We start from the raw sequence: 72,089 nt of genomic DNA on the forward strand, positions 1-72,089 counted from the left end.
ACATGGAATTCAAGAAGATCCCTTTATGGCTGATGGCAAACAGTGTACTACCTATATTTTCCTCCAGGAGTTTTATAGTTTTAGGTCTCACCTTCAGCTCTTTTATCCATTTTGAGTTAATTTTTGTGTATGGTGAAAGAAGGTGGTCTACTTTCATTCTTTTGCAAGTGGCTGTCCAGTTTTCCAAGCACCATTTATTGAAGAGACTTTCCTTTCTCCACTGTATGTCCTTAGCTCCTTTGTCAAAGATTAGCTGCCCATAGATATGAGGTTTTATTTCTGAACTTTCAATTCTGTTCCATTGATCTGTGTGTCTGTTTTTGTACCAGTACCATGCTGTTTTAATTACTATCGCTTTGTAGTATGTTTTGAAGTCAGGGATTGTGATGCCTTCAGCCTTGTTCTTCTTTTTCAGGATTGCTTTAGCTATACGGGGTCTTTTGTTGCCCCATATGAATGTTAGTATTCTTTGTTCTATTTCTGTGAAGAATGTCCTTGGGATTCTGATTGGGATTGCGTTGAATCTGTAGATTGCTTTAGGTAGTATGGACATTTTAACTATGTTTATTCTTCCAATCCAAGTGCATGGATTCTTTTTCCATTTCTTTATGTCATCATTGATTTCACTCAGTAGTGTCTTATTGTTTTCATTGTATAGGTCTTTCACTTCCTTGGTTAAATTTACTCCTAGATATTTTATTCTTTTTGTTGCAATTGTAAATGGGATTGTCTTCTTGAGTTCTCTTTCTGTTAGTTCTTTGTTGGTATATAAAAATGCAACTGATTTCTGTAAGTTGATTTTGTACCCTGACACTTGGCTGTTGATTATTTCTAATAGTTTTCCAATGGATTCTTTAGGGTTTTCTATATATAAGATCATGTCATCTGCAAACAGCGAGAGTTTCACTTCTTCATTGCCTCTTTGGATTACCTTTATTCCTTTTTCTTGCCTAATTGCTCTGGCTTGAACCTCCAGTACTGTGTTGAATAAGAGTGGTGAGAGTGGGCACCCTTGTCTTGTTCCTGTTTTCAGAGGGATGGCTTTCAGTTTTTCCCCATTGAGCATGATGTTGGCTGTGGGTTTGTCATATATGGCCTTTATTATATTAAGGTACTTTCCTTCTATACCCATTTTGTTGAGAGTTTTTATCATAAATGGATGTTGGATCTTGTCAAAAGCCTTCTCTGCATCTGTTGAGATGATCATATGGTTTTTATTCCTCGTTTTGTTAATGTGGTGTATCATATTGATTGATTTGTGGATGTTGAACCATCCCTCTGTCCCTGGTATAAATCCCACTTGATCATGGTGTGTGATCTTTTTAATGTATTGCTGTATTCTGTTTGCCAATATTTTGTTGAGGATTTTTGTATCTATGTTCATCAGGGATATTGGTCTGTAGTTTTCCTTCTTAGTATTGTCTTTGCCTGGCTTTGGTATCAGGGTGATGTTGGCCTCATAGAATGTGCTGGGAAGTGTTCCATCTTCCTCTACTTTTTGGGATAGTTTGAGAAGGATAGGTATTAAGTCTTCTTTGCATGTTTGGTAAAATTCTCCAGAGAAGCCATCTGGTCCTCGACTTTTATTTTTTGGGAGATTTTTGATTACTGTTTCAATCTCTTTACTTGTGATTGGTCTATTCAGGTTTTCTATGTCTTCTTGATTCAGTTTTGGGAGGTTGTATGAGGCTAGGAATTTACCCATTTCTTCTAGATTGTCCAATGTGTTGGCATATAGTTTTTCACAGTATTCTCTTCTAATCTTTTGTATTTCTGTGGTATCTGTTGTAACTTCTCCTTTTTCATTTCTAATTTTATTTATTTGAGCCTTCTCACTTTTTTTCTTGGTGAGTCTGGCTAAGGGTTTTTCAATTTTGTTTATCTTCTCAAAGAACCAGCTCTTTGTTTCACTGATCCTTTCTACTGTTTTTTTAATTTCAATTTCATTTATTCCTGCTCTGATTTTTATTATTTCCCTCCTTCTTCTGACTTTAGGATTTGTTTATTCTTCTTTTTCTAATTCTGTTAGGCATAGTTTGAGGTTGCTTATTTGGTCTTTTCTTGTTTTTTAAGGTGGGCCTGTATTGCTATGAGTTTCCCTCTCAGGACTGCTTTTGCTACATCCCACATGAGCTGGTATGGTGGATTTTCATTTTCATTTGTCTCCAGATATGCTTTGCTTTCTCCTTTAACTTCATCAATGATCCATTGGTGGTCCTCTCTGCATTTTAAAAGCCTTCCTGTTATATTCTTTTATTTCCAAGTCTCTGGCAAATTAATCATGAATTAGTGACCCATTTTGATGTCACTAAATTATTAATATTTTATATTTATATAAAGTTAGTTTTAGATTTTCAATCTCTTTGGTTTCCTACAGTTGTTTTGAAAGTACTACATTTAACCTAACAGTATTCTCACTGTCATTCTTCCTTCCCTGAGTTTTTAGTTTCTTTTAAAACTTTTCTTTCTATATATGCACCCACACATATTCACATACTTTTAATTCAAATGCATGAATAGAATCTTGTGCACATGACAAATGCTCTTTGCGTTTTAGGACAATCTTTCTCTAGCTTGTGTTCCCTTTTCCTTCTTACTCAATAGTACCTTATGGATATCCCTCTAATAAACCAGTTTAATGATGATTCATTATTTTGATGGCCCCATAATATTTCATGGTATGGCTATGCCATTTATACTTTTGATGGTCTTTTATATTCTTAGCAATCAGAATTGCTAATATACCAACGCAAAAGAAATATTTTGAGATAGTTAAGTGAAAACTGTTATTCTAACAAGAGGCAATTTTGTCCCAAAGGGGACATTGAGCAATATCCAGAGACATTTCAGGCTGTGACACTGAAAAAGGGTGGGCAGATGCCAAGGATGCTCTAAACATTCTAAAATGAACAGAACAGACCCCACCACAGAGACTGATTTGCCCCAGGATGTCAATTACGCTGACATTGAGAAACTCTGAGTTAAAGAATATCTTTATTTTTAATATTTATGGCTGAGCTCTAAAATACTACCTACTTCTTACACCCACTCCATAATGTAGCTGAAATTTCCCAAATTTATAGATAAAGAACAAAGGCCTAAAAGCTTTATTTGCTGTCATGCGGGAAATACTCAAGAGGCATGTATAAACATGTGCGCGCAGAAGCTGAACTGCTGAGTCTAAAATTTGACCACATAAGGTCAGACCCAAGGTGCATGGAAAGTTTCTTGGTAGAGAAGGCCTCAAAATACCTACATGTGACTCTAACACTGGACCACAACGTTGATACTCAGAGTGGTCCACAAAACAGGATCTGTAACATCAACATCAGCTGGGAGCTAGCTACAAATGCAGAATTTCTGGGCCTGCCCTACATATGCTGAATCCAAATCTGCATTTGAACAAGATCCACAAGTGATTCATATACACTTTGATGTTACAGAATTTAGAATAGTATTTCTCAATCTTCCTACTGTTGGCATTTGTGCTGCATAATTTTTTCTGGTGGGGATGTCCTGTACATTGTAGGATGTTGAGCAACATCACTGGCCTTAACCCATTAAGTGGCAGTAGTACTTTCCCAGTTGTGACAACCAAAAATGTCTCCAGACAATGCCAAGTGTCCATGCAGGCAAAATCACTGCTGGTCGAGAACCACTGGCCTGGAGTATGGGAACTGGAAATAACTTGGAGTTACAAAAAGAGCTTATCACTCACTCAGTCATAACTTGGGGCAGATCACTTTACCCTTCTGAGCCCCATTTATGCAAATGTAGAGTGAGGTTCATAATAGTACTGACCTCATAGAATGGATTTTTGTAAAAACTAAGTGAGACAATCCATATAAGAATCTAATCTCAGTCCACAGTGCATGAAAAGATCTAAATATATTTTATAATTAACTAACAGTTTTTAAATGAAGGACTACATGACAGATCTTAAAATCATGAAACTCCTAACTGATTTGTCAAAAGCATCACGAAGCCAAAGGATACAGTACCCATAGTTTTATAGCAAAAAAACACACCTCTCTCCTTTCGTGGCGAGGAAATAGAAATTTTCTAGAGAAATCAGGAGATATTGCCCATCACAAGTCAATACTTTAGAGGTCCATGAGACATAGTCGGGACAGATTCATCAGTCAAATTTGGAGAAAACGTTAACTAAAGATTGGGATAAGGTACAAAAAAGTGAGACATCTGGAAGGCAGGTGAGTTGATGGATAAGGAGTAATAAAAACTGGATTCACCTAACTTCTAATTTGGTCTTGGAGACAGAATCAGCACGGATAATTTCCTTTGTGTCCAGATCAGTGTCCCACAAAGAAATGATGTGCTTAGAAGTGGGAGTAAAACTAGAAACAGTGCCTAATGAGCAGCAATAGGGAGCTGTAAATATCTTCCCCGCTGCAGTACCTCAGCATGTGCAACCTTGAGCTGGACAGGATATGGTTGTTGCTTTTGGATTCCTAAGACTTGGTGGGATCCAATGCTTGACTCCTTCCTGCTGTCCTCTCTGGGAACAGAGCTTCAGTCTCCATTAACAACCATCCAGGGAGAAATTCAGAATTCCACATGGAGACCTGCCTCTCAGAGAACCCATCCAGGTAAGTCTGGGTGCCCAGCAGGTACTTCAGGAAAAGTTCAGAGAGAATGGAAGTGGAGAAATTTTATCAGGTCACCTGAGAGCCTGAGCAGCCAGCCAAGAGCCAAGAGAATGCCATATTTGTTTGCTAGGGAGATTAATTAAATTATAATTAATTTATTTAATATGTTAAAAAGAGAAGTGTCTTTTGGACTCAGAAATACAAGGATCATTGTTATAATTAAGTGATGAGAAAGGAAATCCAAAAATGAAGAAGTAACAGGAGGCATAAATTGGTTCCGGTAAAATTAGATATATTAGAGGATTTTTGCAGTTAAGCGGAGTTCTAAAATAGAGTATTAGGTGTGGAGGCATGGGCAGTGAAGTGAGGGCATTTTTTTGAATGTTTAAGATGAGGTGTATTTGAGCATGTTCCGTATTTATTAGAAATCCCAGACTGAGGAGTTAGACATGACTTTGCAACAACAGTCCTTGAGACCTACATTTCATAGTGTCACCTCACATGTTGGGTATTCATATAAAAAACTTGTATTTAATGTGCAAAAAGGGGTATGCTGATGAGCTTTACTTCACAATTATTTCATTACCTAAAGGTGGAGAAGCAATGGAGACATTTGAGTGGTAGAAAAAAATTCAGCCTCATCTCATCACCAGTGATAACCATTCATTTACTAACTGGAAGGAACTATGCTCACTTTTTACATATGTTTACTAAATCTGCCAACCACCTCCAGACAATGGATGTGGCCATCTCCACTATTTGAGTGAAGATATTCACATTTAGGATTTTTTTATTGGCTCTCCATGGACAACAGCTAATATGTGGTAGATCTGAGACTCAAAACCCAGTTTTCTGATTCCAAAATCTTTGCATCTAATATTATTTAAAGTCTTTTACCATTTCATCTCTAAAAATGCCAACTATTGTTGTATGTTTTTTATGTTTTGTTATAAATTGAGGGTTTGTTTATTTCCTTTGCTCATTTTTCTAGTGGCAAGTTCAATCAGTAAGGTGTCTACATTGTAATATATCATTACTTTCTTTTGAAAATAAATTGTTTTTTGTTACTTTATCAGTTTTTCTGGGCATCAAAGGGCTATAACTGGGTTTGGAATGCTGCCAGAACCAAGGATGTTTTCTCCTCACAATCTCTCAGACACCACTTGAGTATTTTAGATCTTTTTTTCCACTTATGTCTAAATCTTTCCTCTCTCCGTTTTTGAAGTTCTTTTTATGTTTCTTTAAAAACAGGACACAAAGTGGTCATATGAACATGGAGCAGCATGTTTATATGTCCATGGCAGGATTGCCAACTGGAATTTGGGTGCTATTTTTACATTCTCCAGGGTAAAGATAATCTGATGTTGACAGCTTTATTGTATCATATCATTTCTAATTATTGTGGCTGGAGGTGAGAGGAACCTGGTAGCAACCCGACCCCAGGAAGTCATAGTGCACTCTGTGTGTGTGTGTCTGCTGTGTGTGTTGGTTGTGTGTGTGTGCCTGTGTATTTTGTGGGGCATGAGCAGTTCTCAGGGCAGTGGTACCTAGTCCATGTGCTCCAAAATGTGACCCTTAAAAGACAGACATCAGAATGTTAACCAATAGATAACAATTAGGAGATCCTTTCTATTCACAGAATTCCTTGCAAACAAAATTAACAAAATGAAAGGTCAACATGTGAATGAGTTGACTCCCTGTGTCTTGAAGTTTCAGCTCTAGCAGGGAGACCACCTCAGTCCTCAACATCCTCTGACACCATCCTTCATCAATCTCCCTGTTTATCATTCCCCTTGACACACTGGCTTCCTTTCGATCCTTGATTTTCTGAAAGAAGTTCCTTCCTCAGAGTCGTTGCACTGGCTATTTCCTTTCCATCTTCCTTGAGGTTCCTATGGAAATGTCACTTGGTTTGCAGGGCTTCTTGAATTTCCAGTAAAAAATAACACTCCCAACTACTTTTATTTATAGCTACTCTTTTATACTTTATAGAACCTGTCACCATCTAACATGATATGTGATATTTATTTACTTGCATTCTTGAACCATCATTATATTCTTGGGCTTTTGTTTCTCAGCATCCTGCACCCTTTGCCTAGAAGATGGCCAGTACTCAACATATATACCTCAAATTCATGAAAACATTTCTCACTAAAACTGTGAAAAACATGACCTCTTGGGGAAAAGTCTAGAGTGGGAAAAGAATTCCTAGTCATAGATGTCACAAAAGATCCCTTAAAGGGGATTACATCTGTACTATACATATATATAGTAATATATATAATATATATATATTGATTTCTCAACTGCAAATATAAATTGCAGTATTTCAACTATGTTACTAAGGCCCATTTGGATGAAAATTAATTATGTTGTTTTTTTCATTGCTAGTTATTATCACCACCACATGGTACCAGGCAATGATACCCAAATTTCAGAATTTCTTCCTCTGGGATTATCAAAGGAACCAGAATTGCAGCCCCTCATATTTGAGCTTTTCCTTTCTATGTATCTGATCGCTGTGTTTGGAAACCTGCTCGTCATCCTGGCCACCATCTCAGACTCCTACCTCCACACACTCATATACTTCTTCCTCTCCAACCTGTCCTTTGTAGACATCTGTTTCACCGCCACCACCATCCCAAAGATGCTAAGTTATAGCCTATGAAGGCTGCATTAGCCAAATGTATTTTTACATACTCTTTCTGGTGTTTGATGACTTTCTTCTGATGGCCTATGACCATTTTGTGGCCATCTGCCACCACCTGCACTAAATGGTCATCATGAAACCCTGGCTCTGTAGGCTGCTGGTTCTGGTATCCTGGATTATGAGTGTCCTATATTCCTTGTTACAAAGTTTAACAGTGTTGCAGCTGTCATTCTGTACACACAAAGAAATCCCCCACTTATTCTATGAAGTTAAACAGGTGGTCTGACTTGCCTGTTCTGACATCTTTCTTAACGACACAGTGATATATTTTGCAGCAGTACTGCTTGCTGGTTGTCCCCTCACTGGCAAAATTTACTCTTACTCTGAGATAGTTTTCATCATACATGAAACCTCATCAGCTCAGGGGAAGTACAAAGCATTATTTACCTGTGAATCTCACCTCTCAGTTGTCTCCTTATTTTATTGTACAATGCTAGGTGTGTACCTTAGCTATGCTGCTACCCACAGCTCACACTCAAGTGCAATAGCCTCAGTGATGTACACCATGGTCACACCCATGCTGAACCCCTTCATCTAGTGTCTGAGGAACAAAGACATAAAGGGGCTCTGAAAAGGTTTGTCAGTATGTCAGTTATAAAAGGACCTATTGTCCTGATCCTGAGGAAGTGTCCATAATTGCAGGGTTCAATGCCTTGGAGCAAGAAATTGCTATTCTTTGATCAAATTGTGGTTGTAGAACTTGCTCCTTTTATTTGTTTCCTGAAATTTTTATTTGTTTGAATTCAACTTCTCTACACAATTTGAATAACCACCTTATTAAGCTTTCTGCTCTGTCTGTTATATATATAGACAACTTTCCATTTTATCTGTTTTCACAAAATTTTTCCCAAACTTGATCTGAAATATTTGGAAATTCCCATTTATTTCATGGGCAATGTGGATTTCTTAAGATAAATTCTTCTCAAATGACATATATCATTGTAAGTAATTTGCTCTTGTTTTGTGGATAGAATAGTCATGAGTTGGATTACTCATATGGAAAACACTACACTACACTACTATGCCTATAATTTCATTCCAGAGGAAAATCAGAAACCACGGTTTTCACTTTTGTGTCCCTTATTCTTTCTACATCAGTACCTTAATTGCTATTTCTGATAATAAAGATATTATCATGGTCCTGTTTAAGCCTCAGCTTCTTGATAGTGATGCTATAAGTTAGGAACACCTGGGACACTCACCTGGGCCTGTGCTACTTGTTACTCTGACCAAAACCAATGTTGTGGTTGGACCAGCTCTTGTGGTTCTTATTATGAGTGCAACAACTATCAGGGAACTTTGAAAAAATAAGTTTTATTACTCATAGAGGATACAGAGTACCCCCAAGGGCCACACAGGGATGTCTCAGGGAGAGAGAGCAAGAGCATGGACCAGTGGGCTCTGTCTTTATTGGGGTCAATGGGCAGGATCGCTAGGGTTTCTTGGATTTACTCTTTATTGGTGAATTTAAAATGTAAGAGTGGGAATTAGGGTGGGAGAGGGAAAAAGCAGGGTCACTTACACGGTCAGTTACCAGGGTCACTCAGGGCTTTCTAAAAGGGGAAATTCATGGGTGGGGGCAACCTGAGTGCTTATCTGTTAGCTCTGTCATACAGCTGACAATATGTTTATTTGGATGGATGTATTTGAAATGGATGCCTCAGAAATCAAAGGCTTAATGTCAAGCACTTTTACATTACAATCAAAAAGTTTAATGTCAGGCACTTATACTACAAACATGCTACAGTGTTCTATATCTGCTCTCTTGGTTTTATTGCCTTATTCAGCTCGGTGCACAAAATGCCCATCATAGTCACTGGCAAAAACTGATTATCAAATATGTCTCCCAGTGGAGTCTACATGAAAAGGCAAAATTGAATAAATAGATTAACCTAATATGGACTTAGAGTAAGAGATGGCCTTCAATATGAGTTAGCAGAACTGTTAATCACTCATTTTATTGCTATGCAAAATATTTCTTCTTCATGCTGTACACCTACTCATTGAGCATGGAATTTTGGTGTCCATGTGTGAGGGGGTTTATGCATTGGGATGAATGATTGCTTGGTGTATTTTATCTTTTTAATGAATTATTTTCTTGTTTTTGCTCAAAAATTCCAGTGCTGCCTACAATTTTGACTCCTTTATTGCACTAAAAGAAATACTTCTGGAGAGAAGTCAAGATGGCAGCATAGGCAGACTCTGAACTCACCTCCTCCTATGGACACAGCCAAATTACAATGACTCATGGAATAATTACCCCTGAGAGAGAACTGAAAACTGGATAAGAGGAACTCCTACAACAAAGGACAGTCCTAATTGAGGTGCAAGAGGCAGAAACTCCTTTCTGGAGAGAAAAAACACCACCTTCACAAGCCACAGTGCTTCATGGCTGCCAGGGAGCAGCCCAAAGGTACGCAGCCTCCCTGGAGGAGCAGGGCACTGAGCCGGGGAGTGCTCCCACTGTGGGCATTCAGTGGACCCAGCACAATCGAGACAAGTGGCATAATATCTGACTTTGCCTGCTACTAAAACATTGGGGCATACCCCCAGAGAAGCTGGTTCACAAAGAAATTAAAACCAGCTCTTAAAGGGCCCACACGCAAATCACCCATTTCAGAAAGCAACCTAAAATCACCAGAAAGAAAGCTGAACAGTGCTGTGGTGAAAAGAGACTCACCTGATAGGCTCTGAATGCATTGCAGTGAGAGGTGAGACCTCTCCAGGGACTGGGACATTGGCAGCGGCCATTGTTGTGGCCTGGTGTGGGTGTGCTGACACAGACACCATTGGAGTTCTCCATGGGGCCTGCTAGCCCAGGGTCTACCCCACCCACTAGAGTACCGATTTAATCCAGCTCAACCAGGGCAAGTAGCCCACCCTAGGGACTGGCCCCACCCAACAACAAGCCCTCAGGCAACTTGTGGGCCTGCATAGATTGGTGACTGGATTCTCTGCAGCCTGGTGACTGAGCCTATCTCAGTGGGGCAGGGTGTGCACAAGGAGCAGGTGGAGAGTGTGAGGCAGTGGTGGAGTGTGTGGGGCTCACACCATGGAGAGACTGGGTCCACTTCAGGAGGTCGGGGCCTGCACACAGGGCAGGAGAGTGTTGACTGTATGTGTGGACCTGTGGGTGGTGGGGCTTGTCAGCTGCAGAAGACTTGTGCTTCTCAAAGACACACATAGGAGGTTTGCCCCACCTTCCAAAGCCTGAAACAATTGGGTGCTCCCGTGCCTGAAGCCAGCCCCACCCAGCTGCAATCCTCAGAGAGCTGGCAAGAGACCTAAAGTCTGGAGGCTTATAACAATTGTAAGCCCATGAGCCCAACAATCTGCAACACTGGGGGCCTACTCACTTAAAAGAAATACTGCAACACAAATGTGGTATTAGAACTTGCAGCCAACTGTGCTGGGGCTCCCCACACTGGATAAAGAGACTGAAGGGCCCACAACAATTACAAGCAGCTGAGCATTACAACAGCTGGCCAGGGGCATAGCTCAGCCTCCCTGGGTGCCTACAGGGAGAGCAAACACGCCACAACAGAACGACACATGTACCCCACATAGGCGTCACTCCTGGAACATTGAGAACTGAGGGAAGCACACTGCAGGCCTCCTAAGGCATCACTTATATAAAGTGACCTATCCAAGAACAGGAGACGTAGCTGACCTACCTAATACACAGACGCAAGCACGGGGAAAGAGGCAAAATGAGAAGGCAAAGGAATACATTCCAAGTAAGGGAACAGGACAAAACCCCAGAAAAGGTACTAAGTGAAACAGAAATGAGCAACCTACCAGACAGAGAGTTCAAACAGAGAGTGTTAAGGATGCTCACTGATGTGGGGAGAAGAATGGATGAACTCAGTGAGAATGTTAACAAAGAAATGGAAGATAGAAAAAAGAACCAATCAGAAATGAAGAATACAATACTGGAAATGAAAAATTCACTAGAGGGACTCAAAAGCAGAGTAGAGGATACAAGAGAATGGATCTGCAAGCTGGAGGAAATACTAGAAGAAATTACCCAAGGTGAACAGGTAAAAGAGAAAAGAATTAAAAAGAGTGAGGACAGTCTAAGGGACATCTGGGACAACATCAAGAGCACTAACATCCGTGTTGTAGGTGTCCCAGAAGGAGAAGAGCGAGACAAAGGGGCAGAGAATCTATTTCAAGAAATAATAGATGAAAACTTCTTCCCTAACCTAAGGAAGGAAACAGACATCCAGGTACAGGAAGCACAGAGAGCCGCAAACAAGACAAACCCAAAGAGGCCCACACCAAGACACATCATAATCAAAATGTCCAGAATTAAAGATAAAGAGAAAATCCTAAAAGCCGCAAGAGAAAGACAAGTTACATACAAAGGAAACCCCATAAAGCTATCAGCTTACTTCTCTGCAGAAACCTTACAGGCTAGAAGAGAGTGGCATGATATATTTAAAATGCTAAAAGGAAAAAACTTACAGCCAAGAATACTCTACCCAGCAAGGTTATCATTCAAAATGGAAGGAGAGATCAAAATTTTCCCAGATAAGCAAAAATTAAAGGAGTTTGTCACCAAGAAAGCAGTGCTAGAGGAAATGTTAAAGGGACTGATTTAAGGGGAAAAGAGAAGACCACAAATAGGAAAAATTATCTATTCCCATGATAAGAGGGTAATGGATACAAATGCACAAAAAAGAGGTTAGATATGATATCAGAAACAATAAATGAGGGAGGAAGGGAGTTAAAGAGTACAGCTTTCAGACAGAGGTCAAACTAAAGAGACCATCAATTCTGTATCGAGGACTACTAAAACACTGAGAAAAAAAAGTTTAAAAATGGTGAGTAAGTACATACTTATCAGTAGCTACTTTAAATGTCAATGGACTAAATGCCCCAATTAAAAGGCATAGGGTGGCTGATTGGATAAAACACCAAGACCCATATATATGCTGCATACAAGAGACACACTTCAGACCTAAAGACACTCACAAACTGAAAGAGAAGGGATGGAAAAAGATACTCCACGCAAATGGCAATGAAAAGAAAGCTGGGGTAGCAGTACTCATATCAGACAAAATAGACTGTAAAACAAAAACTATAAAAAGAGACAAAGAAGGGCATTACATAATGATCAAGGGAACAATCCAACAAGAGGATATAACACTTGTAAATATCTACGCACCCAATGTAGGTGCACCTAAATATATAAAGCAATCATTAACAGACATAAAAAGAGAAATAGACAGTAACACAATAATAGTAGGGTACTTTAACACTCCACTTACACCAACGGATACATCATCCAAACAGAAGATCAATAAGGAAACATTGGCCTTAAATGACACAGTAGAACAGATGGACCTAGTAGATATATACAGAGCATTCCATCCAAAAACCGAAGAATACACGTTCTTTTCAAATGCACATGGAACATTCTCCAGGATTGATCACATATTAGGCCACAAAACAAGTCTCCATAAATTTAAGAAGATTGAAATAATACCAAGCATCTTTTCTGACCACAACGGTATGAAACTGGAAATCAACTATAGGAAGAAAATCAGAAAAGCCACAAATATGTGGAGATTAAACAAAATGCTACTGAACAACGAGTGGGTCAATGAAGAAATCAAAGAAGAAATCAAAAAATACCTGGAGACAAATGAAAATGAAAATACGACATGCCAGAATTTATGGGAGACAGCAAAATGGTTCTAAGAGGGAAGTTTATAGCAATATAGGCCTATCTCAACAAACAAGAAAAATCCCAAATAAACAATCTAACAATGCACCTAAAGGAACTGGAAAAAGAAGAACACACAAAGCCCAAAATCAGTAGAAGAAGGGAAATAATAAAAATCAGAGCAGAAATAAATGAAATAGAGACCAAAAAAAATAGAAAAAATTAATAAAACCAAGAGCTGGTTCTTTGAAAAGATCAACAAAATTGACAAACCTTTAGCTAGACTCACCAAGAAAAAAAGAGAGAAGGCATAAATAAGTAAATCAGAAATGAAAGAGGAGAAATTACAACAGACACCTCAGAAATACAAAAGATTATAAGAGAGTACTAGGAAAAGCTATATGCCAACCAATTCGACAATCTGGAAGAAATGGATAAATACTTAGAATCATACAACCTTCCAAAACTGGATCAAGAAGAAATAGAGAATTTGAATAGACCAATCACCAGTAAGGAGATCGAAACGGTAATCACAAACCTCCCCAAAAATAAAAGTCCAGAACCAGACGGCTTCCCTGGTGAATTCTACCAAACAGTCAAAGGAGACTTAATACCTATCCTTCTCAAACTCTTCCAAAAAATTGAGGAGAGGGGGAAGCTCCCTAACTCATTCTATGAAGCCGACATTACCTTGATACCAAAACCAGACAAGGACAACACAAAAAAAGAAAATTACAGGCCAATATCACTGATGAACATCGATGCAAAAATCCTCAACAAAATACTACCAAATCGCATACAACAATACATTAAAAGGATTGTACACCATGATCAAGTGGGATTTATTCCTGGTATGCAGGGATGGTTCAACATTCGCAAATCAATCAACGTGATACACCACATTAATAAAATGAAGAATAAAAATCACATGATCACCTCAATAGATGCAGAGAAAGCATTTGACAAGATACAGCATCCATTTATGATAAAAACTCTGAATAAAATGGGTATAGAAGGAAAGTACCTCAACATAATCAAGGCCATATATGACAAACCCACAGCTAATATCATCCTCAATGCTGAAAAACTGAAAGCTATCTCTCTAAGAACAGGACCAGACAAGGATGCCCACTGTCACCACTCCTATTTAACATAGTACTGGAAGTCCTAGCCAGAGCAATCAGGGAAGAAAAAGAAATAAAAGGGATCCAAATTGGAAAGGAAGAAGTGAAACTGTCACTATTTGCAGATGACATGATTTTACATACAGAAAACCCTAAAGAATCCACCAGAAAACTTTTAGAAGTAGGAAACGAATACGGTCAAGTTGCAGGATACAAAATCAACATACAAAAATCAGTTGCATTTCTATACACTAACAACAAAGTAGCAGAAAGAGAAATTAAGAATACAATCCCATTTACAATTGCAACAAAAAGAATAAAATACCTAGGAATAAACTAAACCAAAGAGGTGAAAGATCTGTACACAGAAAACTATAAAAGATTGCTGAAAGAAATGGAAGAAGACTCAAAGAAATGGAAAGATACTCTATGCTCTTGGATTGGAAGAATTAACATAGTTAAGATGTCCATGCTTCCTAAAGCAATCTATAGATTCAATGCAATCCCTATCAAAGTTCCAACAACATTTTTCACAGAAACAGAACAAAGAATCCTAAAATTTATATGGAATAACAAAAGACCCCGAATAGCTAAAGGAATCTTGAGAAAAAAGAACAAAGCTGGAGGTATCACACTCCCTGATTTCAAAATATACTACAAAGCGATAGTAACCAAAACAGCATGGTACTGACACAAAAACAGACACACAGATCAATGGAACAGAATCGAAAGCCCAGAAATAAACCCACACATCTATGGACAGCTAATCTTTGACAAAGGAGCCAAGAACATACAATGGAGAAAAGAAAGTCTCTTCAACAAATGGTGTTGGGAAAACCGGATAGCCACATGCAAAAAAAATGAAAGTAGACCCTTACCTTACACCATACACAACAATTAACTCCAAATGGATTAAAGACTTGAATGTAAGACCTGAAACTATGAAACTTCTAGAAGAAAACATAGGCAGTACGCTCTTCGACATCAGTCTCAGCAACATATTTTCAAGCACCATGTCTGACTGGGCAAGAGAAACAATAGAAAAAATAAACAAATGGGACTACATCAAACTAAAAAGCTTCTGCACGACAAAGGAAACCATCAACAAAATGAAAAGACAACCTAACAATTGGGAGAAGATATTTGCAAACCATATATCTGATAAGGGGTTAATCTCCAAAATATGTAAAGAACACATACATCTCAACAACTAAAAAACTAACAACCCAATTAAAAAAATGGGCCAAAGACCTGAACATACATCTTTCCAAAGAAGATATACAGATGGCCAACAGGCACGGGAAAAGATGTTCAACATCATTAACTATCAGGGAAACGCAAATCAAAACTACAGTAAGATATCACCTCACATCCATCAGAATGGCTATAATTAACAACACATGAAACAACAAGTGTTTGAGAGGATGTGGAGAGAATGGAACTCTGATACACTGCTGATGGAAGTGCAAACTGGTGCAGCCACTATAGAAAACAGTATGGAGATTCCTCAAAAAATTAAGGATAGAACTACCATATGATCCAGCTATTCCACTGCTGGGCATTTATCCAAAGAACATCAAAACACCAATGCATAAAGATACATGCACCCCTGTGTTCATTGCAGCATTATTCGCAACAGCCAAGACTTGGAAGCAACCTAAGTGCCCATCAAGGGACGAATGGATAAAGAAGATGTGGTATATATACACAATGGAATACTACTCAGCCATAAGAAATGATGAAATCCAGCCATTTGTGACAACATGGATGGACACTGAGGGTAATATGCTAAGCAAAACAAGTCAGAGGGAGAAGGTCAAATACCATATGATCTCACTCATAAGTAGAAGATAAAAACAACAACAAACACACAGAGACAGAGATTGGATTGGTGGTTACCAGAGAGAAAGAGGGGAGGGAGGAGGGCAAAAGGGATGATTAGGCACATGTGTGTGGTGATGGATTGTAATTAGACTTTGGGTGGTAAACATGATGTAATCTATTCAGAAATAGAAGTATAATGATGTACACCTGAAAATTATACAATGTTATAAACCAATGTTACCTCAATAAAAAATTAAATAAAATTTTTTAAAAATAAAAAATAAAAGAAATAAACAGTGAGTAGAAAACCCTTTTATTCTCCTTCTTTGGTCCTGGATTTTACGAGCAATGTGAAATATTGTAGCATAAGATTGGACTAATTTTAGCTGGAAAAATAAAAAGTGTAGACAACTGAGGGAAGGGGTAAAAAACACAATAAAAAATAGGAAATGTCCGGGAACGATGAGCAGTCAGTGACATTTCTGTCCTGACCCAGGGTGACCTGCTGGCTTGGTCTTTGTGCATCAGAAACAGTGTTTTCCTGCCCAGATGGTTTCTGGGTCCTATTTCCTGGTATCTATAATTTGGCACGTGCTTATATTTTTTAAACATATGGATATAAATATATAGGCATGGATATATCATGTATGGTGCTTTGTTCTGATTAGGGGGCACACTTATTACAGAAAATCAGAAAATAGAAAAAACTCAATGTAGAAAACAAAAATACGCCATAATCCCACCACTGAGGATTTTCACTCCCAAATTTCTGGGACTTTGAGTTTGGATCAAATACAGACATTTGTGTTTGGCTTTTGGGTGACATGTGCATTGCACTGCTGACTCTACAATGTTATAGCTGTAAAAACACCTAGTTAGTCCAACTTCTGTGTTTAGAGATGGGCAGGAAGTCAGAGACTGGAAGTGGAAGGGGCAAAGCCAAGCCTTTAGTCTCTTTTTCCCAAAATCATACCTTTCCACTTACTCTTCTACTTCAAAATGTTTCTTGACTCAAGCCTAATCATTCTCCTTCCTCTTCCACAGGCCATCGTCCATCTTCCCCATGGGCCATAGAGAAAGCAACAAGGACCACCCCAAGAGCTAATATTTATTGAAGAGGATTATTAATATTAATAATAGATAACTATAAGAGAGCTACCGTAATTAGCCCATTTTACAGATGAAGACCTGAGCTCAGAGAGTTAGTAACTTGGCCAAGATCTCTGAGATAGAAAGGGGTGAGATCCAGAATATGAATCTACAGCATGTAGTTCCAGAAGCAAAAACTATGCCATCTGTCCATGATAATAACCAGTACCTACAAGAAATAGAACATTATCACCTCTCCAGGAACCCCCCATGTACCCATCCCACCCTCTTTCCCAAGAATGACAAATATTCTCACTTTTTTATTAGTTTTGCTTGTTTTCGAACTTTATTTAAATGGAATCATACAGAATGTACTTTTTTATGTCAGGCTTCTTTCACTATGTTTGTGAATTTCAAACGTGTTTATGAATGTAGCTGTAGTTCATTTTTATTTCTTTATGGTATGCCAATTTATCCTTTCTATTAGTGAGGCAAGTTTGGGTTGTTTCAAGTTGAGAGAATTACCAAAAATGCTGCTCTGGACACTCTTTTGCAATGATGAACATATGTAGGCATTTCTATTGGGTGTTTACCTAAAAGAGAAATTTGGGGGTCATAGAGTATGTATAAGTCCATTTTAGGAGATCCTAACAGAGAGTTTTCAAAAGTGATTGTAACAGTTTACACCAACAGCAGTGTATGAAAGCCCAGTTACTCTCCATCCTCACCAACACTTGGTATTGTTATGGCTTTTATATTAGTCATTGTGTATTGGTATCAAATCGTGGTTTTAATTTGCATTTTCCTGACAAGTAACAATGTTGTGCAACTTTTCAAATAGTTGTTGGCCACTTGGTTATCTTTTTTGTGAAATGCCTAGTCACATCTTCTGCCCATTTTTCCTGGGAGATTGTCTTTTTTCTTAATAATTTGTGGGAGTTAGTTAGATATCCTGTATAAGGTTTTTTCCAGATAAAATATGGCAAGTGTTTATTCCCATTCTGTTCTTGCCTTCTTACTCTCTTGGAGGTGTCTTATGATGAAGAAAAGTTCTTAATTGTAATAAGGTCCAATTTATTAATTTTTGTCTTTATGTTTAGTATACACTGTGACCTATCTAGGAAATCTTTCCCTGCCCCAAAGTCATGAAAATACTCTCCTGTGTTATCTACTACAAATGTCATTGTTTTAAATGTCCACATTTGGATGTAAAATCCACCTGAAATTGAATGTTTTTATGACATGAGGTAGGAGTCAAGATGAATTTCTTTCCCATATGGATAACGAGTGCCCCTGTGCCATTTACAGAGAAGACTATATTCTCCCCACTGCTCTGCCTGCCTCTTCTGTCACATACAAATATTTGTATGTGTGGGTCTCAGGAGGACTCTCTATTCTTTCTCCTTCTCCTTGCGGCTGTCCTTTTGCTACAATAGCACACTGCCCTGATGACTGTAGCTTTTTACTAAGGCTTCATATCTGGTAGTGGAAGCCCTCCAAGGTTGCTCCCCTTCAGGATTGTCTTGACTATATGTGGCCGCTTGTATTTCTATGGAAATTTTGAAGTTGGATAGTCAGTGTACATAGATAGCTGCTGAGATACTTTATTGTGATTGTATGATCTAGAGATCAACTAGGGGAGAAGTGACATCTTAACAACACATAGAACAGCAAACAAACAAAAACACACACACAAAAAAAAAAACTGAACCAAACCAAAACATCATAATCAAAAAGGAAGAAATGATAAACTGGGAAGAAATATTTGCAATTCATATCACAAAAGGGTTCATATCCCCAATATATAACAAGTTCCTAGAAATTGACAAGAAAAAGAACACACATTTAGTAGAAAAATTGGCAAAAGACGTGAACCCACAGTTCATGGAAAAATATATATAAATAGTCCTAAATATATGAGAATATGCTCAGGCTCAGTCATACTATGACAAAATTGTTGAATTCAAAATGTGACAAAGCTAGAGGGGGTAAAGAAAAGCATTCTCTCTTCTCCAGGTTCAGCAGGCCCACCAGGTCTAGCACTCTGAGGACCCACCTGATTGCACTGGGGGTGCCCACAGGGCTCCAGAAGATGTGGGGCACTCAGAGGCTGCAGGTGGGGGATGGTAAAGAACTCACCTCATGAGCAGAACAGCTGGTGCAGTGCACATGCCAGAGGCAAGGCAGGGCTCAGGTGCACTCACTGTCCTGGGGCCTACATGTGGCCACTTGTGAGTGCTGGGCCCTCTACAGGAGACCTGGCTGCTCCTGCTCCGTGTCCACCAGCATCTGCCCATGTTAGGAGGCCAGTGCACCTGTGCCCACTCAAGCCCGCCCACCCTGACACCCCATCTAGTGTTGGGGACAAATGTCCTGCTGTGCATGCACTTATGAAGTTCTGCATTCAATGCCTCTTTGTATAATTGGGAACCTGAGGTCCAGAAACAGGCAGGAACTGGCCCAGGGCACATTACGTGGGCAAAGTTAAGAAAAAAAGTGAGGAAACCAGCTTCCTAGGCCAGGGCCCAACCCCTCCAATCATGTTTACTTTGGAAATGAGAGCCCCTAAGATCCTGGTGAACCCTGCCCAGCCCCTCCCAATTTGGGCTATTTTCCTTCCTACATCCCCACCTGCACACAGGCGTGCACAAACAGAAGCAGACTTCACAGCTTGGGACCAGGGGAAGGTGGTTAAGAAGAGACACCCTGTAAGTGACAAGGTAACGAGAAGAAGGTGTTTGGAGAAAGCTCTGCAATGGAATAGGGGCATCCATTCTCCTGGCAGCATGTCCAGAAGTCCATAGCATGAGGGGGATCCTCAAATTTCCCACAGTCCTGCCTGGACAGGGACCAGCTCCATAGTAGTCTCCAGAGGACAGGGCCTGGGGTCCTGCAGTCCACTGCTCTGGGCCCCTTGAACTGAGCTGGGCATACCCCGTCATCCCCCAGTATAGACAGGGACTACAGGAGAGAAGGTCTCAGCTTCCTTCTCTACAAATTGGGCACTTGCAGCGGCTGACCCCAAGGGTTCTGCATGCTTGGAAAGTCTGTAGACCTTGGTCCTCTACCAATGACCCACTGTGCCCTGAGGACATGGGTAAATGCTTTCCACTCCCTGAAGGTCCTTCAGGGAAGAGAGGAGCTTGGGGAATGAAGACTTGGTATATGGATGAGGCAGAGCCAGGGACTGAGAGTCAGGGGTCTGAGACTAAAACCACTAATAGTTGGGGGGTCTCATTTGGAAGTAGGGAGAATCATTGCCCTGGTTGAGGTGAGGATGCCTTTTGAGCAAACTGGACACCCCAGAGGTGAAAGGCAAAGAAGCAGGCAAGAGTGTCTTCTGAGGTCCCTTCCACAGCCCTGAAACCCTGCAGGTCCTGCTCCTTTACCCCTGGGACTCTGGAGGGCCTCTGCCTCAAGGTCACCCAACTAAAGGTTCCTGCCTGGGGCTGCAGTGCCAGTGCTGACCACCAGGGGGCAGGCAGCCTCCAGTGTCAGTGGTGCCTACTGAGCTTTGCAGGAGCAACTGGAACAGGCAGAGTTGTGCAGAGGTCATTTTGGCCATGCTCCTGCCTAAGAAACAACATGTACCTCCTATTATAAGTGATCCTCTTTGTAGAATGAGCTGGTCAGAGGCAGGAATAAGAGCTCCAAGATCTTTCCCTTTATTTATTCAGAGATTATGCTCAGAGAACTCACCCTGTGCCAGGTGACTTGGAGGGTCCAAGTTCAGTACTGAAAATGGCCAAGTGGTCTCTGTCTTCTGGGAGCTTCCAGTCTGTAGGAGAGAAGAACAAAAGCACAGAAGCATGTGAAGAAAAGAGTAAGTGCTAACCCAAAAATAAAGCAGAGTGTTGTGAGGGAGGGCTAGGGGCGGTCACTGGGTAAGAGAATCTGAAAGGCCTCACTGGGGTGACATTTACTGGGATCAGAAGGACTAAGGGAGCCAGCCCTGCACGAGTCTGGGAGCAGTGTGTCAGGGAGAAGGCACCACTGGTGCAGAGACTCACAGGCAGAAGTGAGCTTGACTGAGGAGGTTAGAAAGGTTGCTAGAGGGAGTGGGAGGAGAGTGGCTGGAGGGAGCCTGGGAGGAGAGAGGAGCAGAGGCAGGAGGGCAGGCTTGGGGCCTGGTAGACTGTTAGTTATCCCTTCCTCTCTGAAAACATTGCCCCCATACCTTGCATCTTCAGATTACAAATATGTAATATCTCACAAGTTTTCTGGATGAGGAATCTAGGCACAGATTAGCTTGGTTCCTCTGCTCAAGATGTCTCACAGGCTGGGGCTCCCAAGTTCACTCAAAGGATTTGCTCCCAAGTTCACGCAAAGGATTCAGGATGCAGTTTGGACTCAGAGCGTGAGCTCCTTTCTGTCTGTTGGCCTGGGCACTGCCTCGGTTCTCTCCTCTGTGGGCCTCTCCATAGGGCAGCTCAAAACATCTGTGCTTGATTCCCCAGTTCATGGATATGACAGAGAGAGACAGAGATAGAGAGACACATAGAGACATAGACAGAGAGAGGTGGAACATAAAAGAGGATGTAAGAAGGAAGTGAGAAACTATTTGTGTTTAAAACTTATAAATGGCATCACTTCACATTGGCTGAATTCTATTAGTCAGAAGCCAGTGACTAACCACTCAGTGGTTACACAAGGATGCGGAAGGCATGTGTATATCATGGGTGGGGATCACTGGGTACCACTGTGGAGGCTGCCCACCTCACAGGCTGAGATGAGGCACTTGGATGTCCTTCTAAATGTAATAGGAAACACTTGAAAGGTTTTAATCCAAAGGAAGACAGTGTCTGAATTTCATTCATTAACCCCTTCATGGTTCTGACATTTAAATGAGGCCCAGTTAGAAGTGACTGTTCCAATATCACATTGCTGGAACCCAGGCCTGTTTTGAGTGGTGTTCCGTGCTATGTCCCACCCCTTCTCATAATTCTTCCATCTCTAAGTTTGTGCTTTAGATACACATGACACCAGCCCACAGGTGTTATAGCTATTATATCCTATATACCTGATGATGTCCCTAGGAAGTAGATTCTAGCCCGATCCCCATTGTATAGGTTGGGAGACTGGGGAGGACCTGAGACACACAATGAGTTTTCCAGGACAGAGAACTGGTAAGAAAAAGGAAGTCTGAATTCACTCTGTCTCCTCAAAGCTAGGACCCTCGTTACATTTCCAAGGAGCTGTGACCAGGGCTGTGCTGGCTCATTGTGTACAGTTAAAGAGATGACATGGGGAGGAGGGTAAACATTAATAGCCCAAATAGGGCTTTGGGGAGGTCTGATTGAACAAAGAGTCCCAGGTAATGGAATCTTGAGAGAGTCACCTGACTTCTTTTATGATATGTCCCAACAGAACTTAGAACTCTGGTCACCAGGCACCCACAGGCCCCATCCAGCTCACTTGACCAGAGACACTCCAGAGAACAAGATGTTCTGCTGTTGTGTTCTGAACTTCAGAGGCTCTGGGCTGAGGAAAGTCCAGAGTGAGAGACTTTTCTGTTGCTGTAGATGGCTCAGCCCTCATCCCCAACACCACTGGCCATTTGGCAGGAGGCACCCAAAAGTAACACAGGGCAGCCCAGGGCAGGCCAGTGCAGGGGCCACCACAACTGTGATCCCACCTAAGCAGCCCCACACCCCGTGGCCCTCATCGTGTGTGTGTGTGTGTGTGTGTGTGTGTGTGTGTGTGTGTTGAGGGGGGAAGGCAAGGGATGAGGGGCATGGTCTTCTTGGGCAAGAGCAGGTTGTTAGGTATTAGAAGCCTGGTGGACCAGTCATGTTCACACCCCAGGTCATGGCTGGCAGCATGAGAAGGTGAGTTCCTCTAACCATATACGACCTGAGACCTAGAGGTTTCACCTCATTCCCTCCCTGACTAGACTCTTTTGCAAGATACCTCTCTGTTCCTGAACTAGGAAACAGAAATTCTCATGGGGTTGTCCCCCTGTGACAATATCCTGGCATGCCCTGATGCCTCCTGGCCTGGCTACTGGGCACTGTCTGAGAAATTCCACTAGACATCACCGAGGAGCTGGCCAACGGGTTCAACTGCTCTAACTCCCTAGAAAAGGGGCAGGTGCACCTGGCCACCAACACCATCCAGTGCTGGTCAGAGATGAGAATGGATGCAGAGGGGTCTCCATACCCAGGATCCTGAGATGATCAGGGTGGAACCAAAACTCAGGCTCAAATCTGGGAACTCCCCTGGGGCCCTCCCAGGGCTTTCCCACATGAAGTGTCCCACAGGCTGGATCCTAAAGGAATCTGGACCTCCACACGTAACCCACCCACTATGTGATAGAGTAGAAATACACTCTTCACATATTTGTTGGAACAGTAGAGAAAGTATTTAATGTTGTTTTCACTTTTCTCGAGGCCACTTTTCATGAGTATCAGCCTTTTGCTACTGTTTTGATTGTTTTAATGACCCACCCCAGGTATCCTGTGGAGCACTCAGCTCCACCATCCTTGCAGACCTTCTCTGAGCCTTACAAATCATCACTCTTGACAGGGTGATTTATCCACAAAGGAAGGGGGTGAGATTACTTGATTCTATACATTTCTCTGCAACTTGTCATCTCACAGAACACATCAAATCATTGTAGGCCTGTCAGGTCAGGAGCTGTGGCTGTACATGACTCCACAATATCCCATAAAGGAAGTCATTTGCCACAGTGATTCAGCCTTTCAATCTTGTTGGACCTTGACGTGATTCAATTCTGTTGCCAATTCAGCAGTGCTGCAGGGAACATCTTAAGTGTGTCCTCATAGACTGTGTTAGTTTGCTAGGGCTGCCATGACATAGGACCACCGATTGGGTGGACTGCCCCTGATGCCTACTGGCCCAGTCCTGGGCTCTGTATTTGAAGACCTCCACCCAGGACATCATTGAGGAGCTAGTCAATGAGTTTAACTACTCCATCTCCCTAGGCAAGCAGCAGGTACATCTGGCAACCAAGAACAGCCAACACTAGTCTAGGGTAAGTGTGGTCACAGAGGAGTCTGAACACCCAGGACCCCGAGATGACTGGGGTGGACCCAGAACACAGACTGGAATCTGGTGACTCCCCTAGGGTCCTTCCAGGAATGTAGTTTCCCCAGAGCCTTCCCCTCCATGTCAGGAGCAGACCAAGCCTCAGGTAGTCGAGAGGGAATGTCATGCAGCCCATGCTATGGACAGTTCTCAGTTCTGACCTGTGTGATCTTGAGCAGCCACTTGAAATCCCTAACCCCCTGTTTCCCAATATCTACAGTGGGGATGTTTGTTGATGACTCACTGGGATAATGCTCTTAATACAGGCTATTCATACAGGGAAGTGCTAATACAGGGAGGTGATTCTTAGCTCAAAAAAATGCTTTGAAGGTACCAGTTGTTTATCATTCCCCCCAAAATCAAATGATGCTTTTAAAGCCTAGAACCTTTCTCTCTGTGGGCACTCATGTCCCTCCTCTTGCCCAAGTTCCTGAGGTGATGGGAGTTTCTGGTCTGAGATCCAGACCCCGATCTTCCTGGTGGCTCATGATGATGCCACTGACTATATGACCCTCCTTGCCCACCCAGTGTGAAAAAGAGTCAACCCTGTCCCCGGATGAGGTCTGCACAATGCTGACCCCAAAGGCAGGCACAATAGAGATGGCAGTAGAGTCCCTGGTCTTCTCAGATAGAAACATGTCCTACATCGCCACCTTCCCATGTACGTACCAGGCCTTCACCGCCACCCAACAGGTCCTGGACCAGCTGTTCCATACAAGAGTGCTGCCCCCTCCACAGCACAGTGGTGAGTCTCCACTGCTAACTGTGTGTCTGTGGAATGTCAAGGCACCTCTCTGAGGCTTCACTTCTCTTCTGAAAAGCTGAATGGTAAGAAAATGAACCTCATAGGGTTATTGTAGGAAATCATGGAATCAGCCATGGCAAGTGTTTACCTGGTGTCTGGCTCTGCAGAAAGGGCTGCAGGATGTGCTGTGGTTGCTCGTGGTTATTATTTCTCTCTCCCCCATGAAAAGTAGTCTGCCTCACCCATCACTGGGATCTGGCCTTTCTGAGTTTGGAAAAGCATACGGGAAGCACCCTGTCAAGGAGTTTGAGCTTCTATCCAGCTGGTCTTTGTCCTTGTCCTTGGTGGACCCAATTAGGGATCACTGGGGCAGCAGAGGGGCCCCAGGCCCACTTAGATATCTGGGATGGTTCTGGTAGGACTTCATTCACTCAGCAATATATATTAAGCACCTACTACATGCAGGACTGTTGGAGACACTTAGCATAACTCAGTGAATGAAGCAGACACAATCCCTGGGCCTCAATTCTGTATGTCTACCATACATCTCATGTGATGCCCTCATGGCCTCTTCGACATCTGGAGGCATCTTCCCATATTCTGACCAGGATGACAGACCATGGGGCCACCTAAAAGAGTAAATGGTGTTTGGGTCCAGAAGGAGGACCTCCTGTTTCTACATAATGTGGAGGAGGGTAGTGGTGCATGGGTGCTATGGCTGGGGCAGGCCTGGCAGATGGCTTCTCACTCATCTTTTGATTGCCATGAGAGGGTTGAGGTCTGGTGGTTTCCACTGCAGGAGGACAGGAGTGAAAAAGAACTGTGGATGGGGTCCCAGTCTCCCAGGAACCAGAGGGGAGGCTGAGTTAAGTTGTCCCCTAGAGACGCATCTCCACCACAGTCCCATCTCAATCTTCCTCCCCTTCTCCACATCCACCCCTTCTGACCACAACCACCAGGCCCAGAACAGGAGGGGTGTGAGCAACCTGCTCACAAATCTGCTTCAGTCCTCAGTCCTGTTGCCCAGGTACATGGAGGGCTGGGTGGGCTGTGTCCAGGCCCTGAGGTAGAAGAGTGTCAGTGGGAAGAAGAGAGTCACACAGACTCTGTGTTCAACCTGCTGATGAGTAGGCCTGCCACTGCCAAGACGGCCACATAGGGGCTGGGGCTAGGACGAGGCTCTCCCCTGGATGGGAAGGGGCAGGCATGGGGGCCCAGACCCAAGCAAGCGTGCCTTGGGAGGGCAGTGTGGAAGGAAAATCCAGGCCTCTGACTCTGCAGCCCAACCGCCTTTCCCCAGCACCGTCTTTTCTATGGTGAGAACCTGGCTGGACCAAGTGCAGAACTTCTGGGATCCCCTGCACTTTCCCTATTTCACCTTGAAGCTGGCCTGTGTACATGTCAATTTGCCTGGCTCAGACCTGGAGGGCCATGCCAACATTCTCTGGGTTCATCTGGAGCATCTAGAGCCCATTGAGGCAGAGCTGGAAGGTGAGGGGACTACAGTCTGGGAAGACCATCTGTGCTGGGGTTCATGGGCTGGAGATCTCTTAAAGGCAGTGGATTCTTTCCTGTCTTTGGAAAGGCATATGGAAAGTCAGGTATGTGGGTGAAACTTCTCTTTATTCTACTCCAGTGCCAGCTCCAGAGCCAGAGCAAGGGCCAGTTCCTGGGCTAGAGCCAGCTCCAGCTCTAGTTCCACCACGCGTGCTAGAGCTGGAGCCAGTGTCACCTCCCTCAGCCCCTCCATGGCTGGAGCAAGTGCCAACTTCAACTTCAGCCCCAGTGCCAACTCGTGAGCTGGAGCCAGATTGACCATGGGCTCTACTGTGAATTCCACCTCCAGCTACAGAAATAACGACAGAGCCAGATCCAGCCACAGAACCTGCCTGCCCCTGGGCTGTGACCACCAAGAACCTGCTGAGGGAGGAGAAGCCTAATCTCTTGGAGTTCCCTCCCCAGCTGGTGGCCGAGCAGTTGACACTGATGGGTGTGGTGAGCAGCAGCACTCTCAGGGTGAGTGGGGCGGGCCTTCCCTATGCCATCAGCTGCCCCAGACCTGCTGTTTCCTGATCTGGAGTCCAATGATCTGGCTCCAAACCCCAGATCCTCCATTTACAAACCGTATGACCTAGGCAACTTTCTTAAGCCCCAAGCCTTTGCTGTCCCCACATAGATGGTAGAGATGGACACTAAGAGCACCTGCTGCACAGAGTGGCTGTGCAGATGAATGACATGGAACAGAGAGGAAGTTGGGCAGAGTCTGGCTCCTTGGTGGGGGAGGGGAGCTCACAGAAGTGCTGCCAGGTCCTTGTGTGGATCACCCATTTGCCCAGGAGGGCTCAACAGCCTCAGCATTTATTAGGCACCCAATGTGTACTTGACTACCTGGGAGACAAACAAACAAAGCCCATGGTTGTCACTGCCTCGGGGGAATGTGCATCTGAATGGGGAGTCAGACCGAGGGGTGATCAGCATGGGTAGAAGATGCCCCTTGAGGTGCGCAGGTGAGAGTCACGTTCCAGTGCTTGGAGGAAGGGAGACTGGGCTGGGAGCAAATGCCACTTCCCTTCCCCACAGTACTGCATCCTGGGTCATCCTGTGCTGGGTGCCCTTAGTAGACATAGACAAAACCCAGGGACTCCCACAAGCCTCAGGCCCCATCCTCAGTTTCCTGATCTCTGGCTCTGACCACTAACCCTGCCTGGGACTGTGGGGGACTGTGGATGCTGAGTTGGGGTGTGGCAGGGCTGGGAGATACTCCCCATCCTTCTCAGGAGCTGTTCAAGAAGGTGGTGCCCTGCCACTGTCTGCACATCATCTGGTTCTGGTGGGATGACAGGGAAAATGAGTACCTGGTGCCCACCATCCATGCCACTGTCACACACTTCAACACTGTGGCCACCTGTGTCATCACCATCTACCTCAGGAACCCGAGCACGATGGCCCAGGACAGGGCCAGGTGGGTGGAGCTCTGGATCCAAGCGGCCAAGGTAAGTCATGGGAGTCCCAGGGAGGCCCTCTCTGGAGTTGTGAGAACTGCCTCTCCTTTCTCAGCTCTCAGGATTGAAGTCTGTGGTCTGAGCCCCCGCACAGCCACTAGGGCCCTCCTGCCAGGGCCGTGATGACCTTGATTCCTGGTCCCATGGTGGCAAGCTCAGTTCCCATCTGGGCTTCTTCCTTGGGTTAAGCTAAAATCCTCTTGCCTGGCAGTGTTATTCATCGGGTCCTAGGAGTGCCCTCCCCCAGTTCCCTGGGCATCTGTCTCATCCAGAACAGGAGAATTCCATGAGGGGACAGAAGCCAGAGGCAGCAGGGCTCTAGCTCCCCCTCAGAGCTCACTCTCTTCCCTTCCCCAAGAGTGCCCAGGCCTCAGGAATTTCTCTCCACTTCATGCCATCCTTTCTGCTCTGCAGAGCCCCTCAATTCACCATCTGAAGAAGACATGAGGAGAGGTTTCCAGGTGGGTAGGCAAACACCACCAGGGTGGACCAGACAGCCCACAGAGGGCTGGCAGTGCCCCCTCAGTCAGCTGGGACCACCTGGGAGACAGCAAACCCCAAGGACAGGGACTGACCTGGTTGGCAGGTCTCGGAGTTTCTCTGGGACCTTAGGCCAGCAGTTCTGCTTCAGGAATTATTTTCCTTAAATGTCAGATCCTGGCTTGAGCCAAATTGGAGATTTCCACCTGTTTACTTTGCAGCAACAGAACTCTCTCCAACTGAAACCAACATTGTTCAAAACAGATCTGCTCAGTAGATATGGGAATGGGAGACCCAGGTGACAACAGAAGAACCCCTTCCCCAATCCACATGCAGACCTCAGGGCTCAGAGGAACCCAGTGAAAACTTTCACCCAGGACCCAGTCTTTTTGGATCTTCTGGGTTCTCAAACAAAAGGGTTTTGCCCTTAAACCATCCCATAGTTTTTCTTTCCTTCTTTCCCCTCCCCTCAGGAAGAGTTCCTGAAAATTTAAGAAGGTGTGTGCCAAAGACCAGTGGGTGAGCTGGAAGCTGCTTATAGAGGTAACATGGAGACTGGAGATCTAGAAGGAGGGGAGGGCAAGAGGGGTGGGGAACATCCTTAGGGGATCCTAGGAGGTGAGGCCTTTGGCATGCTCACGGGCCCAGCCTGGGTGTCAGAGACTCCCATGAGGGTGAGGCAGGCAGGAGCCACTTGGCCAGCCCCTAAGACACTTCATCCCTCTCCCTCCATGTCTCAGCCTCTCTGGGGGCCTGGACACACCCCAAGAGTCCAGAGGCCAGGACCTTGGTCAGTGGTGGGCTGGGGGTGGAGTGAAGGCAAGGGGCACAGGGCCTCTGGCTGGGAGTGGCCTCTCTTCAGTTGATCCCTGTGCAAGTCACTGTCCCTCCGTGGGCCTCGGTCTCCTCCTCTGGGAAATGGAGGGATATAATCTTTTGTGGAGGCCTCACAGGGGAGTGACAAGGTTCAAGGGAGGAGAGGAATGTGCAGGAGATTTGTGCTGGCTTCTCTTCCTTGAGAGGTAATGGGAAAGCAATGATGACAGTCAGATGACACTGAGTCCTCAGGAGCCCCTGGGAGGCACGTGGAGTTCTCACTTTCCAGAAGAGGAAAGAGGCTCAGGGAGGCCTGGGCAGACACAAGGTCACACAGGAGTGAGTGTTGGAGCTGGGATTGATCTAGGATCTGAGCACCCTGGAGGTGGGAGCAGCATAGGCACCAGGTAACTCAACCCAGATGTGCAGGGTCTGAGGTCAGAAGCATGGGGTGACATGTGGAGGAAAGTTTGACCTCACTGACCCTGTCCTCGACCCTGGCAGGAAGCCATCTCCATGTTGGCCACCCTGCATGGACCCCCAGGGAGCCCAGGAGAGGCAGCAGCAGCAGGTGAGGGTGCCTGTGGGGGAGGGGCTCAGGTATCAGAGGAGAGGGAGCTCCCCACTCCCAGCTGCAGGTGTCCACCAGAAGAAGGGCCTTCCTCTTCCAGCCCAGCTCCTGGTGCCACAGAGCCTGAAAGGCCTGCATTGGAAGTGACCAGGAGGAAGCCTGGAAGGGCTGGGTGCAGGATGGATTTGGGGTTGGGAGGCGCAGGGACCACATATCCTGGGATGTGCCAAAAGCTGGCCCTGGGAGGTGACTGGGGGAGTTTGGTGCTTCTGGAGGGGAAAGGAGGAGGGAACTGGGGGGAGGCTGCTAAGGTCCTAGGCTGCTCTATGTGGGAGCCTGGTGTGGGCAGGAGGCTGGGGCAAAGGGTTCCAGGGGAGGGTCTTTAGGGGCACTTGAGAGTAGGGGCTCATCACCACCCCCACCATGATGGCACAGGGTGTCACCCCCTTCTTTGGCACATACTTCAGATAACTGCAGCTGTTGGAAAATGCGATGGAGGATTATCTGGAGGTGAGTGAGCCTGGAAGTGGGGCCTGGAAATCAGGATCCCGAGGTTTGGGAGGACACAGCCCCACACTGAGCCCTGAGCTCTCAGCACTTGGCAAACCTCCTCTCAGGATAGCCTCACAGCCACCCCTGGGAGCTGGGGCATCAGGCCCATCTTAGCAATGAGTGAATGGAGGCTCCGCATAAGCTGCCATCCTGGGCTAGTGAAGCTAAAAGCTGCCTGACTGCAGAGCTACAGGAGGTTGTGTCTGAGCTGGACTTAGCCTCTCCCTCAGGCCCTGCCCATGAGGGGGTGAAGTCAGGCCCCTCCAAGTCAGGAAGCACATCAGGGGCTGAGCTGTCCCTTCTTGCCTGAGGCCTCAGTCTCCCTATCTGTCATCAGAGAGGGTTGGGCTACAAGTTCTCTGGCCTCAGCTCCCCTGTCCCCTCTGCTGTGGAGCCCAGAGCCTGGCCTAGGTCCAAGTCCTGTTTCTGGAAGTGCTTGTCCCTTGGTGGTAGAGCAATATGAGAAAGGGTGGGGATGCAGGCTAGTTATAGGCTAAGGGCACTGTTTCTGATGGACATTGGCTGCTTGCCTTCCAGAACAATGTGATCAACTTCCAGAAATGGGGTGAGGTAAGCAGCTGTGGCCTCACTGTGGGGATGGTGGGGGTATGGAAATCAGAGACCCCTCCCCAGGCAAGACCCCCTCTAGCCCAATCCCTTGAGTCTTACATTTATTGGGAGAGTTAGATGCACAGAGCTGGGGATTCCATCACATTGGCAGCCGGGGGAAGGGGCTGGCATCAAGGACACCTTCCCAGAAGAGGAGCTATTTCAACCCAACTGTGAGAACAGGCAAGTTGTGGATGGAATTGGAGGGAAAGAGGGTTCCCATGTGAGCAAAGACCCCAGACCAGCTCCTTGCCCCTCTCCCTAACCCCTACAAGGCCCCTGCAGGGTCCCCCACCCAGGCCCTGTCTGCATTCTGTCCTTCCTCTGTCCCAGCAATTCAAAGTAATTGAAGACATCCCCTTGCTCCAGGAGGCTGCAAATCAATACAACTTCGAGCCCAAGGAGCAATTTGGGGCCTGGTTCCAGGCCACAGAGCCCCTTAGTGAGGATGAGAGGTGAGGCAGGGCAGGAGTTGGGTGAGGGCAGGGCAGACTCTCCCTGATGGCCAGCTCCAATGTCCATGGCTATGCCTCCTTGGTCAGCCCCAGACCTTGTTGCATGGCAACCCCTGGGGCAACGGGACTCCAGCTGCTGGCAGGCTCTGGGAGGGACATCTGAGTTGTGGCTTCTGGTAGTTCACAGGTCCACTCTGTCTTGTAGCTACTGCCTGTCCTGCCAGCTGGAGCCCCCATTCCAGTGGGCTAGCAAGATTCAAGAGTTCTTCAAGGCCAAGAAGAGCCCACCATCTTCAAGCTCAGGGCTGAGTGAGTGTCTGGACTGGCAGTAACTGAATCCATGGCCTCAGTAAATCTTTGAGCTAAGCATGAGCATGAGGAGTTGGACAACCAGCCCTGCAATCCCAGCTCCACTGCTGAGCAGTCCTGCGAGGGGGATTCTCCTCACCTTTCTGGGACTCTGTTTCCTCCTCTGTGAAGTGGGTGATGCTAAATGACACCTCCCATGTCAAGAACAAATGGGGTGCTGTTGATTGAGCACTCAGCACAGGGTTTGGAGCACAGAGTGCAGTGGGGGCAGGTAGGTAGGCCATGACACTGGGGAGGCCCCCCAATAATCAATCTCTTCTCTTCAGTCACCAGGCCCCCAGCACAGAGCCTGTACCAGAGGCAGATCACACCCCTGAGACCAGATCAAGTGCAGCCTCTTCCTCAGCAGTGGGGACACAGCTGGGACACTTGGGGTACACCAGGCCAGCTCCTCCTACCCTGATGGGAAGGAGAACATTGTAAGCCTTTTCCTTGGGTCCCTGAAGCCCAAGAAAGAGGGTATGACCCACCCCAACTCCCTGCCATCTCTCCCCCAGCACCTATTTACCTATGGGGAGAGGAAATATTTGTTGTTAATAGTATTAGATTTGAATATTATATTAAAATCCTGTTTCTTTTATATCATAAGGAATCTTGTAGGGCCACACCTTATTTTATATAGGAGAAAAGAGAAGGGCGAGCCCCCCTCTCTGGCTACTGAAAGATACCCTCAAGTCCCCCTTCCTCAGAGGATAAGGTCATTTCAGTGTGGTTCACCTGGGCCAGGAGCAGAGATGGCCCCTCAGAACTCCCGGGATTTAGAGGTTGGAAGTACTTTCACAGGCAGAGCAACAACTGATACTGGCTCAAGACAAGGTTGACATAAGGGAAGCCATATTGTAGAAAAGAAACCCTATTGTAACTCTGAATGATCTCTGACAAACAACCCAGCTGGATATGCACTCTCCAGGAGATCTAAGTGCTCTGTATATTTTATGACCCCTGCTTGTGCTTGTACTTCCCAGCTGTGATAAGATGATAACTTTGTTCTTTTGAGTTCCTTAGGAATGTGATAACCCCCAAATAGAGAGCCTATGCTGATAGCCATCATCAATGAAAACAGAAAGATCTGGCATGGCACTCCCAGTCTGTAACACCAGAAGATCAACATTCCTAATCCCCTCCCTGTAACCCATCAGCCTATATAACTGCTGTAAGATCTTGGGCCCCCTGAAGATGGTTCTTTGAGACATTAGTCAGCCATCTTACCCCTTGCAAGCAAGCTGTAATACCTTCCCTTTCTTTTCCACCATCTTGCCTCTTAACAATTGGCTTTTGTCTCACAGCGAGCAGATCGTGCCCTTTGTGCAGTAACAGAAATCTGGCGACTCTAGCAGCATATGAAGTCCTGGTCATGGCCAGCCAACCTCGGACAGGCAACCTGTTGGGTAAGTCCCTAGCAGCTGCCAAGGCTCTGAGAAAGGAACTGCCCTTCCTGCTCTCCCATGCTGATGCTGGCTGCCTCCTAATGCTCCCTATGGTAGAAAGAGAAACAGCTACTTCTGGTGGGTCGACAGGCTCACATCTGGAGTAGGGTAAGTTGCCTCAGGGGTCCACCACAAAGAACTTTCCTTCCCCTCCATCTGGGGTACCCTCTTTGAGAATGGGGACCATCTGGTTAATAGGATGCCCTGCCAGAGTGTGAAGAGGTATAGGACTTCACCCAGAATCTAGGAACCAGTTTGTCTGTATCTGTGTCTGTCTCTGTAAAGAGCTCCAGGATCAGAAGTCTTTCGGGTTTTGGTGAGTGACCTCGTTAAAATGCGCCTGTACCTAAAATTGTCTAATACCTCATCAGGATAGTGGGTTAGAGGCCCACTGATGAGATTTTGTTGCTGGGTTCAAGCCCGAAGGTTAGGCTTGTGGGAGACAATTTAAAGGTTACAGCCACTGGGACACTCAAAAAGATCAGGTTAGAGTCCTGAGCTCTGGGTTAGAATCCCAGAACATTGGATTTTGGTGTCTGTTCATGTTTGTCTATGTCTGACTGTTTTATTTGTTAAAATTGGCTGTTTGGGGACTGGGTTTCCGGTGATCATAACAAACTCTCTTGAGAAATTACCTTGTTTATTGTGACTACCTTTGGAAAAGCCCCCTAAAATGGGGATAACTGCTGAACAGCTGGCAAGATAACCCGGGATAATTTAAAATTACAGTGGCCACTTTGGGCTCTTTTTGAGCCTCCAAACCAAGGAATGAGGAAAAATCTTTAATCTTTAAAGAGTCAAGGGCTTCACCCTTCAACCAAGAGTTTCCAGAAGGTGTAAATGTTTACAGAGAACAGCAGAATCTTACCAAGCTTTTTTTGTGTCCTGAAGGCTTGGCTTGATAATTGTCAGGTTGTGGGTGGACCCCAAAATACGGTTGGACCAAAATACGATGGCACCTCATTTTGCGGTCAGAGATAGTCGTCGCACAGAAATGCAGGTTGCACTCCTGTTTGTGGCTAAGAGTCCTACCAAACTGCCGTCAGCCTCCGGGGATTACGTTGGCCATTTGAAGAAAGCCTTGGCTGGGCATTCACTGTAAGGGTCTTGATTTTAGGAATGCTTGAAATTTTCACAATCTAATTCTAGCTTCAGCATAAATATACTTTTGACCAGCGATGCCTAAATTCTGAAACAATGGGAAATGCTAATTTGATCCCCAACTGAAACCCCTTAGGCTGCATTCTCCTGAATTGGGTGACTTTCAGCTACAAGTTAGTAGTACGAGCTACTGAGTACCCATTGGTTTATTGATCCTTCTCCTCCCGGAGAAGGTCGCTATTTGTCCTTGTTTCTGTTTTTAGTGACATCTGTCATAAAAGAAAACCCATAGAGCAAGATGCAGGCATCTCCATAAGCCTGTTGTCTGGGCAGGCCTGCAGTAGACTTTCCATAGGGCCCACCTATGGAGTATGTGCATAAGGTGGAAGCTATTGCTAACAGGGCATCTTGGAAGCTAAAAGAGCCACAGTATTGGTGGGCATGAGTCGAGCAGTTAAGAGCCATTAGGGTGCTCGCCACCTCAAGAAGTCTCCCGTGAAAGGATCAGTTGGTCACGGAATGCAGTAGATGACACAGGTACCCCACCAACTTCAAGAAAATGTCCGTGCAACAACAAGATACTCTGTAAAGCATACACAATCCCCAACCCCATGGCACCTCCCCCACCCAGTATTAGTCTGGCTCCAAGAGACCAAAAGCATAGCTAAAGCTGTTAATGTGCATATAAGATGAAGGGGGTTTTTTCCCCTCTTTTTGTCTTGTTCTATGTCTTAAGAGCTTGGCTTTGTGACCTCTTTGGTCATGAAGGGTCCCAGTCCATCAGGGGCTTTGTCGTCTCAATCCTTGTTGTTTGTCAGTGCACTACCACCTGTGCAGTGGAAGCCTTTGCTTTCTTGGGCTATTTTTTGGAGTGAATTTTCTGGATCTTGTGAGGGCTACTCCTTTTGCACTCTCTTTTGGGAATGCCTCTTGTGTCCATAGTTAAGCCATAAATGCTTGTAGATATTGAGACATTAAAAACTGACAAGGCGGGGCTGGCCCAGTGGCGCAAGCGGTTAAGTGCGCATGCTCCACTGCAGCTGCCTGGGGTTCGCTGGTTCGGATCCCAGGCACGCAATGATGCACTGCTTGGAAAGCCATGCTGTGGCAGCGTCCCATATAAAGTGGAAAAAGATGGGCATGGATGTTAGCCCAGGGCCAGTCTTCCTCACCAAAAAAAAGAGGAGGATCGGCAGATGTTAGCACAGGGCTGATCTCCTCACAAAAAAAAAAAAACAACTGACAAGGCAAATATCCCCCAGAAACTCCATCTTGGAGAAAACTTGAGTGGTTTCTCTGTGCCTTTATGATGTAGTTGGACGGGTAAATCAACCTATAATGTCATTTTAGTTACAACCCAATTTCTGAGAAATTAAGAGCAATTGTCCTTAAAAAAAAAATCCTTACAAGACTGGAAATGCAGCTCTAGAGGCAGTTCAAATTCCACCCAGTTTCTTTATCTCAAAAATGATTAGCATCTTGCCTCTCTGGGAACTGTTATCTGGCCCATCACTAATTCCTAGGACTGAAGAAAAAAAGTAAAAAGGCCAGAAAAATGGCCCTAAGATTTCCCTTGCCAAAAATCTAGCACCTCAAGTGTCTTCTCCACAAATATTAGTAAAAAGGCTTAAAACAAAAATTTAGTTTCATAACTAGGGAGCCTTGTACCTAATTCATGGCAGTAATAGCTGTGCAGTCTCTGTGTATGTGTGTCTATATGTATGTTACATATGTGTGATATTTTACCTCTGGATGGTATGGTCAAAATTAAGAGCTCTATTCAATTAGCTTAAAGTAAGCACTTACAAAAATTATTTCTAAATGCAACTAACCCAAATATCTTTCACGTTAATGTGATATAAGTTAATCTTTGGTAAATTAAAGCTGGTTTAAGTTGGTCAGTTTGATTGACAATTGTTGGAAACAAATGATTTAGATAGATGAAAACAGGTAAGAGTGTTTGGGTAGAATAATTATGTTTTACGGTCTGTATACTTGAGAAAAAAAACAGCTTCCAAATCTCTTTGGTAACTTGAAACTTTGAGGTTTTGCTAGGTGAAATTAAATTAAAATGATAAAAATTCATTGAGTATTTAGATCACTTTAAAATAAGATAAAATACTGAAACATTAATTGCTAAATATAAATTTACCTGCTTTTGTCTTATTACAGAAAAACTAAAAGGTGTTTTGGGTCTATTGGTAAACATCTCTTGTGCTTTATTAAAAGATTGTAGTATAAAGTAACATGTTTCCAGAAATTATGAAAAGTGTTTATAAATTTGTCAAGCCACAGAATGCTACTGTAAAAGAAAGTTTATAACCCACTTACTTAGTTTTTACTTTACTTAGTTTTTACTTAGAAGTCAAAGTCTGTAAGGATTAAAAATTCTAATTAATACATGTGATTAAAGTTACTAAAAATTAATAAGAGAAACAGCTCTGTATACAAGGAAAGTAAGATGTATATTTTCAGTAAAGAAGGTACAAAGAATGGAAATATTTTGTTTGGTTGGGTAAGAAAGAGAAATTTGTCCTAAAGTACTAGAAGAGAAGAAAGAAAGGCATAGGACAAATTCTGAATGTAAAAAGAAAGTTATAAAAGGTTTGTGGAAGAGGAATTCTGGAAAAAGAGTTTTATGCATGGTCAAATTGGCTAAGATTAAAATGAATTTAATTAAGTAAATAAGTTTCAATATCAAAAGTAAGCTGGTACAAAATTAAAATTTGGTCTTCTTTCTCTTAGGATAATTTTCTTGAACTTGATAAAGAAGTTACAAAAGGTTTTTCTTTACCTTTGAGTAAGTGTACCTAAAAGACAGAAAAACTATGTTAAAATAATTTCCTATGTTCAAAAGACTGAGGTCGGGGGCCGGCCCCATGGCGTAGTGGTTAAGTGCACGTGCTCTGCTGCTGGCGGCCCAGCGTTCGGATCCCAGGCACACACCGACGCACTGCTTGTCAGGCCACGCTGTGGTGGCGTCCCATATAAAGTGGAGGAAGATGGGCATGGATATTAGCTCAGGGCCAGTCTTCCTCAGCAAGAAGAGGAGGATTGGCATGGATGTTAGCTCAGGGCTGATCTTCCTCACAAAAAAAAAAAGACTGAGGTCACTCTATTTAGGTTTTTTTGACTGTTTTAAGTCTCTGTTTACCCTTGACTGTTTCTGTTGTCACTTTAATTGAATGGATAGCTAAGCATTGTTTCATGGGGACCTATGATATTGTGTGGGTGAATGTCATTGATATAGGTGTTTTGAAATTGTATAACATTATTGAAATTCTGATCTGTCCTGGTTATCAGTCTGGTTCTGGTCATTATTTTAAAGTGTTGTGTGTCATAAAATTAACCAAATTTCTTTGTCAATTGCCATTTTTGGGTCTTGTTGTTTACAGATAGTTATCATTCTACTCTGATGCTTTTGCAAAATATGTTTCATCTTCAGAGAAATTCACGGAAAGGACTCCGGTACTTGCTCTAGAATACAGGCTTCTGATAAACTTTCAGATTATAAAATTGAACTGGGTAAGAAATAACAGAACTCTTAGCAGAGAAGCTGCTGACTTCATGAAACTGCTAACAGAAGATTAAGATCAAGAATCAATTACACTGGACTGAACGAACTGATGAGGATGATTATAATTTTTATGATTTTTGTTTGAAATATTGCTGATTTTTTTAATGTTTTGTTTTCAGATTTAAGGAAATCTTTTTCTCTTTTCTCCTAAGCTAACTGTGATTTATAGCAATTTGGTAAATTATACCTTTGTAAGCAGAATTAAAACATTTATCTTTTTCTCCCTACCTGATCCCTCCAGGATTTGGAAAGTCTTAGTGAGTATTGTTTTCAAGGCAATATAGTTATTTGCATAAGTTCAATAATAATCTGTTCTCCTTATAATAGGACACAATTGGAAACATTGGTTATATTACCAAAGCTTTGACTGGAATATTATATTTGAGAAAAACATACAGACTCAGACATGACAAGACAGCTTTCAAGAGACCAAGATTGGACTTTATGGAATAAAGCCACATGGAAATATTGGCCTGGTACCTTATGTTCAGCATTCCAAGCAGCACTTACTGGATAAGTAAGGAATGTCACTTCTCTGGCAGGTGCAAGGAACCTCGAAATATTTTAGGGGACCTCAAGAAGAGAGGAATTCACCCAAATCTGTAGGTATTGCAGGCAAAGTCTGATGACAAAGTCCTTGGCTTGGCTTTCCTGGCCTCGAGAGGCCTTTAAAGTTCAATCTCAGATTCCTTATAAAGAGTTCCAGCAAAGCAGATTCAAAAGATCCTATATGATCAATGGCTATACTTGCTGTACTTACATAAATAATTGGGCTAAGTTTATTGAAACTAAACTTATTTTGCAACCAATTAGTTTTAATTTGGCTATCTTTTATATAATGAGGGTGATTTTAGAGGGAAAAATATATGTTTCAATAGAAACTATAGTACACATTCATAGATATTAGGTTCTAGTTATGATAATTGTCTTTGAGGTTTTTGTTTTATATCTGTTTTGTGTGTGTGTGTGTGTGTGTGTGTGTGAGGAAGATCAGCCCTGAGCTAACATCAATGCTAATCCTCCTCTTTTTGCTGAGGAAGACTGGCTCTGAGCTAACATCTATTGCTAATCCTCCTCCTTTTTTTCCCCCAAAGCCCAAGTATATAGTTGTACGTCATAGTTGCACATCCTTCTAGTTGCTGTATGTGGGATGCGGCCTCAGCATGGCCAGAGAAGTGGTGCATCAGTGCACGCCCGGGATACGAACCCAGGCCACCAGTAGCAGAGCACACGCACTTAACCACTAAGCCACGGGGCTGGCCCTGTTTTATATCTGTTAACTGGACTGGATCCCGAATTCTTCTAGTCTCCTGAACTATCTGGCTACAAATCTCCAAACTAATGTTTTCAATTTTTTTCCTTCATTTTCATTTGGAATCACTGATAACTGAACCGGCCCTTTTTTCCTGAAGCCTTGCAAACTGAAGCTGGTGGACTTGATATAAACTTAAGAGAGATTCACGTCTGTTGCTGTGTAAGCCACTCAGAAAGGTAGCTGAATACCCGATGACATCATCAGAGGCATTTCAAACTGCAAAAGATGCTTTGACTCTGACATTCAGAAATCTTTTTGACTGGCTGCCCCCTGGACTCAGAAACTGGTTTATAATTTGATCCCACCATTAACTTTGTTTTTCTTTTTACCTTATTAATTACCTGGTTACTCACTTCCACAATATAGGCCTAACTTTGGGAGCCCACCTGTATCACTGTCAGTAATTACTAAGAGACTGGTTCAGTAACATGGAACAACAGGATATGCCTCAAGATTGAGGGATTAAACAGCAAAAGGGGGGAATTGATACTGGCTCAAGACAAGGTTGACATAAGGGAAGCCATACTGTAGAAAAGAAACACTACTGAAACTTTGAATGACCTCTGACAAACTACCCCGGCTGCATATGCACGCTCCAGGAGATCTAAGAGGTCTGTAGATTTTATGACCCCTGCTTATGCAGGTACCTCCCAGCTGCAATAAGATGATAACTTTGTTCTTTTGAGTTCCTTAGGACTGTGATAACCCCCAAACAGGGAGCCTATGCTGATAGCCATCATCAATGAAAACTGAAAGATCTGGTGTGGCACTCCCAGTCTGTAACACCAGAAGGTCAACATTCCTAACCCCCTCCCCTATAACCCACCGGCCTATATAACTGCTGTAAGATTTTGTGCCCCCTGAAGATGGTTCATTGAAACATTAGCTGGCCATCTTCCTCCTTGATAGCAAGCTGTAATAAACTGCCCTTTCTTTTCCACCATCTTTCCTCTTGACAATTGGCTTTTGTCTCGCAGCAAGCAGATCATGCCCTTTATGTGGTAACACAACCACTGATATATGGGTGTCTTTCAAATAGCACTTGCCAGGACCACGTCCTACCCCAGGACAGCGGCTGCCTTTCTACAGCTTTGGAGGAAGAAGGAATGTTTTCTGCTTCTCTTGTTGAGGTTTCTTTTGACAAAATATTAGGAACTTGTTGTTTTCTAGTTCAGTCTCCAGATTGCAGCATTACTAAGGGGGGAAAACAATGTAAAAAGCTCAGAATGTGCATATGGAGAGGACAAGGTCAGAGGAAGGTCATTTGCAGATGGCCTAAGAGCAGGCAGGACTCTCCTTCCTCAGGCCCCCTCCAGGCGCTCCATGATCACCCTTTACCTGGATGGGAATCCTCCTGGGGTCCTTGTGCATGACCTCAGAGTTTCTCTTCCTGCTTGTTTCATATTCAAGGGAAAGATTTGTGACGCAGCTTTTAAGACTACACCTGGGCTTTGTTCCATAAACATCACTGCTCCCTGTGAACTAGGATTTTCAGCATCCCTGCACTTCCTTACAATTCTGTTTAGGGCAGAAATTTCCTAGGAGGCCCCCAGCCTCTCCATCAGGTACATCATGGCTCCTCCTCCCTGGATAGGCCTGATGGATCAAGAGTGAGCTCTAGTTTGCCAGGATAATGGACCATAATCCTGGCCAGTGAATGACGCATATTCTCACTTGCTATCCAGGGTGACATCTGGGCCCTTGTGGTTCTGAGGTCCATGGTCTCGGACAATGACCAGTTTACACACTCAGTCGTACTGTTACTGACTCATCCTAAAGGGGAAGCTGGGCCTGAGCTCATAAACCATGCGGCTCCCGGGACAGCTGTGTTCTTTTCCCCAGTCTTGTGCTATGGTTATGAGATGCGGATGTGAACCTTTCCTGTTGGGAGCTTTGAAAGATGAGGCATGAGAAGGGTGTGGGTGGGGGGTCCAGCAAGGAATGCCACCAAACTGATGATCTATAGACACACATGGACACAGCATGCATTACCAATTAAAATACTGAAATGCTTCCCATCTGGTGGTAAACAGACACTGCTATGAACTCACCCTGATAACCCACTCCAGGACAAGAGCTTTTAAATGGTTACCACGTAGCATTTTGAACCTCATCCCTTGGAAACACCCTGTAAGACAAGGGCTAGATGAATTGCTTGGCAATTCTGAGTTATCCCCTCCTTTCTGATGGCTGCAAGTGTCGCCCAGAAACACAGCAGGCTGAACTCTGCCAGGGAGGCCCTCTCAGTACAGCCAGCAGCCATGGATAAACCCAGGTTCCCAGCAGCCCAGGCCCTTCCTGACATGGCACAGCCATCCAGGAAAGTGATTTGTTAAAGGAAAGTTGGGAAGGCTGTACTTTCCCTCCAAAAGAAAGACAAGTGCCAGGTCCCAGGGCTGGTCCAGGGCCAGGAGGAAGGCACCAGGTCCAAGTGGTTTTCCTCACAGGGCTAAGAGGCTCCTGAGAGCCAACTCTACATGTACCAATATTTAATAAGTCTTGAGCCTACCATATGGCAAAGGAAAACAATTTATTGCATCTTTGGGCATCCAATGGCCAAAAATAAACTGATAGTCAACAAGAAGAAGTCCACATTTGCAGCAAGAGTTCATTTCACCAGTCTTTTTTTTTTCACTTTGATATAAATTTAACATATATATGCACATACACACAAATATATCATGCACTCAAACTTATTCAAAACAAAATAGAGAATACTCATAACCATCAAATCCATGTTTTGTCCCCTTTTTGTAGTTGGTATTTATAATTACCTTCTTCCATTGCCCATTTCATATTCCCTTTGCCCTCAGCAAGCACCTGGGATGGTCGTGGTCCTCTGTCTGTTTGGGGGACCATAACCTACACTCCTGAAGGCTCTGAGCCATAGGTGGTCCTGCTTGGGTTGGTTTCTTGTAGTTTTCCATTGACTTTAATCACAGGGCATGGGGATATGAGAAATGCTCTAAGGAATCTCCTGAATTCCAGACAGAGGCTTTCTCACCTCCATTGCTGAATAGCAGAGAGAAGCCCAATGTCCAGAAGAATACCAAGCTACACACAGTGTCTGCTTTGGATGTAAAGATGAATAAAACTCAGGGAAAAAACTTGAGGGAAAAGCAAAGCCATCTTTTTTTCATCCTTCTCTGCACAGAATCCACCTATACAGTCACAGCAGAGGCTCCCCAAAAAACATGCCAAAGCCCCGAGGCATGAGGCCAGCTGGGCTGTCCTGCCTGGGGCGTGCGGGAATAGATGCATTATCTCTACACAGCTTGCAGACGAGCACAGCTGAAGATACCTAAGTGCTAAGAATTAAAATCACCCATTCCACTCCTTCCTTTTCTTTTTTTTTTCCGATGCGACCTTTGCCTTCTCAATCTGAAGCGGTCATTCTCTGAGAATGCCCTCTCTGAAACTTATAACAACGATAATAACAGCTATCGTTATTGACTACTTAATGTCTGCCAAGCAACTGACTGGCAAGCTCTGCATGCGTTATTTCAGTGATACTCACCGGCCTTAGGGGCTTTATTCCCATTTTATAGCTAAAGATATGGAGGATCAGAAATATTAAGTAACTTGACAAGGAAGAAAAAAACACTTAGAAACAAAATCAAATACCTTGCCAAACTATCTGTCAAAGAAAAAGGTAAAGACATTTTCTGACATATAGGCAGACTCTAAGTTGACCTCCCACAGGCCTTCAGTGAAAGAACCAGTAAAGAATATACATCAGGAAGAAGAAATGTGAACCCAGGAAAATATAACAGGAGTCATGAGGAAATGAAAAAAAATTAGTGTATCTAAATTACATTAGTTTTAAAACAAAACATTAAAACACATTCTAACTAAAATTCCAGATGACTACCACATGGAAAAAGACAGGACAATATTCAATGTAAAAATAAGTAATTTTCAGGGAAAATATAAATACTACACATACTATATTATTTTTTAACACATCACTCCCAGAAACTGGTAAATCTGCCACACAAAGGTAAGTAATTATGAAGAAGATTCTAATAATACTTCAAGCTTGATCATTCAAACAGACAATGAAATCCCAACAAGCAGTGGCTTATTGTCACCTTGCTGATGCTGAAAAGGTCTCTTTTGAGATATATGTATATAATGGAATATTATTCAGCCTTAAAAAAGAAGGAATTTCTGCCATTTGTGACAACATGGATGGACCTAGAGAACAGTATGCTAAGTGAAATATGGCAGATAAATACATATGATCTGATTTACATGTGGAATCAAAAATAGTCAAACTCATAGAAGCAGAGATTAGAATGGTGGTTGCCAGGGGCTGGGGGGATGGAGAAATGGGAAGCTGATGGTCAAAGGGAACAAAGTTTCAGTTATGCAAGAAAAATAACTTATAGAGATCTATATACAGCATAGTGCCTATAGCTAACAATACTGTATTATGTAGTTAACATTTGTGAATACAGTAGATATTATGTTGAGTCCTTACCACAAAATAATAATAGTAATAAAAGGGGTGGGAGAAAACTTTGGGAGGTGATGGATATGTTTATGGCCTTGATGGTGGTGATGGTCTCATGGGTATATACTTATGTCCGAATTCATCAAGTTGTATACAGAAAAGTATGACATCATTGTTGATTCCTCTGCAACCTAACACATATGTATCTTCATCACACACACACACGAAAATTTGTAACTATGTATGCAGACGGATATTAACTAGATTTATTGTGATGATCATTTCACAATACACACAAATATTGAATCATTATGTTGTACACCTGAAACTAATATAATGTTAATTGTCAATTATACCTCAATAAAAAACACACCATGTAAGACCATTTGAATATTGGAAGCAAGTTCAGTGAATCCCTGAAACTACTCCATTCCCATATAAGAGTTACAGGAAGCAGAGAGAATGAAGTAAGATGGAAGGAAGTTATGCAAAGTTGTATTCAAATTAAAAACATTTAAGTGGCCTTTAGCTGCTGTCACTGCAAACCAGGGCCAGCATGGAAAGTCCTTGGTGAACCAGCTTCCCCCCAGATTTTCCCCAAGGCCCGGCAGTCATGAGCCCTTCCCCCACCAGGTCATTCTGCTCCGTCCTCCAAGGTGGCTGGCAGGAAACCCTGGTAAGATTCTGGATGACAGCTGCTTTCCATCTTAGACAGGCGTGTTTTAACAGAAACTCGTGATGAACAGTCTTCAAGACTTAAAAGAATAAGTTTCTAATTGTGAAATTTAGAGTATAAGAAAAGCCATAGGAGGGCTTTTCAGCATCTCTCAACTCATAGTGCAAAAACAGCCCTGTCTTCAAAAGGCCGGCCCTTGGCCTTTTGTGCAAAGTAGGGTAAGACCCAGATGGCATGAAGGACAGGTTGTATGCAGCACTATCCTCACTCCAACAGAACTATCTCACTGGACATGACCCAGTGAGTCTTTAAAATAAGTTACAGAACACAAAGAAAGAAAATCTTTCTTGAGAAGGAAAATTTTACTGATCAGATCAGAGGAAAACCTTCCAGAATTTTCACATCTTATAACAAGTAAACAATATGCCCTGTTCTATCCTTATGGGCATATCATGAGTAGTTCCATAATAAATACTTTTCATTTTCAGCTCAAAAACACCTAGCTGCTTAAAAAACTGCCCCCCCCAAAAAAAAAAACAGAAACATAGAATTATTTTTTTTAAATGATAAAGTAATAACACACTAGTGGCTTCCAATGACTGTTCCAAAACAGTCATTTTTGGTAAGGATTGTAGAAGATGGCACTATCACTGTGAAATGATGGAACAAATCCAGAACAATCCAGATTTTGATTAACGATGAAAGAGTTCAACCAAATGCTGGGAATATTCACCTGGAAATCAAACTCTCATCATCATCCTTGGAAGCATTTCTGGAACTTTTCCTTTGGACACAAGTTTTTGTCTTCAAAAATAGCAGACATAATACAAAACGAAACAGAACCAACAGCAGAGGAAGGTGAATTCTGCTTTGTCAGGCACCGAAAGGGAATTAGCGCCCACTGGTCACATCTCTAGGAGCCCCACTGGGTGAGGGCTTTCACCAGGACCACATGTGTCCACTCAACCAGGGGAGTCCTCAGGGACGCTCACCTTACTCCCCACTCCATCAAAACTGAAACAAGACAACCCAGAGAAAGAGAGACAGAGACAGAGAAGACATGTTAAAGCTTGAGTTCCTCACTGAAAGCATGCAAATTATCTAACTGTAAGTTCAAATAAGGGAAAAACAAATCTACCAGCCTCCTGGCAGAAACATTGCTCTTTGATGAGAACATGCCACACACTTCATAATCTCATCACAGGGATAACCGCTGTTCCATGTCACACAGAATCAACTTTCCCATGCAAGGTAAATAAGCATTTGTTTTTATAAAATAAGGATTATACTCTATACTTTTATATCTTACTTTTAAAATATCCAGTGTGATTATAATCATTTTACAATTATTTGAAACAATTTCAAAGGTTACATCATATTAACTCAAAAGAACATGTCTTTGTTTATTGTTGTTATCATCTACTACTTAATGAAGGAAATCATACGGTATTTGACCTTCTCCCTCTGACTTATTTCACTTTGCATTATACCCTCAATGTCCATCCATGTTGTCACAAATGGCTGGATTTCATCGTTTCTTATGGCTGAGTAGTATTCCATTATGTATATATACCACAGCTTCTTTATCCATTCGTCCCTTGATGGGCACTTAGGTTGCTTCCAAGACTTAAAACACATAGGGACAGAGATTGGATTGGTGGTTACCAGAGGGGAAGGGGGGAGGGAGGAGGGTGAAAGGGATAATTCGGTACACGTGTGTGGTGATGGGTTGTAATTAGTATTTTGGTGGTGAACATGATGTAATCTATGCAGAAATAGAAGTACAATGATGTACACCTGAAACTTTTACAATGTTATAAACCAATGTTACTGCAATAAACAAAAAATTAAAAAAAAAAAAGAACATGTCTTAATTTATTTCACAATGGCCTAAAAGAAAAGTCAAGTTTTATTCAAGACAAGGCAAGGAGAGAATGCTTAACCTAGTAGTAGTCTTAAAAGGAGATCTCTGAGGAACTGACTTTTTAAACTGAAACCGAGTATAGGGTGGGAATATGTGTACGGACCCTGGGGTGGAAATGAAGGATGATAGTGGTGCTCAGTGTGCTGACAACAGCACTGTTTGGTTTTGTTTATGTGGTTCTGAGAGTTTGTGTTAAACATTACTCCCTGGGTATGGACCAGAGCCATCATATAAGCTTGGAGTCTAAGAGGAGAAGGAATATTTAGTTGGTGAGTGGGGAGTTAATGGCTTCGGTGGAGATATGTTTTATTTAGGGGCCTATAACACATACAGGGAGATTTTATACCTCAGAAATGAAATCTGGACATGGTTTTAGACATTGTCACCATAGAGATAACAATAGGAGAAATTGAAACAATGGAAGAAATGCACAAGTGTTCCGAGACAGTGTAGGGTAAATGGAGAGAACAAGGCTAGAACTGAGTCCTGAGCTGTCCCAATAGTGCTGTGTAAGAAGGACCTGGGAAGGACACCAGAGGGGTGTGACCAGGTTTACAGGCAATCAGGAGCCTGAGACATCAAGAAGCCTAGGACAGGTAATCATCCACAAAGGAGATCATGGTCCAATTCTGCTTTTGTTCCAAGATAAAGACACAGAAACAGTTCTTGGATTTGATGATGGGGAGATAACTGTGATCTTATCAAGATTTATTAATACCCTCTTACCTCTCAGTAAGTCTGAGGTGTGGGGGAGTGAGAAGATTGTAATTCAATGAGTACTGATCATTCAGGTTCATTATGAAGGGGAAGGAAGACATGGGACAAGAACTAGAGAGAAATTGGTTCAGGAGAAGTTTTTGTTTCAATAATGAAGACACTGAATGAATTAAAGGGATTCAATGGAGAAGGGGTGGGAGGTTGCTAGCAAAGAACATGACATTTATCATCAATAATAAAATTTCTCCAGAGAACAGGAAAGGAAGAGATACAATTGGACTAAACCAAGGATCGAGATGACTTTTCAATTGAATCAGTAGATGAGTCACTAAAGGTAAGACTGGAGGGATATTTGTAGACTTCACGGCAGAGAGCTGAAGTATTTCTTCAAATTATCGAATTCATCAGTGTAGTAGGCGATGATCCCATTTGTGGAAAATGAGAGGAAAGGTGAGAATTTTTTATATTCCAAAGGCTTGTGAAGGTCTGAAATATTTATGAAGCATGGAAGGAAGATTTAGTTACCAAGGCATAGTAGGATGCCTAATAATTATGAAAGCCACTGGGAAATTGGTGACACTGTAATTAGACCTGGTCAATGTTTGTGACGCGTCATGTGCTGTGACAGATGCAGTCATGGGAAGAGTAATATGGTATTTGGAGTCACCTGGGATTGGGGTCTTGATCATCAGATACACTAACAGGTTGGAGAGACATGAATGTTTGCTCCTGGTGTGTACATGTTGAAAAAAGTAAATGTAGGTGAAACATCTGTAAAACTGAGGAGAGGAGGGGGCTGATGTTTGGGAATTTGGATCAATGTAATGCAAGTTCCCCTGAATTAGGAGAAACTTAACACAGGGAGTAATTGTGTGAACTTGCCGAAAGGAAAAGGGTCATAATAGGGAAGAGTCTCTGATCATTCATCCCAGGGGACATCCAGGTAAAACTGGGTTCTGGGATCTACCACCCGAGACAAGCATGTTTAGGAGTTTGAGATTCGGAAACAACAGAGCCAAGTTTACATTCTCGCTCTGTCACTCTCTAGCATGGAATTTTGTTGTATGACTAAAGCCTTCTGAACACAGTTCACTTCACTTGTTAAGTGGGTAACAAATCCATAAACATCAGGGAAATAGGATTATATAAGCCAATATATGTATTTCCCACTCACAGGGTTTCAATTCATACTACCAGGAATGGTTTCTCTTTTCAGGGGCTCAGGATCAATGGGTTGTAATCCACCCCTGTTCCTACAAGGCTGTACATTGAATTATTAACATTGATTTAGGTATACTTTGGAGGTGATAAATACTTTTATATACATAAATTGTGAAATGAAGGCATGATCTTGCTGATGATAATTATTAAGACAGAACTCCAGATACTATTTCACTAAGATATCTGAAGAAGTCAACTCGATTTCTCGCCAAGATAAACTCCTGCACTTAGCATTTCCTAAGCCCGTCTGCCCTGTGGGAATCGTGGGACATGACAGTAGACTTAGGACGTGTGTGCTCCTGCTCCTTTCCTGTACAAGGGATTCTTAGTGCCCAACATGCATGATGAGAGTCATTGAAAAAGACCAATAAGATGTGAGTCCTTGGATCGTCCCACCCACCCTTAAAGAGATTGCAAAGTAGCCTGGCCACACGTCCAAGGCCATGTGGGGCAGAGCCAGGGTCAATATCCTGATAGTGCCTGAATCCCACCCATGGAGGAGACCAGATGGTTGAGGACAAGTGTGTCCAGAGGATGGAGGGCAGGGTACAGCAGGGAGGATGGGGGCTCTAAAGGGCTGGGGTGGGTATTGAAGAAGCAATGTGTGTGCACCTAACCAAGAATTAATAGCTCAGAAATTCCAGAGTGGTGTCCTTGCTGTGGAGACAAGAATTTTCAGGTGATAGTTATGAGGGTTTCCTAGGATTGGGTGTTAACCCCGGGAATTAAATATTAGAGAATAACTCTAAACAGAAGGTCTAATTAAAGCATAAACTCCATGATTTTTATTTTGTTATCTACAAAATGGGGATATTACCATCTTCCTTGTGAGCAGCAGTATCCAAGCCTTCTTGCCTCTGTCCCTGGGAGAGGAGAAGGCTCCCCCATTTGTCTTAGGTCCCCCTGCAGGTACACGGGTTGGGCAGGGTCACTGGCAAGTGAATGTTTGGGGATTCATGACTGGCGTCTCTAGCAATGTTTTAAAACACTGGGTTCTCATAGCTTTAGTCTCTCTCCTCAGCTTTATCTGCTTAGTGTTTAGACTGTCTCTGGATGAGAACACAGAGAAAGACAGGTGGCAGCTGAGTTCTTGACAATGACACGTAGGTGAATAGGTGACTGTTCTTACTCCTGAATTGATCCATCTTTCCCAGTTGGGCAGTTTTCTCCTCTTGGCCTGGATCTTCCAAGTGCACCCAGGAAACATTAGTACCAGTTACATTTCACCAGGACCCTGTTAGGCATATGGCAGATCAGGGATTCTGTGTGTGTGTGTGTGTGTGTGTGTGAGAAAGATTGGTCCTGAGCTAACATCCATTACCAATCTTCCACTTTTTGCTGAGGAAGATTAGCCCTGAGCTAACATCTGTGCCCATCTTCCTCTATTTTGTATGCGGGACACCTCCACAGCATGGCTTGATGAGGGGTGCGTAGGTCCGTGCCTGGGATCCGAACCTGAGAACCCCGGACCACCAAAGCAGAGTACATGAACTTAATCACTACACCACTGGGCCGGCCCCCAGATTAGGGATTAATCAAGAAATTGTCTCCTTCCCAACATTTACACTACTTGATTCATTTATTCTGTTCTCTATTAACGATGTTCTTGCCGAGAGGAAATGTGAAAGACTGTGGTTCTCTCATCCAACCCCTGGCATCCTTGGGGAAAGTCTTCCCTCTCTAACTGTGGGAGGGACTCCAAGGGGCACAGCCCTGTGGTGAACACGGGGATAGAGATGAGTGAGAGCAGAGGTGCACAGTCCTGCAGGAGGCAGATGTTTCATCAGGTGAGTTCAACCAACTCAGGGTGACAGGTGCCGAGGTGGAGACTGTACAGCATTGAGGTGGGAGAAGAGAAAGGGCTGGGCCAGAAGGAACAATAAGGAATTATTTCTTTATTTTCCCTACTTTTAAACATATTAAAGTTTTTATAGAATGTACTTGAACATTTTGATAGATTCCAAAAAAGATAAAATTCTCTTAGCAATCTCTTCCCAAATTTGCTCAAACCACCCAGTTTCCCTCTGTGTTATTAACCCTTGTTCACATTTGAAAACTGGATGCAATGTTTGCAGAGTATTGTTTTCTTCATTTTGACCACCTATTGAGGAGAAGGAGTATAGGAGACAGAATAAAATGTTGGGTACTGGTCAGCAAAGCCGCAAGCTAGGAAGCTCCAAACTCCCACGTCCCCACAGACACACCAAAAAACCACCAGAATCGGAATCAGCTGGGACACCAGCCCAGAGGAACCAGGAAGTGGGAGAGATGATCTCTTGAGGGATCTTCTGCTCCCCTCACCTCCTGGCCAGCTGGGCCCTGTGAGGAGGATCAGTTGGCCCCTGGGGGTTGGAAGGGGTTGGGGGTGGCAGGTGGGAGGGGTGTCTGTGTGTGTATCCGTGTGGGTTTTGGTCACTGTTTCTCGCCTTTCTGCAGTGACGCCCACGGACTTTAGGCACCTCACTCTTTCTTGAGATCCACAGTGATGAGCTGACCCAAGGGGCCCGAGACCCCGCTGTATACTGTGGACTCGAGATTGTACCTTTGGTTCCCTGTGTAAGGGTCGTTTCTTCCCTTGGCCCGGAGGTGTGCTGAGAAGGCCATTTCATTCAATGGGACAGCCACCCAGGTCTATGGTGAGGTCTGCTGTGCCATAGGTCCGGGCAGCAGCCAGCGTTTTGGACCATTGGGGCATCTTGTGAATTGCCAGGGCCCGCCAGTGTGCTGGGTGAATCTGAGGATGGTGGGAGCCCAGGCCCGGGGACATTTCCTTTATGGCTTCTGGGCTTTGTTTTATGCTTTAGAAAGACCTTCTCCACTCTGAAACTATAGAATAAAAATGATTCATCCATGTTTCTACGAGTACTTTGACGGTTTCGGGTTTACAGTCCACGCCTGCCCAAGACCTGCAAACTTTTTTAAGTCCCCGCGGAGCCGGGTACCGCTCCGGGAAGTGCCGCTCAGGGAAGCTGTGCTTGCGTCTGCGGGACATTTCCCACGTCCCCTCCAGAGCCTGAAGCCGAGTCGCATAGGGAGTCTGTCCCCTCCCAGCAGCCGTCCCTGGCGGGGAACTGTGGCTCCAGGGACATCCCAAAAACATTTCCAATTCCCCCTTCCGCTGCCGGGGTCGCGCAGTGCGGGCCAAGAGCCCCGAGGGGGACGCCTCCGTCCGCCCCGGGCCGAGAGACGCGCTCCGAGGTGGCCGGGACGAGGTCGGCCGTTGGGCGAGCCGACGGCGCGCCCTCGGCAGCGTGCAATCCGGGTCCGTCCCGCTGACGTCCGCGCCGATTGTCGGGCGCCACCTGGCGGCAACTCTTATGTAGTTTTTCGCCGGAACCCAGGGAAACTAACAAGGACTTGGCGGCTGTGCTGTAGGCGGAGTCCCAGGAGCCTGGCAGCGCTGGCGGGATCGTCCCGCCCTGCCAGGGCGTCGGCCGGTCATCCAGTTGCCGGAGATGGACGTGGACACGCCGGTGCCCCTCTGCCCGTGGGTCCGACTGGGGCAGCGAGGTTGCAGGGCTGGATGCCGCTGTGCCGGTACGATAGGAGGTCCTGGGCAGCTGAGAGTGACAGGGACTGTGGTGTCCGGGAGACGGAGGGGCAGGTGATGTTTGGAGGAAGCCCGCTCGGGTCTGCGGCAAGAGGAGAAAGAGGTGGCTGGCTGGGGTGGGGAGGAAAGGGCGGGAAAAGCCTACAGCACCCAGTATTCCTAGGGGGGTCTCCCACTCAAGTCCTATCCCAGCTGGACCCCACTTACCTTCTGGTGGCAGAGGAGACGGGACACGTTCGGGTTGGTATGGCTGTTGTCGTTGGGGGCCACGGCTGGGTGCCCCAAGAGTGTTCCAAGCCCAGAGCCTCCTGGCTGCCCCCCGTGTCCCCCAACCCCCCCCCACCCTCACCACAGCCAGCGGCCCCTTCCCCACCCCAACTTAACCAGCCTACCCACAGCCACCACTGCAACCACCAGGCTCCAGCCAAGCCCTGCCGCCGTCCTTGGTACCCCACCCCCAGTCCACCGATGCAGACTAGGACCCCACGGGCACACCCGACCGTGAAAAAGAAAAGAACTGTTCCTGGTGGAGATTCTCAGGAGGGGAGGCCAGCTCCTGCCTCTCAGGGTGCTACACCTGAGCTCTGCCAGGAAAAAAGAGCACCACCCTGAGGCTGGCAGGGTATGGGGGGGGCGGCTCCAGCAGTTCCTGGCAGCAACCGTCTCCTGGGATGTTTTCTGCTCCCCTCGCTGCCAGGCCCTGGTGGGAGGACCTATTGGCCCCTAGGACATGTGTGTCTGTTTTTTCCTCTGTCCACCTGGCCTGTTTCTTAAAGCAGTGGCCAAGAACAGGTGTAAGGGACCTGAGGCCCCATGGATCTTATTTCCTTGGGACTACAGTGCACTGGATCTGTATGATGGGATCAGGTGTTAAGAGACTTTCATCCCCTAGTTTGGACTGCAAAAGATCTTTGTAAAGATGCTAGTTGCGTGAAACAATCAAGATAGTTGTTTTTTCTGTGAAACTCAGTTTTCACAAATCTGTGCTGCATGTAGTACACACTCTAAAGACGCAGTCTAAAAGATGCTTCTAAGAGTACACAAATGAGTGCAATGTTATTTCTGTGAAACTGTGTTCAATCATTTTTTGCTGCATGTTACGCATTCTAAGGACAAGTGTATAAGAGTTGTTTCTAAAGGTGATGGCTGAGTCCGTGAATCAGCGTAATCTTATTCCTGTGAAACACTGTGTCCAATACTCTGTGCTGCACATTATACACTCTCTAAAGACACATGTGTTAAAGCTTCTTAGGAGTTGGTTGCAGGGCCAGCCCGGTGGCGCAAGCGGTTGGGTGCACGCGCTCTGTTGCAGCGGCCCGGGGTTCGCCGGTTTGGATCCCGGGCGCGCACGGATGCACCGCTTGGCAAGCCATGCTGTGGCGGCATCCCATATAAAGTGGAGGAAGATGGGCATGGATGTTAGCCCAGGGCCAGTTTTCCTCAGCAAAAAGAGGAGGATTGGCAGATGTTAGCTCAGGGCCGATCTTCCTCACAAAAAAAAAAAAAAGAGTTGGTTGCATGAAGGAATCAAGATGGTGTTTTTTCATTGAAAGATTGTGTTCTCCACCGTGCTGCATGCTGTATGCTCTGTAAAGAGACATGTGTAAAAGATGGATCTAAAAGTTCTAGTTGCATGAATGAATCAGGAAAGTGTTATTTCAGTGAAACACTGCACTCACCTCTATGGGGTGCATATTATGTACTCTCTAAAAACACATGTAAAAAACATGTTAGAAGAGTGCGAGGTGCATGAATAAATATGGATAGTGTTATTTCAGTCATACACTGAGTTCACCACTTTGCTGTATGTTATATACTCTCCCAAGTCCCGGCTCAAGCCTGAGGCTGAATTCAAATCTAACAACAAACACCAATATGAACATGAACATGAACACGTACACAAACCAGACCCAACCCCAGCACTATATCCTGACCCTATCCCTGCCCCTAATCCTTACTCTAACCCTAACATCTACCCCAAACCATAACCCTAAATCTAACTTGATCCTTATCTGACCCTGACGCCGATCCTCTAACTTTAACTCTCATCTTGACCATAACCCTCAGATTTGACCTTGATTTTGACCTTAATTTTGTCCTTGAAACCTAGCCTTGCCTTTTACCTTGGTACCTTCAGAACCTTATCCTGTTCCTATTATCTGATGTTTTTTTATCACCGACTGAAAATTTGCATGACCTTGACCTCATATGTCTGTGGAAGTTTTTCAGACTGTGAACTTTATCTTGATCTTGAACTTGAATTTGGCTTTTACCTTGACCCTGAGAATCAAAATACTGTCGTTGACTCTTTCTTAAGGAGAATATGTCCTAAACTTGGTGCTTTGATCTTGACCTTGAAGGTGACCTTGACCTTCTTCAGATGCATACCATGTGTGAAACTCTCTTTTTCACTGATAATTTGATCTTGATTTTTACCTTGAAGTTGACATTGATCATTTTTAGTCTCTGTTCTGTCCTTTTGGTTTTTGCTTTTCTATTACAAACTGGTTATTTGAAACTTGCCAGGATCTTGACATCACTTTGTCCATATCCTTTGTCCTTGAACTTGACTTTGACACTGATTCACAATATATTCCATCCTTGATTATCATCCTATCAATTTCTATCACTGAAATCCAATTTGAACTTGATTTGACCTTTACTATGACCTTGAATTTACCTGAAGTTGACCATTACCTCACCTTTAACTTGAGCCTGAACCTATTATCCTATATCCTGTCCTTGTCTATTGCCCTGACATTCTCTATCATTGACAAATAATTGGACCTTAATCTTGACCTTGGTTTGACTTTCAACATGACCTTTATCTTGACCTTAATTCTGAACAAATCCTATCCTTGTCTATCATTCTATTCATTTTATCTCTGAGAATTTGAACCTGATCTTGATTTTTAACTTTGTCTTGAAGTTCACTTTCATGTTGACCTTTCATTAGAATGTTTTCTATCCTTAAATTTTGACTCTATCATTGTGACCATCTTTGTCATTTACTGATAATATAATTTTGACCTTGAATTTGAACTTGACCTTGAACTTGATCTCACACTTGGTGTGACCAACCCCAGACCTTGACCTTTTTTAGAACCACAGGAATATCATCCTGACCGTATCTTTCACTGATTGGGAATTTGACCTTGATCTTGGAATTAACACAATCTTGAACTTAACTAACATAGACCTTTGTCTCCTGCTATGGTCTGTACGTTTTTGTCTCCCCAAAATTCATAGAGTGAAACCCTAACGTCCAGTGTGTAGGTATTAGGATGTGAGGCCTTTGGGAGGTAATTAGGTTATGAGGGCAGAGCCCTCATGAATGAGATTAATGCCCTTATAAAAGAGGCCCGAGAGAGCTCCCTCACCCCTTCCACCCTGTGAGGATACAAGAAGTCTGCAACATGGAAGAGGGCCCTCACCAGTGAGAACCCAACTATGCTGGCACCTTGATTTTGGACTTCCAGCCTCCAGACCGTGAGAAATAAATTTTTGGTTGTTTATAAACCACCCAGTCTGTGGTATTTTGTTATAGCAGCCTGAACAGACTAAGACATCACCCATAACATGTCCCTGCCTATCTTCCTGACATTCTCCCACTGACTGATAATTTGATTTATCTTGACTTTCACTTTTCCCTTCAACTTTCCTTGACCATGACCTTTTCAGATCAATATCCTGTATCAAACTATCTTCCTGATATCCCTAACACTGACTATTTAACGCAGGCTTTGATTTTTACCTTGACGCCTTTCAGGCCAGTATCCTGTCCCTATCATCACAACCTCCTCTATCACTGAATGATGATTTTAACTTGACCTTAACCATGACCTTTATATTGACTCTGATTCAGACCAAATCCTGTCCTTCACTAACCTCAATGTTCATTTCTTCCACTGACTGAGAACTTGAACTTGAACTTGAATTTGACCTTGAACATGAACTTGACTTGGCCTTGATCTTCATCAGTTTCAGTTTCTGTTTTGTAACCTATCCCTGACTATCATCCTGGCCTTCTCCATGACTGAGTAATAATTTTTCCTTGACTTCAATCTTAATATTTACCTTGACCTTTAACTTTACCTTGACCCTTATTTTAAACAAATCCTTTCCCAATCAATATGACCTTGATTTTTTTTTATTGAAGTAACATTGGTTTATAACATTATATGGGTTTCAGGTTTACATCATTATATTTCGACATCTGAATACACTACAGCGTGCTCATTAACAAAAGTCCAGTTTCCATCCATCACCACACAGTTGACCCCCTTTACTCATTTCACCCTCCACCCACCCTCCTTCCCCTCTGGTAACCACCAATATGTTGTCTGTTTCTACAAGTTTCTTTTTGTTTTTTCTTTGTTCATTTGTTTTGTTTTGTTTTTATATTCCACATATGAGTGAAGTCATATGGTATTTGTCTTTCTCCATTTGACTTATTTTGCTTAGTATAATACCCTCAAGATCTATCCACGTTGTCAAAAATGGCAAGATTTCATCTTTTTTATGGCTGAGTAGTATTCCATTGTATATATATACCATATCTTCTTTATCCATTTATCTGTCGATGAGCACTTAGGTTGTTTCCATATTGGCTATTGTAAATAATGCTGCAATGAACAGATATCTTTTCAAATTACTGTTTTCATATTCTTCGGATGAATACTCAGAAGTGGAATAGCTGGATCATATGGTAGTTCTAGTCTAAATTTTTTGAGGAATCTCCATACTATTTTCCATATGGAAAACATATGGCTGCACCAATTTACATTCCCACCAACAGTGCACAAGGGTGCGGATTTTCTCCACATTCTTTTCAATACTTGTTATTTCTTGTCTTTATGATAATAGCCATTCTAATGGGTGTGCGATGATATCTCATTGTGGTTTTGATTTGCATTTCCCTAATAATTAATGATGTTGAACATCTGTTCATGTTTCTGTTGGCCGTCTGTATGTCCTCTTTGGAAAAATGTGTATTCAGGTCCTCTGCCTATTTTTTAATTGGGTTGTTTATTTTTTTGTTGTTGAGTTGTATGAGTTCCTGATATATTTTGGATATTAACCCCTTATCAGATATATGATTTGCAAATATCTTCTCCCATTCAGTAGGTTGTCTTTTTGTTTTACTAATGGTTTCCTTTGCTGTGCAGAAGCTTTGTAGTTTGATGTAGTCCCATTTGTTTATTTTTACTTTTGCTTCCCTTGCCTGAGGAAACATATCCAAAAAGATATTGCTAAGACCAAAATATGACCTTGATTTTGACTTTTACATGACACTAAACTTGACCATGGCCTGATTTTGACTGTTACCCTTTTCAGAACTATAGTCTCTGTAGAAATATTATCCTCACCATTTCTAATGCTGACTGAGAATTTGACCTTGATCTTGTTGTTGACCTGACTTTGAATTTGACATAATCTTGAACTTGATTTAGACCCTTGTCTAACATATCTTGTCCCTGGCTATCTTCCTGACTTTCTCTCTCTGTGACCAATAATTTGAACTTGATCTGACATTGACTGTAACCTGACCATGAGCTTGACCTTGACCCTTTGCACCTATATCCTGTCCCTTACAATTGTCTTGATCTTCTCTTCCTGACTGATAATTTACACTTGACTTAAACATTACCTTTGTCCTTCCCCTTTCCCTTGAAGTTGATCTGGATCTGACCTTGACCTTGACTCTTTTCAGACCTATATCCTGTATCAGATATGATCCTGACAATTTTTATTACTGACTGATTATTTACCTTGACATGGACTTCACATTTGCCTCTGTTTCAGACCAAATCCTGTCATTGACTATAATCAATGTTTATTTCTATCACTGACTGATAATTTGACCCTTACATTGACCCTTTGCAGACCCATAAACTGTCCTTGACTATCATCCTCACAATTTCTATCACTGCCTGCAATTTTGACTTCAGTCTTGAGTTTGGCCTTCAACAACATCTTGAACTTGACCTTGGGTTGACTTTGGCATGATGCTTTTCAGACTCATACCCTGGATAAAGGACCCATGCCACCACCTCTGCCACCCTCAGGTACCACAGACCATGAGTAGCACTGTGGTCAGGACATGTGCACATGCAAAAGCCAGTACACAAGCCCACATGTGCAACTCAAGCAGGAATGGTCTTGGGTGGTAGACTGTCTATAGCCCAGAGCTATGAATGTATCTAAAGTCTGACATCTTTCAGAGTAACCAAAGATCAGTATGTCACCACCATTCTGGTGGCCCAATCTGGCCTGCTAGTTCAGAAAATGCATACATACACACTCCAGTCAGTGTGGGCAATCTTACCCTCAGGCTGACTTCCTGGAACTGTGGCCTGGCCATGGGGACTCACAACTGCCCCATCATCATGAGAGACCCAGGACCCCATGGGCTATCTGGTCTACTCTTCATATGAAGTGGTAGGAGGGCCTAGATCCCCATGGGCCCCACCAGGCCAAGGCAGGGAAGGACCAGTCCAGGCCTCCAGAGGAAGTCTTGGAAATTATGTCAGGAAGCTCCTCAGATGACCCAGCCCCGTACATCCTACTCCTGGTTACCTGGGACAGTCCTGCCCAGTGGAGGGTCCTCTGTATGCCAGTCAACTCTCCTACACCATCCCCAGATGTCACCTAGAAAATGGCAGTGGCTCCCTTCCCTATCTGCAGGTAAATCTATGGAGAATGCTTTCCTCAGCCACACTGGGCACAGCAGAATGACACTGCTATCACTGCTGGCCTCCTGGAACTCTGCCTCAGGTACCATGGCCAGATTCCGTTCCATTCCGGGAATGCCTAGAGATCTGGAGGAGCCATGTAAAGGCAGCATCCAGCCAACTCCCAACATCCAACTTGACTAGGAACAGGATTTATCCAGATCTCTGAGTTAGGCAGGAGCTTTGCCACTTACCAGCACCTGGCCTCATCCCTGTCCCTCTCATATTTTTGGCCTGTGAAAGTTGAAGTGGCTGGCCTGGGACGGTCCCCCCACTGAAAGGAGACTTAGGAAGAATTTTGGTATGTACATGTAGCAACTCTGCCCCATGTGGGCCCATGGCAGTGTTGGGAGTCCCAGGCCTCTGGCCATCCCCACAAAAGAGACTTAGAAAAATTTTCAGGAAGCATATCTGGTGACCAAGTCCCCTGAGGAGCTACAGCAGGGCCAAGCATTTGGAGAACTCACATTTCCTGATTTCAAAACTTACTACAAAACTACAGTAATCAAAATCATGTGGTACTGGCATAAAGACATACATATAGACCAATGGACTAGAATAGAGAGCCCAGAAATAAATTCTCACATATATGGTCAAATGACTTTTTACAAGGGTGCCAAGACCATTCAATGGGGAAGGACAGTCTTTTCAACAAATGGTGCTGGGAAAACTGGATCTCCACATGCAAAAGAATGAAGTTGGACCCTTACCTAACACCATAGACAAAAATTAAATCAAAGTGGATCAAAGAACTAAACAGGTGACTTAAACTATAAAACTCTTGGAATAAAACATAAATCCATGACATTGGATTTAGCAATGATTTCTTAGATATGACACCAAAAGCACAGATGCTGCAACAAAAGAAAAATCAGACAAACTGGACAACATCAAAATTTAAAACTTTTGTACATCCAAGAACACAATCGAGTTAAAATGCAACCTACACAAAGGGATAAATATTTGCAAATCATATATCTGATAAGGGGTTAATATCCAGCATATATAGAGAACTCATATATCTTCAACAACAAAAAACCAAATAACTCAATTTAAAAATGGGCAAAAGAAGGGGTGCATTTATACGGTGACTAAGAAATAATAATGTACAACTGGAATCTCACAATGTTATAAACTATTATGACATCAATTTTTTAAAAAGAGAAAAAGAAATGGGCAAAGGACTTGAAAAGACATTTCTCCAAAGATAATATTACAAATGGCCAGCAACCAATGAAAAGAAGCTCACCATCACTAATCACTAGAGAAATGCAAATCAAAACCACAATGAGATACTACTTCACACCCATTAGGATGGCTCCTATCAAGAAAACTAGAAAATAACAAGCGTTGGTGAGGATGTGGAGACTGGAACCTTCACACACTGCTGCTGAGAAGGTAAAATGGTGCAGCCACTATGGAAAAGAGTCTGGCAGTTTCTCAAAAAATTAAAAATAGAATTACCATATGATCTAGCAATTCCCCTTCTGTGTATATAGCCAAAAGAATTAAATGCAGGGTTTCAAAGAGATATTTGTACACCCACATTCACAGTAGCATTTTTCACAATAGCCAAAAGGTGGAAGCAACCCAAGTGATGGATGAATGGACAAATAAAATGTGGTCTGTCCATACAATGGAATATTATTCAGTCTTAAAATGGAATGAAATTCCATTTTACATATGCTAAAACATACGCTGACATATGCTAAAACATAAATGAACCTTGAAGAAATTGGTGGTACAGCAGGAAAAATAAGGCACAGGCCAACATCAGAGAGACCTGAGATTTCCAGTTGTAACTCGCAGAGTCCTTTCTCAGTCTCATAGAACACACTTCATCTAATCATGAATCACCAAGATTGTGTGAGACATCTTGGTGTCAGTGGAGCCACAGCCTCATTGGAAGAAGAGTTTTTAATATCCTTCTGATCACACAGCCAAAAGCATGTTGCATGACCAGTCTCAACAGTAGAAACCAAAGAACATAATTGAAACCAGGTGCAAACCATCAATCTGTATGTTTTCTGAAACCAATGCTGAAAAACTGCTAAGCTTGCCCCCTCACATATTGCAGACTCTAGTACAGATCTATATCAATCACTAGTTAGCCAGATTTCACTCAGGGTTGGCCAAGAGTCAGCACCACGCCCCTAGTGTCTCAAAGATAAGCACAGGGTTGAAACAGAGCAACTGAGATTAGACCTGTACATAACAGTCCAAGCCTCTGACCTTTAGTCCAGCATTCTGAATTACAAATCACTCATTATTCTTCCTTCTGCATCAGTCAACATTTATAAAACAAAAGAAGTAGAAAGATACACACCAAATGCTAATTGTTTGTATACTCCAATGAGGGATAGGTATTGCTTTAAAGAAATATTTCAGTTTACCAACTGCTCCAGCACAGACTTGTTCATAACATCTACAAACTTGACAACTCTTATACCTCCACCACTAAATATGAACTTTATGAAAAGTATCAAGACTGATGAAACAGTTAATTGACTATTAACAAAATCTGTTCTCTCTCTAGCCAATCAGCTGTCATCAGAAGAACAGCATGTGGAGGGTTTAATTCATTCTCCCAATAAATTTGATCACTGATATCAGTATACCAGTAAAATCAAATTAACTTTACCAATTACACCAGTATTACACCAAAATGCAGTTACATATGGGTGAGTCTAAGATCCATACAAAATAAGTCAGAATTACAGTAGTACCCTCTCAGCCTTCTCAACACAGTTGGTCCTCGCACATACACTGTCACAGATTGGGGTATAAATCACAAGTCAAGTCTCAGTTAATTATGGATTCCAAGTCTCTCATGGGCAGAGCTATTCGCCCTGTTTCCTATTACAACGTTGTACTGGTGTGGATTCCCAGCACAGCCCATTGGACATAAGCCCAAGGATAAAGGGCTTTATCCTTCTAGAATGCTTATCTTTCCCCCACTGCTAAAATCCTAGTCATGTTTAATAGGATTCCAACTCCCACCAACTGCACTATGGGGTAAGTCTGGTGTGATGATTAATTTTTTGTCTGTGTGTGTGAGGAAGATCAACCCTGAGCTAACATCTGATGCCAATCCTCCTCTTTTTTGCTGAGGAAGATTGGCCCTGGGCTAACATCCATGCCCATCTTCCTCTACTTTATATGGGACGCTGCCACAGCATGGCCTGACAAGCAGTGCGTCAGTGCATGCCTGGGATCTGAACCTGCAAACCCTGGGCCGCCAAAGTGGAGCACACGCACTTAACCGCTGCACCACCAGGCCAGCCCTGTGATGGTTAATTTTGTGTGTCAAGTCAACTGTGCCACGCACGAGGTACCCAGACATTTGGTCAAACATTATTCTGGGTGTGTCTGTGAGGGTGTTTCTGGATGAGATTACCATTTGAATCAGGAGACTGAGTAATGCAAATGGCCCTCCCTAATGTGGGTGGGTCTCATCCAAGCAGTTGAAGGCCTAAATAGAACAAAAAGGCTGATCCTCTGTGAACAAGAGGAAACTTCTCCTACCTGACTGCCTTCCAGCTGGGACATCAGTTTTTTTCCTGTCTTTGGACTGAAACATCAGCTCTTCCTGGGTCTCCTCTGTGAGCATTCAGAATGGAACTACCTCATCCACTATCCTGACAACTGCAGATCTTGGGACTTGTAAGCCTCTATAAACAGATGAGCCAATTCCTTATAATAAATCTCTTTCTATATATATTTTAAAAGGAATTAAATTCTGACACATACTATAACTTGGATGAACCCTGAAGACATTATGCTGAGTGAAAGAAGCTAAACACAAAAAGCCACATACTGTATGATTCCATTTACATGAAATGTCCAAAATAGGTAAATCCATAGAGACAGAAAGTAGACTAATGGTTGCCAGCACTGGAGGGAGGGGGAAATGGGGTTTAATGAGTACAGAGTTTCTGTTCGGGATAACGAAAAAGTTCTGGAGATCTTTTGCACGACGGTGTGAATATGTTTAACACTACTGAACTGGATGCTTTAAAATTATTAAGATAGTAAATTTTATATTATGTGTATTTTACTATAATCAAAAATAAATAAATATATAAAAATAAAATTTCAAAACCATTGCCAAGTCCCCCTCCAGAGAAAGGGGGTAGAATGGGTAGGATGCCCCGGGAAGGTGCCCCGGACCTGGCAGCATCCCACGTGGGGCCCAGTTGTTGGATGGACCTCCCCCAAAATTTTTCTAAGTTAGGAGGCAACCATCCAGGGCCATCCAGGGAGGTGTCCTGTGCCCAACCAAGGTCCCACATGAGCACTATGCATCACATTCACTTCTGAAAATGCCTTTCAATTCCCCTTCCATGGTGGGGACCAAACAGCCAGTCAAGGAAGTCTAGGGAGAAGGCCCTGGGCCTGACCACAGAACCACGCAGAACCATGTGCCTCCCAAAAGGTTTTCAAGTCACCTTTGAGAGACGGAACATACAAAAGGATGAGGGCCAGACCATATGTGACAATGGAACTCTGACCCACAACCTCTGCAGCAGCTGGCCCAGAGAGTCAGGACTTGGTCAGTGACTGCAGCTTCCCTAATTTTTGCCCCCAAAGCCAAATATTCCTCCCGACCAATCACATAGGACATCTGCTTCTCGTCAGCCACCCTGGCTTCCTCATGCCAACAGCCTCTGGTGGGCACACCTGCGCCTTCCCTCCTCCACCATAAAGCTCTCCCTCTCCCTGCCTGCTTTTGAGTCTCTGCCAAATGCAGTGACAGTGGCTGCCCCCCTTGCTCTAGCCAGCTCTGAATAAGCAGGCTCTGTTGTTCTCATTTCGGAGGTCTTCCTTAATTTCCACACCCTCTAGAGTGGGCACACCAGCGCAGGCCAGCCAAAGAGTCCCATGAAGGGTACCCAGAGTCTGGCCTTGGTCCCTCATGGGTCCCAGTCATTGGGAGCACCTCCTGAAAAGTTTTCTTAGTCTCCCTCCTAAGACCTGGACCAGCTCGGGCCAGACACTGAGGCCCAAGGAAGGTCCCATGGGGGCCCAATCACTAAATGAGCCCTCTCAAAAATACTGTCTCCTTCCACAGTGGGGATCGGCTCAGGCCAGCAGGAGAAGCCCAAGAGGGTGGCCCTGGCCCCAGATGCAGTCACACATGGGGCCTAGTAGAAGGCATCTCTCAAAAATGTTTCTAAGTCCCGTTCTAGAAAAAGGGCCTGGTCCCATCCAGGTAGGAGGCTCAGGGAAAGTGTCCCGGGTCTGGCCACCAACTGCATACCAGTCATTAGATGTACCTCCTGGAAACTCAAAGTCTCCCTCCGGGGGGGGACCTGGCTCACGCCAACTTGGAGGTCCAGGGAAGGCACCAAACCTGCGAACCCCAGGCTGCGGAAGCAGAGCGCATGCACTTAACCGCTATGCCACTGGGCCAGCCCCAAGGAAATCTTTTTAAAAACCTAAATAAATGCAAAGATATTCCATGTTCATGAATAGGAAGACTCGATATTGTCAAGATTTCAATTCTTCTCAACTTGATCTACAGATTCAATGCAATCCCAATCAAAATCATAGCAAGTTATTTTGCAGATATCAACAAATTGATTCCAAAGTTTACATGGAAAGGCAAAAGATCCAGAATATTCAACATAATTTTGAAGGAGAAGAACAAAGTTGGAGGACTGACACTACCTGACTTCAAGGCTTACTGTAAAGCTGCAGTAAGCACGGCAGTGTGGTACTAGCAAAATAATAGACAAATGGAACAGAATAGAGAGGCCAGAAAGAGGCCCACATAAATATAGTCAACTTATCTTTGACAAAGAAGCAAAGGCAATACCATGGAGCAAAGACAGTTTTTTCAACAAATGGTGCTGAAAGAACTAGACATCAACATGCCAAAAAAAAAGAATGAATCTAGACAAAGACTCTACACCCTTCACAAAAATTAACTCAAAATGTATCACAGGCCTAAATATAAAATGCAAAACTATAAATTCCTCAAGATAACATAGGAGAAGACTTAGATTACCTTGGGTATGGCAATGACTTTTTAAATAAAACACTAAAGTCATGATCCGTGAAAGAAATAATTGATAAGCTGGACTTCATTAAAACTAAAAACCTCAGTTCTGCAAAAGACAATGTCAAGAGAATCAAAAGACAAGCCACAGACTGGGAGAAAATATTTGCAAAAGATGCATCTGATAAAGCCCTGTTATCCAAAATAAACAAAGAATTTTTAAAACTCAACAATATGAAAACAAACAATTCCATTAAAAAATAGACCAATGAGGGTGTGGCCTAGTGGTTAAGTTTGGCGTGCTCTACTTTGGCAGCCCAGGTTCAGTTCCCAGCATGGACCTACGCCACTTGCCAACAGCCACGCTGTAGGGGCAACCACATACAAAATAGAGGAAGATGGGCACAGATGTTAGCTCAGGGCAACTCTTCCTCAACCAAAAAGAGGAAGATTGGCAACAGATGTTAGCTTAGGGCAAATCTTCCTCACCAAAAAAAAAAAAAAAAAAAAATGGACCAACCACCTTAACAGACACCTCACCAAAGTAGAAAGACAGATGTTAAATAAACATATGAGAAGATTCTCCACATCATATGTCATCAGGGAAACACAAATTGAAACAACAGTTAGATACCAGTACACAGTTATTAGAATGGCCAAAATCCAGAACACTGATACCATCAAATGCTAACGAGGATGTGGAGTAACAGGAATCCTCATATATTACTGGAATGCAAAATAATAGAGCCACTTTGGAAGATAGTTTGGCTGTTTCTTACAAAAGTCTTAAACATAGTCTTAACATATAATCCAGCAATCTCACTCCTTGGTATTTACCCAAAGGAATTGAAAATTTATGTCCACACAAAATCCTGTACAGAGAGATTCAACAGCAACTTGACCAGGCAGAAGAAAGAATAAATGAGATCAAAGACAGATTAACTGAAATTATCCAATCAGAAGAGCAAAAAGAAAAAAGAATGAAAAGGAATAAGGAAAGCCTATGGGGCCTATGGGACACCATTAAGAGAACAATGTATGCATCACTGGAGTCCGAAAAGAAGAAGAGAGAAAGAAAGGGGTAGAAGGATTATTTAAATAAATAATGGTTAAGAGAGTAGATCTTAAAAGTTCTCATCCCAATAAAAAAAAATTTTTTAACTATGTGTAGTGGTAGATGTTAACTACACTTATTGTGGTGATCATTTCACAATATATACAAATATTGAATCATTATGTTGTACATTTGAAACTAATATAGCATTATATGTCAATTACATTTCAATTAAAAATAAATAAATAAAAATTTAAAAGACAATAAACAAATAGATACATAACTAAATAAAGGCTGAAAAATTCCCAAACCTGGGGAGAGATTTGGACATCCAAGTTTATGAAGCTAATAGATCACTTCAAAATTTCAATCCAAAATAATAGTCTCTAAGACATATTATTATAAAACTATCAAAAATCAATGACAGAATTTTAAAAGCAGCAAAGAAAAAAAATTTTTCTCATACAGGGAACTTATATACTGATAAGGCTATCAGCAGATTTCTCAGTAGAAACCTTGCAAGATAGGATAGAATGGGATGATATACTCAAAGCCCTGAAAGAAAAACATTGCCAACCAAGAATACTTTACCCAGCAAAGTTGTCTTCAGAAATGAAAGCTACGGCGGGGTCCCATATAAAGTGGAGGAAGATGGGCATGGATGTTAGCCCAGGGCCAGTCTTCCTCAGCAAACAAAGAGGAGGATTGGCAGATGTTAGCATAGGGCTGATCTCCTCATAAAAAAAAGAAATGAAAGCTAGATAAACACTTTCTCAAACAAAGAAAAGCTCAGGGAGTTCAGAGCACTAGACTTTTCTTACAAGAAATGAAATGAGTTCTTCAAGCTGAAACCAAAGGACGCTAATGAGTAACATGACAACATACAATACACCAGTAAAGGTAAGTATATAGTCAGATTCAGACTACTCTAATACTGTAATATGGTGGTGTGTTAATCACTTAACTCTCATATAAAGGTTAAAGGACAAAGTATTAAAAATAGCTATAGCTACAATAAGTTGTCGATACACAATACAAACGGATGTAAATTGTGACATCAAAATCATAAAATGGCGAGGGGGAAGAAAAGTAGAGTATGTGTTCGAAGTTAAGTAGTTATCAGCTTAAAATAGACTGTTATATAAGATGTTTCAAGAAAGCCTCAGAGTAAACATTAAAAAAAACCTACTGTAGACGCACAAGATAAAGAGAAGGGAATTAAAGCATACCACTATGAAAATTCATCAATTCACAAAGGAAAACAGCAAGACAGAAAAAAGGAACTACAAAATATCCAGAAAATAATTATTAAGATGGCATTAGTAAGGACTACCTATCAATAATTACTTTAAATATGTATGGATTAAGTTCTCCAATCAAAAAGCATAGAGTAGCTGTATGGATAAAAAACAAGACCCAACTATATTCTGCCTACAAGAGACTCACATTAGCTTTAAGGACACACATAGGCTCAAAGCAAAGAGATGAGAAAAGATATTCCATGCAAATGGAAACCAAAGATAGCAGGGATAGTTATACTCATATTAGACAAAATAGACTTTAAGTCAAAAAGTATAACAAGAGACAAGGACATTATATAATGATAAAGGGGTCAACTTATCAAGAGAATACAACAACTGTAAATATATATGCACCCAACATTGGAGCACCTAAATATATTAAGCAAATACTAATAGATCTGAAGTGAAAAATAGACAACAATTCAATAATAGTAGGGGACTTCAGTACCCCACTTTTTAATGGATAGATCATCCAGACAGAAAATCAATAAGGAAACACTGGACTTTGTGATACTGTGATTTATAGTAAGAAACATAAATTTCGTCTTTGCACCATTCCTGGCACAGAGCTCCTAAAACCCTTGGAATTTCCTGTGATAAGAGCCATAAAGGTGTCTTAACATTCATAACAAACCCCATTTAACCACACCTGAGTTTGTTAATGAGGTGACTTTTGGACCATACCTAAGGATGGGGGCTGGTTGCCAGGGGAACCAACCATGTGTTTGGAAGATCTGAACCTTCAGTCCCACCCTCCCCCCCGACCTCCAGGGAGGGGAGAGGTGCTGGAGGTTAAATTGATCACCAATGGCCAATGATTTAATCAATGAGACCTATGTAATAGATCCTCCACAAAAACCCAAAAGGACAAGGTTTGGAGAGCTTCTGGGTTGGTGAACACATGGAGGTGCAGGGAGAATCAGGCACTCAAAGACAGCATGGAAGTTCCACACCCTTTCCCCATACCTTCCATCTCTTCCACCTGACTGCTCCTGAGTTAAATCCTTTTATAATAAACCAGTAATCTAGCAATTAAAATGTTTCTCTGAGTTCTGTGAGCCACTCTAGAAAATTAATTGAACCTGAGGCAGGGAGTAATGGGAACGTCCAATCTACAGCTGATAGGTCAGATGCACAGGTGACAACCTGGACTTGTGATTGGCATCTGAAGGGGGGGCAGTCTTGTAGGACTGTGCCCTTAACCTGTGGGATCTGATGCTATCCCCAGGTAGATAGTGTCAGAATTGAGTTGAATTGTAGGACGCCCAGCTGGTGTCTGAGAATTGCTTGGTATTAGGAAAAAAATCCACAGATAAAAATTGGGTGCATCAAGGGGGGAAGGGATGCATCTATACAGTAACTGACAAACAATAATGTACAACTAAAATTTCACAATGTTATAAACTATTATGATATCAATAAAAAATATATATATTCAATACGACCCTAGTACTATTATATCACTATAATAAATAAATAAAAATAAATTCTATTACATCACTATAAAAAAAATTGGCACTTAATCATAACTTGAACTCTACTTTAGGCCAAATGGACCCATAAGACATATACAGAACATTCCATCCAATAGCAGCAGAAAATACATTCTTCTCAATTGCTCACGGAGCATTCTCCAGGATAGATTATATGTTATGTCACAAAACAAGTCTTAGCAAATTTTAAAAGAGTGAAATCATACAAAGTATCTTCTCTGACTACAATGATATGAATATAGAAACAGGTGAAAAACTGGAAAATTCACAAATATGTGGAAATTCAACACACTCATGAACAACCAATGGATCAAGGAAGAAATCAAAAGAAAAATCAAACAATATCTTGAAACCAACAAAAATGGAAACACAACATACCAAAACTTATGGGACACAGCAAAAGCAGTGTTAAGAAGGAAGTTTCTGGTGCTGTGCTGGTCCCAGCCTATTAAGAGTGATGCTCTCAGCTGGGTATGCCTCAGCACTCACCCTGGCCATGTAATTCTTAATGGGCCCCCACAGACATTCCCCAACCAGAGCCAATGTTGTGGGTGGACCAGCCCTCCATGGTTCTTATGATGACTGTAAGACATACTTCAGCAAAACCATCAGGGAACTTTGAGGAACAAAATTTATTACTCACAGGTCCTGGAGCATATACAGCACGCCTGAGGGCCACATAGTGAGTCTACAGGTAGAGGAAGAAAGTGCACACAGACCTGGGGCTCTGCCTTTATTAGGGTCTGAGATTGGGGTGTCTAGGGTCTCATGGGTTCACTCTTTATGGGCTAATTTAAAGCATAAGAGCAGGAATTAGGGCACAAGAAGGGAGAAGCGGGGTCACTCAAATAGTCAGTTTTGTAAGTTACCCACTGCTTTCTGAAAGAGGGATCTTCATGGGTGGGGGCAGCCTGGTTCCTTATCTGGCCGTTTTGCTAGTAGCTATGTCATACAGCTGGCAAGATGCTTATTCAGGAAGGATATATTTTGAAATGGATGCCTTGGCATCAAAAACAATGTCAGGCACTTTAAACTACAATCAAAAAGCTTAACATCAGGCACTTAACACTACACAGCAATAAACGCCTACATTAACAAAAAAGAAAGATCTCAAATAAACAACCTAACTTTACACCCCAAGGAACTGGAAAAAGAACAAACTAAGCCCAAAGTTAGCAGAAGGAAAGAAATAACAAAGATCAGAGAAGAAATAAATGAAATAGAGAGAGATAAACAAAACTAAGAGCGGTATTTTTGAAAACATAAACAAAATTGACAAACCTTAAGCTATACCTTCCAAGAAAAGAAGGGACTCAAATAAATAAAATTGTAAATCAAAGAGGAGACATTACAACGGATACCACAGATATAGAAAGGATCATTAGAGACTACTATAATCAATAATACACCAACAAATTGAACAACCTAGTAGAAATGGATAAATTCTTAGGAACATATAAGCTACCAGGGCTGAATCAGGAGAAATAGAAAACCTGAATAGACCAATAACAAGGAGATTGAATCAGTAATCAAAAACCTTCCAACAAAGAAAACCCCAGGACCAGATGGCTTCATGGATGAACTCTACCAAACATTTAAGGAAGAATTAACACCAAGTCTTCTCAAACTCTTCCAAAAATTGAAGAGTAGGGAACATTCCCAAATTCATTTCACAAGGCCAGCATTACCCTGATACTAAAGCTAGATAAGGACACTACAAAAAAAGAAAATTACAAGCCAGTATTCCTAATGAAATTTCTTAACAAAACATTAGCAAACCAAATTCAACAGCACATTAAAAGGATCATATACCATGATCAAGCAGGATTAATCCTGGGATGCAAAGATCCCAGGATCCCAAATCCTGGGATCTTGCATATTCAAGATATGCAAATCAATAAATGTGGTACACCACCTTAAAGGCATACCTCAGAGATACTGTGGGTTCAGTTCCAGACCACCACAATAAAGTGAATATTGTGATAAAGTGAGTCGTGAATTTTTTGGTTTCCCAGTGCATATAAAAGTTTCATTTACACTATACTGTAGTCTACTGAGTGTGCAATAGTATTATGTCTAAAAAAATGTACATACCTTAATTAAAACTTTACTGCTAAAAATTGCTAACCATCATCTGAGCCTACAGCAATCCAATCTTTTTATTGGTGGAGGGTCTTGTAAAAAACACAATATATGCAAAGTGCAATGAAGCAAGGTGCAATAAAACGAGGTATGCCTGTAATTGAATGAAAGACAAAAATCATGTGATCATCTCAATAGATGCAGAAAAGCATGTGACAAAATTCAACAAACTTTCACGATAAAAGTTCTCCAAAAAGTGGGTAGAGAAGGAACATACCTCAACATAATAAAGGCCGTATATAATAAACCCACAGCTAACAGCATACTCAATGGTGAAAGGTTACAAGTTTTCCCACTAAGATCAGGAACAAGATGAGAGTGCCCACTCTCACCACTTCTATTCAACATAATATTGGAAGTCCTAGCCAGAGCAATCACGCATGAAGAAGAAATAACAGGGGGGCCGGCCCAGTGGCATAGTGGTTAAGTTTGAGCACTCTGCTATGGCAGCCTGGGGTTCACAGGTTCAGATCCCAGGCACAGACCTATGCACTGCTTATCAAGCCATGCTGCGGCAGGTGTCCCACATATAAAGTAAAGGAAGATGGGCTTGGATGCTAGCCCAGGGCCAACCTTCCTCAGCAAAAAGAGGAGGACTGGCAAGAGATGTTAGCTCAGGGCTAATCTTTCTCAAAAAAAAAGAAATAACAAGCATCCAAATTCGAAAGGAAGATGTCAAATTGTCATGTTTACTGATGATATGATCTTTTTACAGAAAATCCTAAAGACTTCACAAAAAAACTATTAGAACTAATAAATTCAGTGAAGTTTCAGGATACAAAATCAACATAGAAAAAATTAGTTGCATTTCTATACACCAATAATGAACTATGTGAAAAAGAAAGAAAACAATCCCATTCACGATAGCATCAAAAACAATAAAATGCCTTAGAAATAAATTTAAACAAGGAAGTGAAAGATATATACACTGAAAACTATAAGACACTGATAAGAGAAATTGAAGACGACACAAATAAATAGAAAGATACCCTATGTTTATGGATCAGAAGAGTTAATATTGTTAAAATGTCATACTACCCAAAGCCATCTATAGACTCAGTGCAATCGCTATCAAAATTCCAATGGCATTTTTCACAGCAATAGAAAAACAACTCTAAAATTTGTTAGAATGGCTATTATCAAAAAGACAAGAGACAGGAAATGCTGGTGAGCATGTAGGGAAAACTGAACCCTTGTGCACTGTTGGTGGGAATGTAAATTGGTTCAGCCACTATGGAAAATAGTATGGAGGTTCCTCAAAAAGTTAAAAATAAAACTACCATATGACCCAGCAATCATACTTCTGGGTATACATGCAAAGCAAAAGATATCGCTATCTCTAAGGAAATGAAATGAGTATCTTAAAGAGATGTCTGCACTCCTAGGTTTACTGCAGCATTATTCACAACAGCCAAGACATGGAAACAACCTAAATGCCCATTGACCAACGAATGGAAAAAGAAAATGTGAGATTAGATAGATAGATTTACAGCCATATGAAAGAAGGAAATCCTGCCATTTGTGACAACATGGAAGGACCTTGAGGGCATTAGGCTTAGTGAAAGAAGTCAGACAGAGCAAGACAAATACTCTATGATCTCACTTATATGTGAAATCTAAAAACAGGGAACTTGGGGCCAGCCCCGTGGCTTAGCGGTTAAGTGCGCGCGCTTCGCTGCTGGCGGCCCGGGGTTCAGATCCTGGGCGCGCACCAACGCACCGCTTCTCC

At 43.0% G+C, this 72,089-nt stretch overlaps 1 protein-coding gene and 1 pseudogene across 1 annotated transcript; both read left to right on the forward strand.

Annotated features, from left to right (window-relative positions):
• The first annotated feature begins 7,014 nt into the window (after nucleotides 1–7,014).
• On the forward strand, nucleotides 7,015–7,953 carry LOC101400231 (olfactory receptor 7A5-like; annotated as a pseudogene).
• Nucleotides 7,954–30,178: 22,225 nt separating this feature from the next.
• Nucleotides 30,179–31,634, forward strand: LOC147914648 (ral guanine nucleotide dissociation stimulator-like). The gene is made up of 4 exons (XM_087443057.1): nucleotides 30,179–30,196; nucleotides 30,776–30,808; nucleotides 31,181–31,302; nucleotides 31,508–31,634. The coding sequence occupies exons 1-4, from the start codon at nucleotides 30,179–30,181 to the stop codon at nucleotides 31,632–31,634; spliced, it is 300 nt and encodes a 99-aa protein (XP_087299183.1).
• The last annotated feature ends 40,455 nt before the right edge of the window (nucleotides 31,635–72,089 follow it).

This window comes from Ceratotherium simum, chromosome 18, assembly GCF_057802395.1.
Source record: "Ceratotherium simum simum isolate JZ-2026a chromosome 18, ASM5780239v1, whole genome shotgun sequence".
Lineage (NCBI taxonomy): Eukaryota > Metazoa > Chordata > Mammalia > Perissodactyla > Rhinocerotidae > Ceratotherium > Ceratotherium simum.

What these genes read in the sequence shown, in the direction of transcription:
- LOC147914648 (XM_087443057.1), top strand. An exon ending in ACTTCCAGAAATGGGGTGAG is followed by an intron (nt 30,809 to 31,180) that starts GTAAGCAGCTGT and finishes CCTCTGTCCCAG; the next exon opens with CAATTCAAAGTAATTGAAGA. An exon ending in CCCCTTAGTGAGGATGAGAG is followed by an intron (nt 31,303 to 31,507) that starts GTGAGGCAGGGC and finishes TCTGTCTTGTAG; the next exon opens with CTACTGCCTGTCCTGCCAGC.